This window comes from Gymnodraco acuticeps, unplaced genomic scaffold, assembly GCF_902827175.1.
Source record: "Gymnodraco acuticeps unplaced genomic scaffold, fGymAcu1.1, whole genome shotgun sequence".
NCBI lineage: Eukaryota > Metazoa > Chordata > Actinopteri > Perciformes > Bathydraconidae > Gymnodraco > Gymnodraco acuticeps.
This window is the reverse complement of record NW_022991375.1, coordinates 2,590,314-2,661,359: the sequence shown is the minus strand read 5'-3', so window position 1 is coordinate 2,661,359 and position 71,046 is coordinate 2,590,314. Positions and strand designations below refer to the sequence as shown.

General features: G+C 41.9%; 6 protein-coding genes across 6 annotated transcripts in view; 3 read left to right on the top strand and 3 right to left on the bottom strand.

Moving 5' to 3' along the window:
* The first annotated feature begins 5,369 nt into the window (after nt 1-5,369).
* Nucleotides 5,370-8,927, top strand: LOC117562835 (biotinidase-like). Its single transcript, XM_034240740.1, has 6 exons — nt 5,370-5,682; nt 6,400-6,549; nt 6,648-6,799; nt 6,903-7,080; nt 7,152-7,736; nt 8,263-8,927. Exons 1-6 carry the CDS (start codon nt 5,434-5,436, stop codon nt 8,533-8,535), a joined length of 1,587 nt encoding a protein of 528 aa, XP_034096631.1. The 5' UTR covers nt 5,370-5,433; the 3' UTR covers nt 8,536-8,927.
* A 13,487-nt stretch (nt 8,928-22,414) lies between these two features.
* On the top strand, nt 22,415-25,973 carry LOC117562836 (biotinidase-like). Its single transcript, XM_034240741.1, has 6 exons — nt 22,415-22,730; nt 23,448-23,597; nt 23,696-23,847; nt 23,951-24,128; nt 24,200-24,784; nt 25,308-25,973. The coding sequence occupies exons 1-6, from the start codon at nt 22,464-22,466 to the stop codon at nt 25,578-25,580; spliced, it is 1,605 nt and encodes a 534-aa protein (XP_034096632.1). The 5' UTR covers nt 22,415-22,463; the 3' UTR covers nt 25,581-25,973.
* A 10,263-nt stretch (nt 25,974-36,236) lies between these two features.
* LOC117562976 (biotinidase-like) lies at nt 36,237-39,215 on the top strand. The gene is made up of 3 exons (XM_034241065.1): nt 36,237-36,426; nt 38,530-38,729; nt 38,800-39,215. The coding sequence occupies exons 1-3, from the start codon at nt 36,309-36,311 to the stop codon at nt 39,064-39,066; spliced, it is 585 nt and encodes a 194-aa protein (XP_034096956.1). The 5' UTR covers nt 36,237-36,308; the 3' UTR covers nt 39,067-39,215.
* A 959-nt stretch (nt 39,216-40,174) lies between these two features.
* On the bottom strand, nt 40,175-55,682 carry LOC117562977 (serine/threonine-protein phosphatase 6 regulatory ankyrin repeat subunit A). The gene is given in 30 exon segments (XM_034241066.1): nt 40,175-41,556; nt 41,654-41,745; nt 41,834-41,916; nt 42,165-42,247; nt 42,396-42,544; nt 42,652-42,735; nt 42,820-42,907; nt 43,010-43,232; nt 43,920-44,037; nt 44,163-44,250; nt 44,404-44,605; nt 44,900-44,968; nt 45,341-45,367; nt 45,510-45,621; nt 46,101-46,241; nt 46,405-46,473; nt 46,611-46,644; nt 46,647-46,672; nt 46,735-46,836; nt 47,031-47,145; nt 47,235-47,313; nt 48,327-48,431; nt 48,524-48,631; nt 49,006-49,148; nt 49,573-49,660; nt 49,739-49,939; nt 50,701-50,771; nt 51,923-52,001; nt 52,744-52,827; nt 54,986-55,682. Coding segments are annotated over 30 exon segments (3,318 nt in total). The 5' UTR covers nt 55,142-55,682; the 3' UTR covers nt 40,175-41,257.
* Nucleotides 55,683-61,483: 5,801 nt separating this feature from the next.
* Nucleotides 61,484-66,883, bottom strand: LOC117562855 (zinc finger protein 133-like). The gene is made up of 7 exons (XM_034240784.1): nt 66,670-66,883; nt 65,600-65,695; nt 63,496-63,648; nt 63,209-63,334; nt 63,056-63,088; nt 62,679-62,756; nt 61,484-62,588 (listed from the first exon to the last, which is right to left on the bottom strand). Exons 1-7 carry the CDS (start codon nt 66,842-66,844, stop codon nt 61,990-61,992), a joined length of 1,260 nt encoding a protein of 419 aa, XP_034096675.1. The 5' UTR covers nt 66,845-66,883; the 3' UTR covers nt 61,484-61,989.
* A 2,120-nt stretch (nt 66,884-69,003) lies between these two features.
* LOC117562848 (progranulin-like) overlaps nt 69,004-71,046 on the bottom strand; it is a 3,158-nt gene continuing 1,115 nt past the window's right edge. The window contains exons 4-6 of the mRNA XM_034240758.1: nt 70,602-70,775; nt 69,728-69,886; nt 69,004-69,508 (exon numbers count right to left, since the gene is read on the bottom strand). Coding sequence (XP_034096649.1) covers nt 69,368-69,508; nt 69,728-69,886; nt 70,602-70,775 — 474 coding nt within the window. The 3' untranslated portion in view covers nt 69,004-69,367. The remainder of the gene's footprint in view (nt 69,509-69,727; nt 69,887-70,601; nt 70,776-71,046) is intronic.

Genomic DNA, 71,046 nt, shown 5'->3' with positions numbered 1-71,046 from the left:
AGTCATTCTGTGTCTCAGATTCTCTACCATACTGCGGAAAAACTGACCTGCATGAATCTGTACAAGCCTGCCATTCTCACGCAGGGCAACACCCTTGAAGGACTTCTCAGCTAGAGCTGTATGAACTGTAGTCATGTGTGGGCCAGGCATGGTGACCATGGATTCAAAAACTCGTATTTCTCGAGTTAAGAGCCTATCTGCTGTAGGCAGTGTCATCTCTCTTTTTTGGAGTTGCCGAGAGAGGTCGCTGAGCTCTGTGAGCGCATCGTACATCAGTCCCAGATTGCTGACAAACGTTGCAGATGTGAGCACATCATCCAGGCCCTTGTACTTTGCTCTGTCTCTGGAATCCCTGCTCGTGTCGTTTGCAGCATTTGTGAAGTGATCATGAAGCACTCGGTAGTTTTCCCAGACTGCTCTGACGCTCCTTTCACTTGAAGCCACCCAGCGGATGGACAAAACACGCCCTATCACCAGGAGACGCTGTCCGACTGCTTGCGCACACTGCGCTAACTGCCTCTGATTTTTGGGGGAGGCATGGAACAAGGAATAGAGTTTGTCAAAAAAGATCTGGAAATGATTGAGCCCTGAGACCTCCTTGACCACATCCCCAACTGCCTGCTCTAGACGATGATTGGAGCAGTGCCACACAAACAGGCTTGGGAATTTACTACACAACTGGGTAGCAACGCCTGTTCTCTTCCCTAGCATGACTGAAGCCCCATCACATGCAAAAGAAACGAAACACTGACCTAAAAAGTCCTCGTTAAAATCTCTTCCAAGACACTCCATTAATGCCTTTGTGATGTCATCAGCCGTTGTTCCATCCAACTCAATCAGCTCCCAAAAAAACGTTTCGGGCTCAGCATCAGCTAATGCTGAGCGTAGACACACAACAAGCACCGTTTTACCACTAATAGTGTAGATTCATCGACCAAAACACAGAGTTTTCTTTGGTTTTCTGTAATGTCTTTTGTCATTTTTTTCTTCAGCTCATGAGCTATGTGGTCGATGATTTCGCCACAGGTTTTATTGGAGTGCAAAACCCTGCCCACGTTCAGCCCATTCAGTTTCTGTACATTCAAATCAATTGGCATGTCTGTGAATGGCCGGCTATGTTTGCCAATTTTATATGCCGTTCGAAAAACTCTGATAGTGGTGTCTAATTCAGATTTATGCATAGACTGCACTTGATGTTGAATAGTTTCACGTGAAGCAGATGTAAGGATGTCAGCAGCTTTTACATGGGCTTGTGATTCTTTATGTTCTTTGATTTTTTTTCTCAGGCTAGCTTGTTGTTTGCCCTTGTCAACACCGAAATGAGACACTGCACACTCACCCCATTCAGTTGACAGTTTCAGTCCTTGTCCAGTGTGTATTCCCAAAGATTTGACATCTCTGCATATCCGACATCCTAGCTTCTTATCTTTAAGAAGGAGCCATGCATTGGTCTTGCAAAAATATTGCACCTGGTCCGTTGTCCAGCAGTCAGGTGCATCGCTTTGCCCGGTGTTGGTGGTGGCAGTTGCGCCAGCAGCAGCTAACGTTAGAGGCTCTGGAGGAGGCGGCGGAGCTAGTGCTAATGCTAATGCACTAGAACTTGGAGCAGGAGGATCAACCAAAGAAAGCTCCCCATCAGACACCATTTCCAACACAGGCACAGCATTCTCTGTATTTGAAGTTTCTTCCGGCGACAACCGCTGTCTTTTTGCACTTTTATTAATCCACGCTAACATTTTAGAAATGCTAATTTGTGACGTGACTTGCTTTCCTTCTCTCGGGGGTGTGCCTGCTCTGTTCTATCACTCTACATAGCCACCCACTGGGTGGGAGTTGCACTGCATAAACACAACACACGTGCATCTAGGTATGTCAATTGTAAAGCATTAAAACATGGTTTTACTAACAGTTTTCAGTATGTTGTTACTTCGGCATTATTATTATTATTATTATTTTGAAACGTGTATTACTATTAAATCACGGTCAAATAGGTTAATTTTGACATAGTCGTTTCCACCACAGTATTTACATGGAGAAGATAAGCCCCGCCCCCTCTCCAGCACGTTCTGTTTGAATGACAGGAGTAAACAGCTGACAGCCGCTGTGAAACTCCAGCGGTTAGAGCGATGAGAATGTCCGTTCGGCACCTCATGACGCATCTACTGAGTACCGGGCGGCTGTATATATATATATGGATGTATAATAAGAACGGCGGGAGAGTGTTGAGTACTGGCACGGTGCATGAGTACCGGAGTACCGCCAGCATGCCGGTACTGAGCAAGAAGTGCCGGTACTCCATGGGTCAGAACCAGAAGTGCCGGTACTGCGTACCGGTGAGTACCGGCCCAATTCCAGCACTGTATTTCACAGTGAAATACATCAGAAATAAAGAATACAAATATAAAACACAGCCTGAGGTGTGCTCACTGCTGCTCTCTGATTGGTGTGTTGCTTGACCAATGACCCCCGACTTTTGTTTTGTTATCATTACGTGGCTGTGTGTTTTAGATGAAAGCCGGTGGCAATCTGTTCATCTGTTACACGGATTATACAGTAAAGCCATCGAAAATAATATGATATACAGTACAGTACAAGTAGCCTGCAGTGCTGGAATTGGGCCGGTACTCACCGGTACGCAGTACCGGCACTTCTGGTTCTGACCCATGGAGTACCGGCACTTCTTGCTCAGTACCAGCATGCTGGCGGTACTCCGGTACTCTCCCGCCGTTCTTATTATACATCCATATATATATATACAGCCGCCCGGTACTCAGTAGATGCGTCATGAGGTGCCGAACGGACATTCTCATCGCTCTAACCGCTGGAGTTTCACAGCGGCTGTCAGCTGTTTACTCCTGTCATTCAAACAGAACGTGCTGGAGAGGGGGCGGGGCTTATCTTCTCCATGTAAATACTGTGGTGGAAACGACTATGTCAAAATTAACCTATTTGACCGTGATTTAGTAGTAATACACGTTTCAAAATAATAATAATAATAATGCCGAAGTAACAACATACTGAAAACTGTTAGTAAAACCATGTTTTAATGCTTTACAATTTACATACCTAGATGCACACGTGTGTTGTGTTTATGAAGTGCAACTCCCACCCAGTGGGTGGCTATGTAGAGTGATAGAACAGAGCAGGCACACCCCCGAGAGAAGGAAAGCAAGTCACGTCACAAATTAGCATTTCTAAAATGTTAGCGTGGATTAATAAAAGTGCAAAAAGACAGCGGTTGTCGCCGGAAGAAACTTCAAATACAGAGAATGCTGTGCCTGTGTTGGAAATGGTGTCTGATGGGGAGCTTTCTTTGGTTGATCCTCCTGCTCCAAGTTCTAGTGCATTAGCATTAGCACTAGCTCCGCCGCCTCCTCCAGAGCCTCTAACGTTAGCTGCTGCTGGCGCAACTGCCACCACCAACACCGGGCAAAGCGATGCACCTGACTGCTGGACAACGGACCAGGTGCAATATTTTTGCAAGACCAATGCATGGCTCCTTCTTAAAGATAAGAAGCTAGGATGTCGGATATGCAGAGATGTCAAATCTTTGGGAATACACACTGGACAAGGACTGAAACTGTCAACTGAATGGGGTGAGTGTGCAGTGTCTCATTTCGGTGTTGACAAGGGCAAACAACAAGCTAGCCTGAGAAAAAAAATCAAAGAACATAAAGAATCACAAGCCCATGTAAAAGCTGCTGACATCCTTACATCTGCTTCACGTGAAACTATTCAACATCAAGTGCAGTCTATGCATAAATCTGAATTAGACACCACTATCAGAGTTTTTCGAACGGCATATAAAATTGGCAAACATAGCCGGCCATTCACAGACATGCCAATTGATTTGAATGTACAGAAACTGAATGGGCTGAACGTGGGCAGGGTTTTGCACTCCAATAAAACCTGTGGCGAAATCATCGACCACATAGCTCATGAGCTGAAGAAAAAAATGGCAAAAGACATTACAGAAAACCAAAGAAAACTCTGTGTTTTGGTCGATGAATCTACCACTATTAGTGGTAAAACGGTGCTTGTTGCGTAGCCTACTTCTGGGTCTCTGTGTTTCATTCAAGCTCGGCTCTCTGTGGGTGTGGCACGATCGCATTTTGTGAGTGCGCGAGCGGTAACGTGGAATGTTGTTGTTAGCATCTGGTTAGCTGGCTATGCTAACAGATATAAAGAGCTGTTTCTACACCAAGGTGGAGGAGAGTCCTCTCCTGTCAGACTGAGAGGATCTTATAACGTCAGCTCAGTGAGGTAAGGACTCTCTCAGTGTTTAGATAGTTCACTTTAGTGTAAGTTATCTCAGTGAGTCTCAAACGGTTTGGTCACCATTTATGTAAACAAGTATTTGCGAGGAACACATGTATATGATCATTAGCCTAGCCTAGTTATTAAAAAAATAAGAGAATAAATGAAAAACGGGTATGAAATACTATAGGACAGTAACACAAGAATACAGTTTAAAAGGGGAGTGATTAGTAAAATATCCATAAAGAAAAAGTAAATCTGTACAGTTCTGTTTCATATGGATGCTGAGAGATGTAGGCTATCCATAGATCTCTTCATTTTGCTCTCAAAGTGCACCAGATTGATGCATTTAACTTCAATATTTTAAAAATAATCTTCCCGGGGGAGCATGCCCCCAGACCCTCCTAGAGGAGGTTAGGTCCACCCCCCACCTAAAACATGTTCACATGGATAGGATACAAAATACATTTGCACACTTTTTATATGGTGGCCTATGTCCATATGTTTCTGTTTAGGTGGTTGTGCCACAACCGTGCATGTATGCACAAGTCATAGGTGCGCTAGGAAATAGCACATACACCCCTGCAATGTGTGTGAAAGACAATAGACTTTACAGCATGTTTTTTTAAATTGAAGTTGCGTTGGTGTTTGTGTGTTGGTTGTTGACGGCAGTGTGTGCCCCCCCTTGGTAAATGATTGCCCCCCCATTCGATTTGTTCTAGAGCCGACCCTGTCTCAACATGCCCAGACTTGTAGTGATGTTCATCTCGTTTTATACTTTTCACCTCATTCTGAAAGAAACAGGTGAAATTTGCTAACGTGACGGCCATATTTGTGTTGGTGACGCGTATTGTGCGAGACCAGAGACCTGTAGTTCACTGAGCGGTGTCACACAAAAAAATTTGTAACTTCACAGTTTTACGACACATTTTTAGTTTTTTGACTTGCAAAATGTTCTTTTAAATTGACAAACATCATATGTGTCATTCGTGGCACAATTCAAACGGGATCAAAAGATAAACTTTCTCTCTCCATTGACTTCAATGTATAATTTTCCGCTTCCGGGGTCCCATGGAGGCTCCCGGAAGGGGAGGGACTTCGCCTCTCTATTGAAGACACAACTATTTCGCAAGGGGAGCTTATCACCTCTAAAGCAGAACAAGAAACACTTGTAGGATGCTCTTCATGTCTCTCAGGGAAGGAACCATGTTTTTGTCGGTTATTGTTTTTAGCAGTTTATCTGTATCTAAGGCTCTTGGTCAAACAGAGCCAGTTGTGGACTCCTCGTACATTGCTGCTGTGTATGAGCACAATGTCATCCTGAACCCGGACCCCCGGATCTCCCTGTCCCGCCCCGCAGCCCTGCAGCACATGCAACGAAACCTGGATATCTACGAGCAGCAGGCTGCCAGAGCAGCTCAGCAGGTACTGTCGAGTTAGAAGAGAGAGACATGTTTTTTCAGCCAAAATCAGATTGGTCCACTTCATAGATACAGCTTCTGTTTATCAACTAAAGAGCTGTAAGGATTAGTCAGTTGACAGGAATACTATGCAAGATCTTAATCAATTGTAATCGTTTTAAGTATTCAAGCTCTTAAATATGAAGATGTCCTGCTTCTCTCCTAAGCAAATAATTAACCTATTATTCTGGAAAATATTGGACGGGTTTGAAGCCCTCATCCAGTATCCATTTCATTCAATGCTGCATGTTTAGGAGTAAAGCAGAACACCTTTCAACATGGTATTTTATTGGCGTCCAAAAAGGGTAACTCAAAGTGACACAATTGTGAAATGCAGGGACTTTGTCCAGCATGTCACAATTTTTCCTGACAGCCTAACAAACAACATACTATGGTTAATTATTAACTTTGGAGTGTATTGGTCCTTGGACACTTAGTAAAGACTCAAATGTCACCGGAATTGTTGTTGTTGCTATAAAATGAAGAATATTTAACAGTTAACCTAGTTGCATCATAAGCAGTGTGCACTCTGTAACAATCCGTTTCTGTTCGATAAGTGGCATAACTAAAAAGTAGTCATCATTTATACTCCCATAAAAAGGAGCAAGTTTACTATCACACATGTTATGACTGTAATATGTTGCATTATATGTGTACTTTGCCTTCATCCTTCATTGGTCAGGGTGTCCAAATCCTGGTGTTTCCAGAAGATGGTATTCAGGGTTTCAACTTCAGCCGGTCGTCCATCTTTAACTACCTGGAAACCATTCCTGACCCCCAGCAGGAGAGCTGGAACCCCTGCACAGAGCCGGGGAAATACAACAACACTGAGGTGCACAATCACACACCCTGAAATGGAGAGACCACTTGTTTGCTCAGCCTCAGAGCCTCCAGTAATGCAACACAATTCACATTTGAGTTGTTTCACAGGTTCTCCAGAGGTTGAGCTGTATGGCCCGTCGTTACAACCTCTACCTGGTGGCCAACATGGCCGACCTGCAGCCCTGCCCCCTGAAGACCGACCCCTCCTCCTCTTGTCCCTCTGATGGACGCTGGCAGTTTAACACCAACGTGGTTTTCAGGTGCAGTGCAGAACTTAAAATAAAAGTAGTTCATTTGAAGTCCAGCAAGTGCACCAATGGACTATTTCCTTGTGAATGTTTCCCAGAATCTTCTTTCATACAGCTCAGATGGCCTACTGGTGGGGCGCTACCATAAGAACAACCTTTACTTTGAGGTGGCTTTTGACACGCCCCCGCAACCTGAGATCATAACGTTTGATACACCTTTTGCTGGGAGGTTTGGTCTCATCATCTGTTTTGACATCCTGTTCTACGAGCCTACAATTCACCTAGTGACGAAGGTAGACACTCACCCAACTCCAACCTCTTCTGTTTGGTCTTCTCTTTTTCTAACATTGGCCTCTCCTTTTAGGGTGTGCGTCAGCTGATCTTCCCCACAGCCTGGATTAACCAGCTTCCTCTATTGGACGCAATCCAGTTCCAGCATGCGTTGAGTTTAGGTGCCAATGTCACCCTGCTGGCGGCAAACCTTCGTAACGACCAAAGGATCATGACAGGAAGTGGCATCTATACTCCTTTTTCTGTCAAATCCCATCACGCTCAGAAAGGAGACCCAGTAGAGGGCAGGCTGCTGGTGGCCAGAGTGCCAGTCTTAGACCCTCTGTTGGCGGTGCAGAGCGTGACAGACGGGTCTACAGCTAAAGACTCAGGGTTCTGTCACAAAGAGAGCCGTTTGGATTTTCCTGCTCCTGAAACCTCTTCTTCAGTTCCTCCTTCCTCCTCTGCCTCTTCCACGTCCACCTTCATCTCATCCATAATGTACGACCCATTTACTTTTGTCCTCTTGGAGGAGACAGAGGGCAAAGTAAATGTGTGTAATGGCACCTTTTGCTGCCACCTGCAGTACCGGCTGATTCCACAAGGCGACAGTAAAGAGCTCTACGCATTGGGAGCATTTGGTGGAACTCACACTGTGAATGGACGCTTCGCTGTGCAGGTACCAAAGGGGTTGCAAACAGTCTGAAAATGTCCAAGATAATTTGGGACTTTTTGCACGTTTTTTTAAATAGAAAAAAAGTATACTTTTATATTGAACTTATGTGCAGAGAGAATAGACATATAAGCGGTATTCTGGAATGTTTTGGTTAAAAGACAATTTTTCTAATTGAGGCTTTTTAACAAATAATGTAGTCTCTGGTCAAAAACCTCTTCTAAAAACGCGTTGCTTACTTTAAACACTAAATGTGCTCAAAGCCTACATTTTTGAAGCACCGTAAATTATTTAGCTAGCTACCCAAATGGCACAATTTAAACTGTATCTATTTGCCACATTGGTGGATTCTTGTTTTTATGCAAAAGTATAAGCTTTGTTCCTATCTGCATATCACATAATACATTAAGCCTGAGCAAATTGCTTCTATATGATATAATGTAAATCTTGCATATTTCTGGAATTTTACAAACTCTATGTATGAATGAGAATCCTTTTAGATATTTAACATATTAATGTATTTCTGTTGCAGGTGTGTGCTCTCGTCCGCTGTGCAGGTTTGGACACCAGTTCTTGTGGACAGCAAATAGAAGAAGCAGAGTCTAAAATGGACTTCCAGTTGGAGGGGAGGTTTGGGTCTAGATATGTGTACCCATCAGTTTTGGCCAGCAAGTTTGTCCTGGAGCAGCCAAAACATTTTGAAACAGCTCCAGATGGCACAGTGACCATGAAACACTCAAACATGACCGGTGGGCTGGTCACTGCCTGTCTGTACGGACGGATGTATCACCTGGACAATGAATGAACTGTTTTGGAACCGATGTAGAGGGGAAACATATCAAACATTTGAATACTGAATCATAAAAAAAAAAAGGCTAACCAACACTTGTTTAGCTTGTGCACATTTGATCTTTTGACACACATTACTGCATCAGTCTCGGACATCCATTTCTGATGTGGTGGGATGTAGCATTCAAAATAAAAATATGTACAGTCAGTCCAGAAATTCCGTTTCATCCCTTCCTAAACAAAATAAATATGTATCACATGGCTTTAGATTTCGGAGGCCTCCTTGAGTTCTCGTTTGGATTGGCTACTCTTAGCAATAGAGGTTATCAAGGTAGCAGCAGGTTGGATCGCCTGACTTTCTTACCACTTGTTTGTTTGTTGACGTTTGTGATAAAACATCTGCTTGCACTTGGTTCTGATTTGTGTCCTGTGGCAGCATCAGCTGGAAAGCCTATGATTTGGAAAGACCGACCAACCTCTGGCTTATAAAAGCTCTCTTTCCCACAATGGCCAGCAAAGCAAAGTAGTAGATCACATGAGGATTTTAGTATACCAGAATTCATAAAGGCAAACCTTCCTTCTTGCTAGAAGACAGTTTTTACAAGCTTAAACAATGCTGCTTAAAGCAAATGTGCATGTTTCTTGTCCCCTGCACTCACTCCTTTAGGTACTGTAGTTGCTCCAGATTTTGGAGAAGATTGGGACTATTTTATTTCAACAAGAGCTTTAAACTCTTTAAAATGTGTTAATATGATATTTTAACCTGCATAAAGCTTGATGCGAGCTATTCACTTTGTTTCCTGCCACTGGCAGTCCTCCAGGGATTATAAGCAAGCATGAATGGTTCAGTATCTTGCCCAATGATACATTCAGGGGTTAAATTGGGCCGGGGCTGTCCGGGGCTAAGCCCCGGCACATAGGATGATGCTCTGACGTCATCACCCTCGCAAATTTGTCATATACAAAAAACGACATGTTAAAACTTTTTTCGTTCTTAAAGGGATAGTGGAAATCCGCGAATTTTGGGTTTAACTTATGTATTTTTATTAAAAATAAGCATAATAAACAATTTTTTTTTATTTCATGCGCCTAGTTTCATTTTATTTTCAATTTTACTGCGCCCTCTCAATGAAACGAAATACTTCGGGAATCGTCGGGAATCTTCGGGTGATGACGAGAGCATAGGAAGACGGGCACAAACAATGGCGGACATTCAATAGCATTTGCATGTGAATAGCCGACCTTTATTATGGTGAATAGATGTGTTTTGTATGGCTGTAGTGCGACAGCAAATGCAGAGAATGGCGTATCGACGCATGCGTTTCCAAGAAACCCAGCCATTCGTCGTCAGTGGGTGAAATTTGTTCAGATAACACGGGCAAACTTCACGGAGCCGAAGCTGACGAGTAATTCGGCAGTTTGATTGATTGAAAAGTTTATTAACAGCTTGTATATTGGGTACAGTACAGTACAGCTCAAAACATACAATTGTTAAGGGGATGCAGACCAGAGAAAGACTTTCGTCTTGTTTACATCAGGGTCCCCCATTTCGGTCGTGTGCTCCCGTCATTTTACTGACGATTGTTTCGAGAATATGATGATTGATTATCAGTAAACAATTCTACGTGACACAACGACATTGGATTAACCTTGAGATGCGTTTTTATTCCGTTGAACACAACTTTTGATCACAAATCAAAAAAGGTAAGACGTAATTATTGTAATATTTTTGGAACCGGATGTTGTTTACTTTCTCTTTTCTTGCTGATAGCTCCAGGAATTCGAGGTCTTACAGTGATGACATTACATGTGTGGAATCTGTGGAGTCTCAGCTTTAAATCGTATATCTTGTTTGTGCAGTTAAGATAGTAATAAGGGCATTTCTACCGTGTGTTGTGTGTAAAAAAGCGTTAGCATTAGTTAGCATTGTTTCGCTCAATGCTAATTCAAAGGCTTGGTATTACTCTTGTGTTTTTTCTAGCTAACAATTGTTCTTATTGTCAGTTAGCGGAGTTTCTTACCTTTAAAAGGGTATGAAACATTAATAGTTTCATAAATGTTAAGAAGCCCTGAGACATGTGAGAGAAAAAAAACTTTGGGAGGGGTCCACTGGGGGGACCTTCGGGCTTAAATGGTTAACAATGATTAATATTTGTAAAGGCTACAGGTGATCTTAAGATGCGTGAGCTATGCTTAGGGACCTACCAGTCAAGATTATTTGTGCGTAGGGGTGCATCATCTGGCGCCTGGTCCTGGTCATCCTCGCCATTGCCCATGCCGTGAACCATCACCTCGGGCTCGGGCTCGAACAAATAAGGACGTAATGGTCCATCGTCTGGCTCAATATTGTCACCATCGTCGCTTACTGAACCGGATTCAGATTCAGTTCCTAAAACGACATTTTCGTAGGAAAGCCGAGAGGATGTTTCTGACTCGCTATCATCACTGGATACCTCGTACAATCCTTCTTCTTTGTCTGGTATATTTGCCCTTCCACGTTCATACTGCATAGACACCATGGTTTGTTATCGTATCGTCTTCCTAAGTTTTCGTCACTTCACTGAAATGCAAACAATCTGTGTTCAGAAACTATGCCTTAAAAAAGCCATCAGCACTGAAAAGTTATGAAATCACAATTTTTTAAGAATTTAAAACTAAAGATTCTAAATTAATTTTTTACGGTTTCTTTTTTTGTTGCAGCATATTTCAATGACATCAGTTGACAGGACAGTCAGTATGAGAAAAAAAGTGTTTTTTGAACATTAAAGCATTTAAACATGTTCTAGTAGAAACCATATCTTGTAGTTTATATTCAACAGATCCTAACCGAAGACCACCAACTTAAAGAATCAGTTTCTGCTTGATCAGGGCCATAAATTACTACAAGGTAGGCCTACTGTCAGGATTATATTAAATAAAAAGGACATTCTTTAAATCATGATAGAAGACGGACATGTATTGTAAACTGAGTCATCAGGAGTGTTTCTGTTTCTATAACTGTAAGGAATACAATCAATCAATGGCGAGCCGTGACTTTTATACCTAGGCTCTCTGACTATGTTGCAGGTGTGTGCACTCCTCCGTTGTGCAGGGTTGGACCCCAGTTCCTGTGGACAGAAAGTACAAGCAGTAGCGTGGCGTGGGGAAAAATGTAGGGGAAGCCCATTTTTTGGGTCGGGGGGTGGTCAATAACGTAACCAGATGAGTGATTACAGCGCCCGGTATCATTTTACACACATTTGTATCACACAGATGCAGGACTTGCACACGCCTGTTATCTAACCGACAGGTCCGCACGCACTCTCCAGCTGAAACTCTCTCCTTATTAATTTAAGCATTTTACTTATTAATGTATGCAGACAATCACACAATCTATGTGATTTTTGGATTTACCGTGCCTCTCAATTGCCCGTGACAGGTTGGCAAGGTCGATGAATCCTGAAGTTGCCCAAGGATTGTTCAGGGAGCACGAATCCTTGTCAAAAAGAAGACATGGCCAGCAAATTAGACGCTGAAGTTTAGCGCTTCCAGTTAGCCACTCCGTGCGGACATAATTGTCCTCATTGAACATCCGATTCTCTCCCTTTTTCCTCTGTGTACACACAGCTCGAGTGCGGGCATTTGCCTGTCATCTGATTTAATTTTTAGTTGCTGCTGTAGCGGAAGTTTAGTAAAGTTATGTTTGATTAAGTACGCCAAATCTCCACCCTCCATAATGCTTCATTTGCTTGATCATTTCTAACGGCGGTGATGACAGTTACAGTATTAAAACTGATGTTGATGTGATTTGATTGGATGGCAGTGTCCAATCAAATCGCCAGCCGCCAGCCGCCTCTGAAGGGAAGCAAGAGGCGGCTAGCTTCCCTTGGCATGGCCCTGACCAATCACAGGTTGGCAGGGGCATCACGTGGGCCTCATCTGATTGGTCAATCCCTCCATTTTTTTTCACCAAGGGAAGCTAGATTCGGCTGGCCTCCTCTCGCAACAGTGAGTGCAATCTACTGTTTCACCATAACATCTAGAGGGGCGCTGTTTGTTTCACTCTTTGTAAAATACTCAATGAGAATGGGGGAGAGCCGGGCCGGCAGCAACACACAGCAAAGGAGAATTATCGAAACAAAACAAAGTGTTTTTATTTATTTATTTAAATTATAACTACAATCCGAAAAAACAGTGGAAGCCTGGCTTCCCTTGGCCTCCGGGAGAAAACGCCACTGAGTACAAGAGGCTGAGTCTAAATTTGACTTCGTTTTGGAAGGGAGGTTTGGGTCCAGATATGTGTATCCATCAGTTTTGGCCAGCAAGTTTGTCCTGGAGCAGCCAAAGCAACTGGAAACAGCTCCAGATGGCACAGTGACCATGACACACTCAAACATGACCGATGGGCTGGTCACTGCCTGTCTGTACGGACGAATGTATCACCTGGACAATGAATACAATGACAGACTCGGTAACAAGAACTTACTTTTTGCCAATTTGAAAAAAGGGCTAAAGAGTTGCAGATTTATGGACAATTTATTACTTAATAGAAAATAATTGTACAACCATAACATTCGTAACTGGAGGTTTGTAAGTCCATACAATACATCAAGGTACATCTTGCCGTGTCTGTGTTGTATTTTTTCTTTAAATAGGGGTTATGATACAACATTCCTCATGATGGTTAGCTTCAAAATATAATTGTAATGGCAATTTCCTTCTCCTATGTCCTAGATATTTTTGCCGTTACTTTCACAGAAGGGCTGAAGAGTGATCCAGACGCAGACACAAACAGATGATTTCCGGTCCTTTGTTGAAGTTTATAATGTTGTTTATTCAGCTTTACATACCAGGGTTAATTGTACAGTTTCTAATTGTTGTGATGAGCATCTGCCGGGCTGGTGGAATCGGTATGCTCTCTTCCTCCTGTGTCCACACCTCTCCTGTCACCTATGACCTCTTTATATACACCCGGTGCAGCTAAACCCCGCCACCCAGTGTTCATAAATAATATTGCACTATACATATAACTCAAATAAACTGACACACCAACAACACCCACAAAATGGCTCCTACACACCGGCCCCTAATTGGCATTAGTATGAAAACAAAAACAATTACCAATAAATAATAAAGGAGCTATACAAATGGTGTGTATGTGTTAGCATGTCATTCTTAAAGAATTTTTTGTTTCTTTTCTTCTCCCTTATTTTAAGGGTCATCAGTCTTTGCTGTTCTTTATGTCTCAGTTTCCTGGAGCAGACATATCTTCGTTATTGGTCTCACTAAGATGTTGCTCTTAGTTTGAAGTCGAACTGTGCGCACAGGACCTTGTGCGTCTGGTTTTGTCTCCAGTATTCTGCCCATTAACGGAGCCACGTGGAGCAGTGGAATCAGCCACTACAACAATGTCACCTGGAGCAAAGCTTATTTTTTCCTTTAACCACCGTTGTCTATTTTGGATTAGAGGCAGGTATTCCTGTGTCCACCTTTTCCAAAAGAGATCTGCCATATATTGCACTTGTCTCCATCTGCGTTTGATGTACAAGTCTTCCTTTACAAAGAGTCCAGGTGGTAGTTTCGGCTTGGTTTTCATCAGAAGAAGATGGTTAGGTGTGAGAGCCTCTAGGTCCATCGGATCGTCAGAAGATTTTGTAATTGGTCAATCATTTAGAATCGCTTCGACTTCACAAAGAAAGGTTTGCAATCCTTCGTCGTCCAGAACTTGTTGTTTTAGAACAGAACACAGCACATTTCGAACTAGGGTTGCCAGAAAGTGACCATGATCAAAATCGATTATTCGGCACTGCAATAAATACATTGTGCGCGCATCGCGCATCTTCAAATAAAGGCAATGGTAGGCACTTTAGACAATAACAAAAAATAAACCACCATCATGTAGCCTGTATTAATAATAGCAGCATTGAAATACATTCAATAATTAGCCTATTGTTCCACGAGGAGGAACTCTTTTTACCTGCCGCTTTGTTCATCTTTAGTCGCACGTGTGAGGGAGGGTGGGGCGGGGGCGGTGTGTAGCGTGCTGCAGCAGCAGTCTGCTCTGCACGCAGGCTTCCTCCAAGTTTACAGTAAAACAAGCTGGTGGTGTGACCATTGGCCATTTACAATTGTTAATACTATTATTAGCATTAGTCTATATTTTGGTTGAAACTAAGCCAGAAAAAAATAAATAATAATAATAAAAAAATATATAAATAAAATCGATTTTTAAAAATAATATTCGATTATGGAGACTGTAACGATTAATCGAATAATCGCTGGCATCACTATTTCGAACCAATCGTTCCCAAACACCGCCGTGATGGCTTCCTGCTGGGGGGTTAAAATACCACCTTATCCCTCGCTGAAGCATAGCACTCTGAATTATGTCTTGATTCAAACCATTGAGTGCTTCTCTTAGCTCTCTATTTGCGCCGACAAAATGTGTGCCATTGTGTGATCTTAAAGAGGAAACTTGACCTCACCGACAAATAAATCGTCGTAGTGCATGGATGCAGGAGCCTGTGTCAAGTATGCAACTTCAAGATGTACTGCTCTGCTTGCCATGCAAGTGAAGATTACGCCATATCTTTTGACAAGACTTCGTCCTCTCTTGATCTCAATAGGACCAAAGTAGTCTACTCCTGTATTTGTGAAGGGAGGTGTATCTGGTAGAATCCTTTCCAAGGGCAAGTCTGCCATTTTCTGTTCTCCAAGTTTTCCACGATGCCGTTTACACACAGTACAGTTTGATATAATCTTTCTTGCCGCAGAGTTAGCTTTGATTATCCAGTACTTTTTACGGAGTCGAGACAGCATCTGATTCCTTCCTCCATGTCCAAGGTCTTCATGAATATCTCGTAACAATAGTGTGGATATGTGAAGATCCTTTGAGAGAATGATCGGATGTTTGGGCTCTTCAGGCATTGCTAGTCGTTTCAAGCGACCACCCAGTCTCAGAAGTCCATGATCCAATATTGGATCCAGTTTGTACAAGCAACTGCTTCCTTTCACATTATGTTTACCAGCTTCTAGTAAAGATAGTTCTTCTTTGAACCGTTGCCTTTGACTAAAAGAAATGACTGCATTTTCTGCTTGAACAAGATCTTCAGGACATAAACATTGTCTGCGGAGTGTTCCTTTAAAAAGGCCTGTATCTTCCTTTCAACCTTTTCCTTTAATCTTCTAGGATCCTTTTCAGAGCCATTCACAGTAGTCTGAATCTCCTTTCTCCTTTGAATCAGCTCCAAGAGTGTCGTTTTTACTTTAAGAAGCCAGGCTACAGCAGTCTTCAGTTTTCTCCATGATGAGAAGTGGTTTATCAGAGAGTTTGTGGGGCTCAATGAATCTTTGACAATGACGTTCATTGTGATGTCCTGCTTGATTTCTGGATCATTGCCAGAGATATCTGAATCCACATGAGAGTTTGGCCATTTAACCATGTAGGTTAAATCTTGCTGTAGGGTTTCTGAAGTAAGAGCTCATCCCATCTGATGCTCTAGAGGTGTGTCTTGATCCCATGCTGAGCACGTTTAGCCTGGCATTGGCTTCTGCCAGTTTAGTTTGTAAATCCAATTGTTCCTTTTTCCGTTTCACCTGTTCTTCCAACTGTTGTTTTAATTGTTCCCCTTGTACATCAAGCTCATGTTGACTGTTCAGTGCTGCCGCCCTTTCGATTAAAGCCGCCCTTTCTGCCTGGGCTTTAATTCGAGCAGAAGAGGTAGATGATGCGTGTGATGAACCAGTTTTGTGTCTTGACTGAGGGTGTGATGCCTTTGAAACGCTGTCATCAGGTCCGATGTCATCTGAGCTGACACTTTGTTCTATGGCACTTCCCACAATAGAGTGTGTAATTGCCTGTCCACTCTCAGATAACCACACATTTGCATCTTGTATAAATCCATCAAATATATGCATCTTTTCTTGCAGCCACTGCTTTTGCTTTCCCATTTCTTCTTCAGGCAGTTGAAGGTCGGTTAATGATTTGTGATTTGCTTTTAATTCATCACACAACTTCTTAAATTCAACCAGTTTCAACTGTATTTCCTTTGCATTGTCTTCTGAGCTCATAAGCTCTTTCAGTCTTTCCATTAACTTCTTTACTTGTTTGTAGCTGAAGTTTCTTGCTTTTGACAGTTTGCAATAAACAATTCCAATCCTTTGGCAATGAGTAATAATCCTTTTTTCCCTCACAGATTGCAGTCCAACAGCGCCATCTTGTGACGTGACGTCAGATTTCACAGACATGATTAATGTTCACTGTCCCTTCAAGTTTCATTTTCAGGAATTGTCCGTTAGCTGACAGCGCGCTGTTTCAAACAGCTGACAACGTTGCAGCATTACATCCATTTACTAAGCCATTGTCCAATACAGCTTAATATCTCCAATACAATCTACTTATCACGCTGCACGGTGCACATACCCGGCCGCTTTCCCAGTCTTGCTCTCAGCCTCTTCGGTCCTCGCATGTGGGAACAATCTCCAGCTGATTGTGGCGTGTGCAGCTGATCCGTGATGACGATGTCGATTGTGCATTAATCCAATTGTTTGTTTCCGTTGAAAACGATCCTTAATCCAATTTGAAGTGAATCTTATTGTCCAGTTTCACTCAAAGAGTGCGATTCCACTTAATGTAATGGCAATTTCCTTCTCCTATGTCCTAGATATTTTTGCCGTTACTTTCACAGAAGGGCTGAAGAGTGATCCAGACGCGGACACAAACAGATGATTTCCGGTCCTTTGTTGAAGTTTATAATGTTGTTTATTCAGCTTTACGAATGTGGCGGTGTGGTGCTCATGTAGAATGCTTGGTTTTGCTTCGTACCAAGACCAGTACGTGGGTAAAGCAGAACTTCGGTCATCCCCACATTGACCACAGGGACGTATGCTGTACCCCGGACAACCTGTACGAGGCATGGTGAGGCGAGCAGCCCAGCTGATAAGCCCGACTCTGGGGGCTCGAACTGAGCACTTTGACCAGAAAGCTGTTCAGGACAGGTACTAGCAACCAGCTTCATCACCCCAAATGAAATGAAAGCCAAAGCTGCTGCATTAATTACGACCACATGAACTCACTCAGACCCGGCGCCAGAACAAATCTAAAGGGAGGGCCTATGATTTTCATGGGAGGGCACACAAAACCGTCACGTGCTGCGGGCCTGCGGCACAATATATATCAAACAGCAAGGCCAACAGCATTGCGTAAAGACCAGTGCTGGAATTGGGCCGGTACTCACCGGTACGCAGTACCGGCACTTCTGGTTCTGACCCATGGAGTACCGGCACTTCTTGCTCAGTACCGGCATGCTGGCGGTACTCCGGTACTCATGCACCGTGCCAGTACTCAACACTCTCCCGCCTTTCTTATTATACATCCATATATATATATACAGCCGCCCGGTACTCAGTAGATGCGTCATGAGGTGCCGAACGGACATTCTCATCGCTCTAAACCGCTGGAGTTTCACAGCGGCTGTCAGCTGTTTACGCCTGTCATTCAAACAGAACGTGCTGGAGAGGGGGCGGGGCTTATCTTCTCCATGTAAATACTGTGGTGGAAACGACTATGTCAAAATTAACCTATTTGACCGTGATTTAATAGTAATACACGTTTCAAAATAATAATAATAATAATGCCGAAGTAACAACATACTGAAAACTGTTAGTAAAACCATGTTTTAATGCTTTACAATTTACATACCTAGATGCACGTGTGTTGTGTTTATGCAGTGCAACTCCCACCCAGTGGGTGGCTATGTAGAGTGATAGAACAGAGCAGGCACGCCCCCGAGAGAAGGAAAGCAAGTCACGTCACAAATTAGCATTTCTAAAATGTTAGCGTGGATTAATAAAAGTGCAAAAAGACAACGGTTGTCGCCGGAAGAAACTTCAAATACAGAGAATGCTGTGCCTGTGTTGGAAATTGTGTCTGATGGGGAGCTTTCTTTGGTTGATCCTCCTGCTCCAAGTTCTAGTGCATTAGCATTAGCACTAGCTCCGCCGCCTCCTCCAGAGCCTCTAACGTTAGCTGCTGCTGGCGCAACTGCCACCACCAACACCGGGCAAAGCGATGCACCTGACTGCTGGACAACGGACCAGGTGCAATATTTTTGCAAGACCAATGCATGGCTCCTTCTTAAAGATAAGAAGCTAGGATGTCGGATATGCAGAGATGTCAAATCTTTGGGAATACACACTGGACAAGGACTAAAACTGTCAACTGAATGGGGTGAGTGTGCAGTGTCTCATTTCGGTGTTGACAAGGGCAAACAACAAGCTAGCCTGAGAAAAAAATCAAAGAACATAAAGAATCACAAGCCCATGTAAAAGCTGCTGACATCCTTACATCTGCTTCACGTGAAACTATTCAACATCAAGTGCAGTCTATGCATAAATCTGAATTAGACACCACTATCAGAGTTTTTCGAACGGCATATAAAATTGGCAAACATAGCCGGCCATTCACAGACATGCCAATTGATTTGAATGTACAGAAACTGAATGGGCTGAACGTGGGCAGGGTTTTGCACTCCAATAAAACCTGTGGCGAAATCATCGACCACATAGCTCATGAGCTGAAGAAAAAAAATGGCAAAAGACATTACAGAAAACCAAAGAAAACTCTGTGTTTTGGTCGATGAATCTACCACTATTAGTGGTAAAACGGTGCTTGTTGTGTGTCTACGCTCAGCATTAGCTGATGCTGAGCCCGAAACGTTTTTTTTGGGAGCTGATCGAGTTGGATGGAACAACGGCTGATGACATCACAAAGGCGTTAATGGAGTGTCTTGGAAGAGATTTTAACGAGGACTTTTAGGTCAGTGTTTCGTTTCTTTTGCATGTGATGGGGCTTCAGTCATGCTAGGGAAGAGAACAGGCGTTGCTACCCAGTTGTGTAGTAAATTCCCAAGCCTGTTTGTGTGGCACTGCTCCAATCATCGTCTAGAGCTGGCAGTTGGGGATGTGGTCAAGGAGGTCTCAGGGCTCAATCATTTCCAGATCTTTTTTGACAAACTCTATTCCTTGTTCCATGCCTCCCCCAAAAATCAGAGGCAGTTAGCGCAGCGTGCGCAAGCAGTCGGACAGCGTCTCCTGGTGATAGGGCGTGTTTTGTCCATCCGCTGGGTGGCTTCAAGTGAAAGGAGCGTCAGAGCAGTCTGGGAAAACTACCGAGTGCTTCATGATCACTTCATAAATGCTGCAAACGACACGAGCAGGGAATCCAGAGACAGAGCAAAGTACAAGGGCCTGGATGATGTGCTCACATCTGCAACGTTTGTCAGCAATCTGGGACTGATGTACGATGCGCTCACAGAGCTCAGCGACCTCTCTCGGCAACTCCAAAAAAGAGAGATGACACTGCCTACAGCAGATAGGCTCTTAACTCGAGAAATACGAGTTTTTGAATCCATGGTCACCATGCCTGGCCCACACATGACTACAGTTCATACAGCTCTAGCTGAGAAGTCCTTCAAGGGTGTTGCCCTGCGTGAGAATGGCAGGCTTGTACAGATTCATGCAGGTCAGTTTTTTCCGCAGTATGGTAGAGAATCTGAGACACAGAATGACTTCCACAACCTCCTCTCATGTCAGCACAAGAGAAATCCCATTACATGGCCGGGAGGCCCGGGACAATCAGCTAATCCAGGACATGAAAGTTATCCATCCTGGAAGTTGGCCTGAAGAGGAGTTAGACGTACAGTATGGGGACGTAGAGGTGCTACGTTTGTGCGAAGTGCTGAAAGTGGACAGAAGAGAGACTGTTCAGGGCTTTCGCGAATACAAGGAAACCAGGGCATCCCGTACACCTGCTGCCATGGAGCCTCTACTGAAAGCAGTCCGAACCATCGCTGTCTCCACTAGTGAGTGTGAGCGGGCATTCAGCTGCATGAACGATATCCTTACTGCAAAAAGGAATGCTCTCTGTCAGCCGACTGTCCAACCTGGTTTTCATTAAATGTAATGGACCATCACTAGGACAGTTCAATCCGGAACAGTATGTGAGGTCCTGGCTGGCAAAGGGAAGGAGAAGTGCTGATGAAAGAGCCTGTCCAGCTCCAGCCCCTGATACTGATGTCCCCAAGGCCTTCTGGAGCCTTTTCTAACAATGTGAAGTATATTGCAAAGCAGCTCACCCAGTGAGAAGACTTTTGGCATAATGTGCCGATTTGTACAGATCCTGGAGATAGAAGGACTTCAGACCAACCAGGGAGTTATCTGATCAGCTTGGTATTCAATGTAACTCTTTACCATGGCTCAGACTTTGTTACTTGCAGTTACAGTTTCTCATTTTAGATTGTGCAAATTTTGCATTTGTTTTTACATGTTCTTTGTTCATGCTCTTTATCATTTTTCTGAGTTGGAAAGTTAGATTGCATCATAGTTTACTTTATACATATTTGTATTCTTCAGTGGTGAAGTATATTGCAAAGCAGCTCAGCCATGTGAGAAGACTTTTGGCACTTTTTCGTTTTTCGTTTTCTGAGTTGGAAAGTTAGATTGCATTCAAAATGTACAGAAATACTTAATTTTGTTAAAGCTTTTTATAAAAATGCTTCTGACCAGAGCTTTGTTTCCTTGTCATTAATGTTGAACACCACCAGAGGGGCTCTCACCTGAAAGGTCTCTGCTTCATGTGTCTTCAGCAGAAGATCTAGACTTTGATTGCTATATTTTCAGTTAATATTGACCTTACTGAGCTTTAGCCATATCCGCTGCCTATCATAAAAAATGTTAAGTACAGTGAACCTTTCTAAAATATACAGTAGTAAAGAGACAAACCCACCAGCATTATAGTAGCCAAATTCTTGTTTGTGGGCTGTATATATAAAATTGACTTGAAAAAGTTGCTGATTTTAGAGTACTGGCACCTTTTTCATTCCAATTCAAGCACTGGTAAAGACGCACACTTATCGCAAACATATACAAATAAAGGGCAACATAGCAACCACTTTGAAACATTGTGTGCGTGGCAGCACAAACACTGGTAAATCACGAGCAAGGTTGACAGCTAAAAAAGCTATAATATAAACGACAGCTGACACGTAATAACGGCTCCGTGCCAGCTGATCTGCACCAAAGTACTCATTTCCTTATTTGTTTCCTCGCGTATCTGTCTCTCTCTCCACAAACTCTCACATTAAATGTGTTCTTTTGATGCGGCATGCCTTAGCAGTCCTTTATCAGTCTGTAATGCGTGTTTCCAGTCGCAAAAAACCTTTGACAGTAAAAGCCGCATCAGATGAAGACGTATTCACTTTAAACTGTCTACAGGGGAAACAAAAGGCTGCGTCTGCTTTTAACGAATATTCAAGCCATGGTCTGTTGTGTACCATGCAGCGGCAAAAGTGCGCTTCTTTCCTGAAAACAATCTCCCTGGATAACGATCCAGCTTCACCTGCTTGGGTTTATTAACCCCAAGATCATCGCTAACTCAGCCCCGGGGTTTGCCGAGGTCAAGCTTGTGACATTAAGGCGTGCTGCTGCAACGGCAGGTGCAGGGTCGCCAGCAGCACCATCGGCTGCAGTTCTTTCATCGCTATTTCGTTTTAATAAATCCTTAGACCTTTTGAGCCAATTTCTGATGTCCATTTTGTAATGCAAACAGAAATGGGAGTCTACAGAATGCACAATAAACAAATCCAGAATAGGCGGCAGAGTGTGACGCTGTGATTGGTCTAAATGGGGACGAATCACAAATCACAGACACATGCATTTATTTGACGTAGCCTGCGATTTTTTTGTTTTGTTCTGACATCACATACATCGTAGCATAAAAGTTCACAGTTTATTTATAATAAAAAAAATAAAAAAAATATTTTTTAAAATTTTTATAAATAATAAAAAACGTGTTTATTGGGGGAGGGCAGGAATGTCAAATGGGAGGGCCTGGCCCTCCCACGGCGCCGGGCAGTATTGAAGACACAACTATTTCGCAAGGGGAGCTTATCACCTCTAAAGCAGAACATGAAACACTCTTGTAGGATGCTCTTCATGTCTCTCAGGGAAGGAACCATGTTTTTGTCGGTTATTGTTTTTAGCAGTTTATCTGTATCTAAGGCTCTTGGTCAAACAGAGCCAGTTGTGGACTCCTCGTACATTGCTGCTGTGTATGAGCACAATGTCATCCTGAACCCGGACCCCCGGATCTCCCTGTCCCGCCCCGCAGCCCTGCAGCACATGCAACGAAACCTGGATATCTACGAGCAGCAGGCTGCGAGAGCAGCTCAGCAGGTACTGTTGAGTTAGAAGAGAGAGACATGTTTTTTCAGCCAAAATCAGATTGGTCCACTTCATAGATACAGCTTCTGTTTATCAACTAAAGAGCTGTAAGGATTAGTCAGTTGACAGGAATACTATGCAAGATCTTAATCAATTGTAATCGTTTTAAGTATTCAAGCTCTTAAATATGAAGATGTCCTGCTTCTCTCCTAAGCAAATAATTAACCTATTATTCTGGAAAATATTGGACGGGTTTGAAGCCCTCATCCAGTATCCATTTCATTCAATGCTGCATGTTTAGGAGTAAAGCAGAACACCTTTCAACATGGTATTTTATTGGCGTCCAAAAAGGGTAACTCAAAGTGACACAATTGTGAAATGCAGGGACTTTGTCCTGCATGTCACAATTTTTCCTGACAGCCTAACAAAAAACATACTATGGTTAATTATTAACTTTGGAGTGTATTGGTCCTTGGACACTTAGTAAAGACTCAAATGTCACCGGAATTGTTGTTGTTGCTATAAAATGAAGAATATTTCACAGTTAACCTAGTTGCATCATAAGCAGTGTGCACTCTGTAACAATCCGTTTCTGTTCGATAAGTTTCATAACTAAAAAGTAGTCATCATTTATACTCCCATAAAAAGGAGCAAGTTTACTATCACACATGTTATGACTGTAATATGTTGCATTATATGTGTACTTTGCCTTCATCCTTCATTGGTCAGGGTGTCCAAATCCTGGTGTTTCCAGAAGATGGTATTCAGGGTTTCAACTTCAGCCGGTCGTCCATCTTTAACTACCTGGAAACCATTCCTGACCCCCAGCAGGAGAGCTGGAACCCCTGCACAGAGCCGGGGAAATACAACAACACTGAGGTGCACAATCACACACCCTGAAATGGAGAGACCACTTGTTTGCTCAGCCTCAGAGCCTCCAGTAATGCAACACAATTCACATTTGAGTCTTTTCACAGGTTCTCCAGAGGTTGAGCTGTATGGCCCGTCGTTACAACCTCTACCTGGTGGCCAACATGGCCGACCTGCAGCCCTGCCCCCTGAAGACCGACCCTTCCTCCTCTTGTCCCTCTGATGGACGCTGGCAGTTTAACACCAACGTGGTTTTCAGGTGCAGTGCAGAACTTAAAATAAAAGTAGTTCATTTGAAGTCCAGCAAGTGCACCAATGAACTATTTCCTTGTGAATGTTTCCCAGAATCTTCTTTCATACAGCTCAGATGGCCTACTGGTGGGGCGCTACCATAAGAACAACCTTTACTTTGAGGCGGCTTTTGACACGCCCCCGCAACCTGAGATCATAACGTTTGATACACCTTTTGCTGGGAGGTTTGGTCTCATCATCTGTTTTGACATCCTGTTCTACGAGCCTACAATTCACCTAGTGACGAAGGTAGACACTCACCCAACTCCAACCTCTTCTGTTTGGTCTTCTCTTTTTCTAACATTGGCCTCTCATTTTAGGGTGTGCGTCAGCTGATCTTCCCCACAGCCTGGATGAACCAGCTTCCTCTATTGGACGCAATCCAGTTCCAGCATGCGTTGAGTTTAGGTGCCAATGTCACCCTGCTGGCGGCAAACATTCGTAACGACAAAATGATCATGACAGGAAGTGGCATCTATACTCCTTTTTCTGTCAAATCCCATCACGCTCAGAAAGGAGACCCAGTAGAGGGCAGGCTGCTGGTGGCCAGAGTGCCAGTCTTAGACCCTCTGTTGGCGGGGCAGAGCGTGACAGACGGGTCTACAGCTAAAGACTCAGGGTTCTGTCACAAAGAGAGCCGTTTGGATTTTCCTGCTCCTGAAACCTCTTCTTCAGTTCCTCCTTCCTCCTCTGCCTCTTCCACGTCCACCTTCATCTCATCCATGATGTACGACCCATTTACTTTTGTCCTCTTGGAGGAGACAGAGGGCAAAGTAAATGTGTGTAATGGCACCTTTTGCTGCCACCTGCAGTACCGGCTGATTCCACAAGGCGACAGTAAAGAGCTCTACGCATTGGGAGCATTTGGTGGAACTCACACTGTGAATGGACGCTATGCTGTGCAGGTACCAAAGGGGTTGCAAACAGTCTGAAAATGTCCAAGATAATTTGGGACTTTTTGCATGTTTTTTTAAATAGAAAAAAAGTATACTTTTATATTGAACTTATGTGCAGAGGGAATAGACTAAGCGGTATTCTGGAATGTTTTGGTTAAAAGACAATTTTTCTAATTGAGGCTTTTTAACAAATAATGTAGTCTCTGGTCAAAAACCTCTTCTAAAAACGCGTTGCTTACTTTAAACACTAAATGTGCTCAAAGCCTACATTTTTGAAGCACCGTAAATTATTTAGCTAGCTACCCAAATGGCACAATTTAAACTGTATCTATTTGCCACATTGGTGGATTCTTGTTTTTATGCAAAAGTATAAGCTTTGTTCCTATCTGCATATCACATAATACATTAAGCCTGAGCAAATTGCTTCTATATGATATAATGTAAATCTTGCATATTTCTGGAATTTTACAAACTCTATGTATGAATGAGAATCCTTTTAGATATTTAACATATTAATGTATTTCTGTTGCAGGTGTGTGCTCTCGTCCGCTGTGCAGGTTTGGACACCAGTTCCTGTGGACAGGAAATAGAAGAAGCAGAGTCTAAAATGGACTTCCAGTTGGAGGGGAGGTTTGGGTCTAGATATGTGTACCCATCAGTTTTGGCCAGCAAGTTTGTCCTGGAGCAGCCAAAACATTTTGAAACAGCTCCAGATGGCACAGTGACCATGAAACACTCAAACATGACCGGTGGGCTGGTCACTGCCTGTCTGTACGGACGGATGTATCACCTGGACAATGAATGAACTGTTTGGAACCGATGTAGAGGGGAAACATATCAAACATTTTAATACTGAATCATAAAAAAAAAGGCTAACCAACACTTGTTTAGCTTGTGCACATTTGATCTTTTGACACACATTACTGCATCAGTGTCGGACATCCATTTCTGATGTGGTGGGATGTAGCATTCAAAATAAAAATATGTACAGTCAGTCCAGAAATTCCGTTTCATCCCTTCCTAAACAAAATAAATATGTATCACATGGCTTTAGATTTCGGAGGCCTCCTTGAGTTCTCGTTTGGATTGGCTACTCTTAGCAATAGAGGTTATCAAGGTAGCAGCAGGTTGGATCGCCTGACTTTCTTACCACTTGTTTGTTTGTTGACGTTTGTGATAAAACATCTGCTTGCACTTGGTTCTGATTTGTGTCCTGTGGCAGCATCAGCTGGAAAGCCTATGATTTGGAAAGACCGACCAACCTCTGGCTTATAAAAGCTCTCTTTCCCACAATAGCCAGCAAAGCAAAGTAGTAGATCACATGAGGATTTTAGTATACCAGAATTCATAAAGGCAAACCTTCCTTCTTGCTAGAAGACAGTTTTTACAAGCTTAAAAAATGCTGCTTAAAGCAAATGTGCATGTTTCTTGTCCCCTGCACTCACTCCTTTAGGTACTGTAGTTGCTCCAGATTTTGGAGAAGATTGGGACTATTTTATTTCAACAAGAGCTTTAAACTCTTTAAAATGTGTTAATATGATATTTTAACCTGCATAAAGCTTGATGCGAGCTATTCACTTTGTTTCCTGCCACTGGCAGTCCTCCAGGGATTATAAGCAAGTATGAATGGTTCAGTATCTTGCCCAATGATACATTCAGGGGTTAAATTGGGCTGGGGCTGTCCGGGGCTAAGCCCCGGCACATAGGATGATGCTCTGACGTCATCACCCTCGCAAATTTGTCATATACAAAAAACGACATGTTAAAACTGTTTTCGTTCTTAATATAGACTATATTAGGGTCGATATGTTAAAATAGCAGATCTCTGTGACCGGATATAGTTTTTCGGCTTAGTGAACGTGTGTCTCTGCTCCGATCGGCTCCGATCAGGAGCTGCAGCATTTGATACAGATAATGGAGCAGATAATGCTTTAGGGCCTCATATACAGTAGCCCTTAAGGTAAAATCATGAGATCCCCCCCACCCCCCACTACATATCAAATCCCAATTTAACCCCTGGATAAATTGATATATTGACTTCAGGAGATTAAACCTCTAATCATCTGATTGGTTGTACATTATGTAAAGGTATTGGAAAAAAACATAGAGCAGCACAAAATACAAGAGTGAATGTGTTCCCAGATTTATACGGTAAACACAACACAATCAAATGGAGCCAACGTGGACTCCTCGTACGTTGCTGCTGTTTATGAGCACACCGTCATCCAGACTAGTGACCCTCGTATCCCTGTTTCCCGCTCTGATGCCCTGAGGAACATGCAGAAAAACCTGGATATCTACGAGGTGCAGGCTGCCAAAGCCACCAAACAGGTATGTTGGATAGAACAGTGATACATGTTTTGTTGCTGTCTTCAGTGAAAGTAAGTCAATTGTCCTGCGTGTCATAATTGTTCATTTTTAATTCAAGCTTTCCATTATGTTAGTTCTTTTTTAATTTTAATGTATTTTTAAAAATAAAAAACAAGTGCTATTTAAATTCTGTGAAAATATTTAAATGAAATGCAAACAATCTGTGTTCAGAAACTATGCCTTAAAAAAGCCATCAGCACTGAAAAGTTATGAAATCACAATTTGTTAAGAATTTAAAACTAAAGATTCTAAATTAATTTTTTACGGTTTCTTTTTTTGTTGCAGCATATTTCAATGACATCAGTTGACAGGACAGTGAGAAAAAAAGTGTTTTTTGAACATTAAAGCATTTAAACATGTTCTAGTAGAAACCATATCTTGTAGTTTATATTCAACAGATCCTAACCGAAGACCACCAACTTAAAGAATCAGTTTCTGCTTGATCAGGGCCATAAATTACTACAAGGTAGGCCTACTGTCAGGATTATATTAAATAAAAAGGACATTCTTTAAATCATGATAGAAGACGGACATGTATTGTAAACTGAGTCATCAGGAGTGGTTCTGTTTCTATAACTGTAAGGAATACAATCAATCAGTGGCGAGCCGTGACTTTTATACCTAGGCCCTCTGACCTGGTTTAATTACACATATGCGCACGAAATGACTGCTATCGTGTCAGCAGCGGGACCTTAGCATATATATAGGATATATATACAATATATACAAATACACAATATTGGACACAGACTATAAAGGGCACAAAGTTTCATTCACTAATGAAAGTCAAACACATGTTTGTTTCCACTGTTTTATTGTGTGCCTGATAATCAATTAATTGACTTATCGTACGATAAATAAAAATGAACTCGATAAATTGCCATTTACATGAGGATGTGACTAGCAGTTTGAAAGGATGTACTTGAATTATTATTATATATTATCATTATGTCAGGGGTCTAAAATGGCCATACAACGGTGCCGACAATATTATCGTTTATCGCAATAATTTCGGGGAAAATGTATCCAACAAAATTAATTATCGTGAGAGGCCTATACATGAAACACACACACACAAACAAATCTACAGACTTACTCCAAACTGCCAAACATATTTGTAACTGACCGCTACGTTATTTTAATATGCATGGTTAGGGGCGGGCGTAGGTATGGGTGTGACGCTGCGAACCCCGGAATCATAACTGATTTAAACTATTGCCAGGCAACGAGGTCTAGCCTGTGCTACGGACCTCTCAAACATACATGTAAGTTACTGAATTGCCACGAACATTGTGTTATATAATCGGTTTATATAGGTTTTAATCAGTGCTTGAATTGGAATGAAAAAGGTGCCAGTACTCTAAAATCAGCAACTTTTTCAAGTAAATGTTATATATACAGCCCACAAACAAGAATTTGGCTACTATAATGCTGGTGGGTTTGTCTCTTTACTACTGTATATTTTAGAAAGGTTCACTGTACTTAACATTTTTTATGATAGGCAGCGGATATGGCTAAAGCTCAGTAAGGTCAATATTAACTGAAAATATAGCAATCAAAGTCTAGATCTTCTGCTGAAGACACATGAAGCAGAGACCTTTCAGGTGAGAGCCCCTCTGGTGGTGTTCAACATTAATGACAAGGAAACAAAGCTCTGGTCAGAAGCATTTTTTATAAAAAGCTTTAACAAAATTAAGTATTTCTGTACATTTTGAATGCAATCTAACTTTCCAACTCAGAAAACGAAAAACGAAAAAGTGCCAAAAGTCTTCTCACATGGCTGAGCTGCTTTGCAATATACTTCACCACTGAAGAATACAAATATGTATAAAGTAAACTATGATGCAATCTAACTTTCCAACTCAGAAAAATGATAAAGAGCATGAACAAAGAACATGTAAAAACAAATGCAAAATTTGCACAATCTAAAATGAGAAACTGTAACTGCAAGTAACAAAGTCTGAGCCATGGTAAAGAGTTACATTGAACACCAAGCTGATCAGATAACTCCCTGGTTGGTCTGAAGTCCTTCTATCTCCAGGATCTGTACAAATCGGCACATTATGCCAAAAGTCTTCTCACTGGGTGAGCTGCTTTGCAATTATACTTCACATTGTTAGAAAAGGCTCCAGAAGGCCTTGGGGACATCAGTATCAGGGGCTGGAGCTGGACAGGCTCTTTCATCAGCAACTTCTCCTTCCCTTTGCCAGCCAGGACCTCACATACTGTTCCGGATTGAACTGTCCTAGTGATGGTCCATTACATTTAATGAAAACCAGGCTGGACAGTCGGCTGACAGAGAGAGCATTCCTTTTTTGCAGTAAGGATATCGTTCATGCAGCTGAATGCCCGCTCACACTCACTAGTGGAGACAGCGATGGTTCGGACTGCTTTCAGTAGAGGCTCCATGGCAGCAGGTGTACGGGATGCCCTGGTTTCCTTGTATTCGCGAAAGCCCTGAACAGTCTCTCTTCTGTCCACTTTCAGCACTTCGCACAAACGTAGCACCTCTACGTCCCCATACTGTACGTCTAACTCCTCTTCAGGCCAACTTCCAGGATGGATAACTTTCATGTCCTGGATTAGCTGATTGTCCCGGGCTTCCCGGCCATGTAATGGGATTTCTCTTGTGCTGACATGAGAGGAGGTTGTGGAAGTCATTCTGTGTCTCAGATTTCTCTACCATACTGCGGAAAAACTGACCTGCGTGAATCTGTACAAGCCTGCCATTCTCACGCAGGGCAACACCCTTGAAGGACTACTCAGCTAGAGCTGTATGAACTGTAGTCATGTGTGGGCCAGGCATGGTGACCATGGATTCAAAAACTCGTATTTCTCGAGTTAAGAGCCTATCTGCTGTAGGCAGTGTCATCTCTCTTTTTGGAGTTGCCGAGAGAGGTCGCTGAGCTCTGTGAGCGCATCGTACATCAGTCCCAGATTGCTGACAAACGTTGCAGATGTGAGCACATCATCCAGGCCCTTGTACTTTGCTCTGTCTCTGGAATCCCTGCTCGTGTCGTTTGCAGCATTTGTGAAGTGATCATGAAGCACTCGGTAGTTTTCCCAGACTGCTCTGACGCTCCTTTCACTTGAAGCCACCCAGCGGATGGACAAAACACGCCCTATCACCAGGAGACGCTGTCCGACTGCTTGCGCACACTGCGCTAACTGCCTCTGATTTTTGGGGGAGGCATGGAACAAGGAATAGAGTTTGTCAAAAAGATCTGGAAATGATTGAGCCCTGAGACCTCCTTGACCACATCCCCAACTGCCCAGCTCTAGACGATGATTGGAGCAGTGCCACACAAACAGGCTTGGGAATTTACTACACAACTGGGTAGCAACGCCTGTTCTCTTCCCTAGCATGACTGAAGCCCCATCACATGCAAAAGAAACGAAACACTGACCTAAAAAGTCCTCGTTAAAATCTCTTCCAAGACACTCCATTAACGCCTTTGTGATGTCATCAGCCGTTGTTCCATCCAACTCGATCAGCTCCCAAAAAAACGTTTCGGGCTCAGCATCAGCTAATGCTGAGCGTAGACACACAACAAGCACCGTTTTACCACTAATAGTGGTAGATTCATCGACCAAAACACAGAGTTTTCTTTGGTTTTCTGTAATGTCTTTTGCCATTTTTTTCTTCTTTCTTCAGCTCATGAGCTATGTGGTCGATGATTTCGCCACAGGTTTTATTGGAGTGCAAAACCCTGCCCACGTTCAGCCCATTCAGTTTCTGTACATTCAAATCAATTGGCATGTCTGTGAATGGCCGGCTATGTTTGCCAATTGTATATGCCGTTCGAAAAACTCTGATAGTGGTGTCTAATTCAGATTTATGCATAGACTGCACTTGATGTTGAATAGTTTCACGTGAAGCAGATGTAAGGATGTCAGCAGCTTTTACATGGGCTTGTGATTCTTTATGTTCTTTGATTTTTTTTTCTCAGGCTAGCTTGTTGTTTGTCTTTGTCAACACCGAAATGAGACACTGCACACTCACCCCATTCAGTTGACAGTTTCAGTCCTTGTCCAGTGTGTATTCCCAAAGATTTGACATCTCTGCATATCCGACATCCTAGCTTCTTATCTTTAAGAAGGAGCCATGCATTGGTCTTGCAAAAATATTGCACCTGGTCCGTTGTCCAGCAGTCAGTTGCATCGCTTTGCCCGGTGTTGGTGGTGGCAGTTGCGCCAGCAGCAGCTAACGTTAGAGGCTCTGGAGGAGGCGGCGGAGCTAGTGCTAATGCTAATGCACTAGAACTTGGAGCAGGAGGATCAACCAAAGAAAGCTCCCCATCAGACACAATTTCCAACACAGGCACAGCATTCTCTGTATTTGAAGTTTCTTCCGGCGACAACCGCTGTCTTTTTGCACTTTTATTAATCCACGCTAACATTTTTGAAATGCTAATTTGTAACGTGACTTGCTTTCCTTCTCTCGGGGGCGTGCCTGCTCTGTTCTATCACTCTACATAGCCACCCACTGGGTGGGAGTTGCACTGCATAAACACAACACACGTGCATCTAGGTATGTAAATTGTAAAGCATTAAAACATGGTTTTACTAACAGTTTTCAGTATGTTGTTACTTCGGCATTATTATTATTATTATTATTTTGAAACGTGTATTACTATTAAATCACGGTCAAATAGGTTAATTTTGACATAGTCGTTTCCACCACAGTATTTACATGGAGAAGATAAGCCCCGCCCCCTCTCCAGCACGTTCTGTTTGAATGACAGGAGTAAACAGCTGACAGCCGCTGTGAAACTCCAGCGGTTAGAGCGATGAGAATGTCCGTTCGGCACCTCATGACGCATCTACTGAGTACCGGGCGGCTGTATATATATATATATGGATGTATAATAAGAACGGCGGGAGAGTGTTGAGTACTGGCACGGTGCATGAGTACCGGAGTACCGCCAGCATGCCGGTACTGAGCAAGAAGTGCCGGTACTCCATGGGTCAGAACCAGAAGTGCCGGTACTGCGTACCGGTGAGTACCGGCCCAATTCCAGCACTGGTTTTAATTGAAACTGTGTGTGTTGTTCCTTGGCTCAACTGTTCATAGTGCCAAGTGATATATTAAGATAAGGACTGCCATGCCTGACGTCGCACATATTGCACCCTCGGTGAGCGGAGCGAGGTACGTTACAGGGACTGTATTACAAGTGTTTGTTTGATCCGTGAATATATATTTGTGATTTAATCAATGACTTGTACTTGTTCTATGTCTGTATATATTTTAGTTTTCACGATTATTGAAAGACCATTAAAGAAACTGCATCCGTCGAGACTCTGCTGTGATTATTGCCGAGGGCAGCTACAGTGAAAACTCGACTGCACGAGCCATTCACCACGTCGTGCCGGCTCAGCCAGCGGATACGAGATCATCTGACGTCCTGCACGTCAACGTACGGAGGCCAATGCTGCAGTAGGAGACTTGGCTGACTAAAAGTTAAAGCCAATAATAAATATAAGAAAATAGTCAATGTTAAGGTGGTAAATCGATTTAAAGCTGTCTGCTAAGCTAATTCATTGTATGCACAATTAACGAGCTCAAGAACAGCCATATCATATCGTGCAAAAATACAGTCGTAAAGCAGAGAGCTATATAGTTAAAGAGGGCCCTTAACCATCTATGTCATTTCATGAGAACTTAATTCCCGAACGTGTATTAATGTTTAAAGGGTAAAAATTGTCTGACTGTAGAGCATTAGCAGTACTATTGTTTGTGACATTTTGTATCATTCATGTTTTGCTCATCTTAGCGTGTCCAAGTGTAAATGTCTGATGTGAGTGGTATATAGTTAAAGTTAAAGTCACCATTCACTTAAATTGAGTTTAGACATAAAACACTGTAAGACTATAGTTAAAGCACAAACAGAGGAAAAAGGGAAACAAAATGTCACTACCTGCTAAAGAAACAGACAAACCCCCAGAGACACAAGTCAGGTCCAGCTCTCGTGAACGAAGTTTAACACAAAAAGCCCTAGAGTTGCAAGAAAATGAAGCTAAGAAAAACGAAAAGGCATTCAATAAAGCCTACGACTCTTGGAAGCAGACAGCAAGAGAGGTTAGACTAAGACTGAAAGATTTCTGCTCAGCTGAAGACCTAAATAGATGCACAGAGGACACAGAATCCAAATATGTCATAGTACAGCAACATTATGAGCCCATTCGACGCAACCATACCACTACTCCAGATATTGCCAAGAAAATGGATGCATGTGTCACTCTTACAGCTGAGATTCGTGAATTACTCAGTAAAAGGCAAGAGAATATAGATGAGGTTTTCAACGACCAACTTGAGAAGGAGAGAGTGAGGGCGGCGCTAAATAAGAATGAGTATGGCTCTGTCTTTGGAAACACGAACACAGAAACTGTAATCTCAGAGTCATCACGAGAACCAAGTAACACCTCCAGCTCCTCTAGTAAACGTGCAGATGCAGAAGCAGACCTTGCAGCCAAACAAGAACAGGCAAAAGCTACACGAAGTTTACATGGCCAACAAGCAAGACTCGATGAACTGGAGAGTGAATGGAAACACAAATGCTGGCAGAAATCAAACAGAAGGAGGCTGAAATGAAGTTAAAGCTAGAAGAGGAAAAAACAAGGTTACAACAGCTACATGTAGATAATGAAGTAAAAGTAGCAGCAGCTCGAGTGAGAGCGTACAGACATTTTGATGGGTTTGAAAGTTGTGAAGAAGAGGTCGACCACACATCTCAACATGGTGGCCGAAATACCGACCACAAACCCCCCCCCCCCACTAAATCCACAAGCAAAGCCATTCCGGCTTCATCCTGCACCGCCTGAAGCGCCAACGTCTCAGGAAGAAGTCAGCCTAACCCAGGCAATTGCAAGCTCTTTTACTCTGAATCGTCTACCTGTCCCAGAACCAACAACGTTTACTGGCGATCCTTTGAAGTTCATAGACTGGAAGATGTCCTTCATGGCCCTCATTGGAAATAAGCCCCTCCCAGTTGGTAAAAAGATGCTCTATCTAAAGAGTTACCTCGCAGGGGAGGCGCGCAAGGCTGTAGAAGGATTTTTCTACAGAAACTCAGAAGATGCATATCACAGTGCCTGGGCAGTCTTGCAAGATAGATATGGAAACCCCTTTATTGTCCAAAAGGCTTTCAGAGACAAGCTCATGAAGTGGCCCAAGATAGATTTAAACGACCCCATAGCACTCAGAGAGTTTGCAGATTTCCTTCAAGGTTGTGTTGAAGCTATTCCCCATGTAAAGGGCCTGTCCATCCTAAACGATTGCGAGGAAAATCACAAGCTTCTCCAAAAACTGCCTGAGTGGATGGTTCACAGGTGGAGTCGGATTGTTGTTGAAGAGTTAGACAAATTTGGAGACTATCCAAGTTTTGCACGTTTTACAGAGTTTACACAAAAGGAAGCTAGAATAGCTTGTAATCCCTTTGTATTCCCCCTCCTAATGAAAAACACCAAGACCACAGATGAGAGGTTTCTCAGGAGAACGAAAGCACTCAACACCAGTACTGAAATGAATGAACCCACCTCAGAGACATTTGTAACTTCAAACTCAAAACCATGGCCACCTTGTTTAGTTTGTAAGGATGAAACACATGGTATTGCAAGGTGCCCAACCTTTACAGCAAAGACTACAGACGAGAAGAAAACTTTGATTCACGAAAATAACCTTTGCTTCGGGTGCCTAGGAAAGGGGCACATTTCCAAAAACTGCAAAAGGCGACACACCTGCAGCACATGCAGTCGACGTCACCCAACCTGCTTACATATAGAAACAGACAAAAGACCTGCAGAGATATCAGGCAAATATTCTGCTGCCACAGGAGAACATACTAGTAAGGAGATCCACAAAGTTATGTCCCATGCAGTGACAAAGCATACTTCTGCCACCTCTAGCATTGTTCCAGTTCTGGTGTCGTCAACAATGGATCCAGATAGAGAAATTCTCACTTATGCCCTACTGGACACACAAAGTGATTCAACCTTCATTTTGGAAGATTTAGTTACTGAACTAGACGTGGACACTCATTCAGTGCAGCTGAAACTCAGTACAATGACAGCGGCTAACACAGTCATTGCAAGTAAGACTGCCAGTGGTCTTCAAGTTCGGGGACTCAACTCTGAAGCCTATGTCAAACTACAGCAGACCTACACACGAGACTTCATACCAGTTGAAAGGTCTCATATCCCCACTAAAAGAACAGCACTCCAATGGCCTCATCTCAAACACTTAGCAAACAAGCTACCACCACTTCAAGACTGCGAGGTAGGATTGCTAATTGGTTATGACTGCCCATCAGCGTTGGCTCCCTTGGAAGTTGTCACAGGAGGCGAAAACAAACCTTTCGCACAAAGAACCGTGCTTGGATGGAGCATCATTGGCTCAGCCAATCCCCATTTGGATAGACAGGGACACCAAAGCTTCGTACATCGAGTCACAGTGAAAGAGATGCCAACACCATCAGCCACCGACGTGCTGAAAGTCTTGGAATCAGACTTCAATGAAAAATGCTACGAAGACAAGTATGTGTCCCAAGATGATGTTCGCTTCATGCAACTCCTTAGTGACAACATTAGGCAGAAGGAAGACACGTACTCGGCCAAAAGGTGGCGACGAGTGCAATACCTGACCGAACAGTTCTGGAGTCGGTGGAAGAAAGAATACCTCCAGAACGTTTCCTTAAGACAAAAGTGGCACATACCCCGGCGCAACCTGAAGGTTAACGACATAGTCATTATCAAGGAAGACATGCTTCCAAGGAATCAGTGGCAGCTAGGGCGAGTGGTCGAGACAACTGAAGGGACCGATGGTTTGGTTCGTTGAGTCAAGGTGCAAGTTGGAGATCGCAAATCAACAAAGAAACAAGATTACACCTCCAAACCCTCGATCATAGAACGTCCTATTCAGAAGCTAGTTTTACTCATTGAAGGTGAATAATTGGCTAAAATACACTTGCATCAGACATACTAGTAAACATGTTTGCTAAGGCGACTAAGCTTATTTGTGTGTGAACCACCATACCTTTAAGTGTGTTTTTTTTTTGACGGTCTAGAAATCCTGTATGATTCACCCAGTTTGTTTACCTCGTTAAGTTTGTTCATCAGGACAGGATATGGTGGGAGTGTAACTGACCGCTACGTTATTTTAATATGCATGGTTAGGGGCGGGCGTAGGTATGGGTGTGACGCTGCGAACCCCGGAATCATAACTGATTTAAACTATTGCCAGGCAACGAGGTCTAGCCTGTGCTACGGACCTCTCAAACATACATGTATGTAAGTTACTGAATTGCCACGAACATTGTGTTATATAATCGGTTTATATAGGTTTTAATTGAAACTGTGTGTGTTGTTCCTTGGCTCAACTGTTCATAGTGCCAAGTGATATATTAAGATAAGGACTGCCATGCCTGACGTCGCACATATTGCACCCTCGGTGAGCGGAGCGAGGTACGTTACAGGGACTGTATTACAAGTGTTTGTTTGATCCGTGAATATATATTTGTGATTTAATCAATGACTTGTACTTGTTCTATGTCTGTATATATTTTAGTTTTCACGATGATTGAAAGACCATTAAAGAAACTGCATCCGTCGAGACTCTGCTGTGATTATTGCCGAGGGCAGCTACAATATTAATTAACACACTCTATTTTGGCCTAGTAGAACAATAAGCAGCAGACTTTTACTTTTTTATCATTTCTACTGGATCTTAAATCTGCGCTTGCGCAATACGGGTCGGCAGTTGCGAGAGAGTATTTGTGTTGGGTAATCTATGGTAGGGCTAACCCATACAGTGGTGGGGCTCAAGTCAGTATTTGCAATGTAATTACATACACGCTCCCCTTGACAGTGAAACGCCACGCGTGAGGGTTAGATTATTTCCCTGTCTCAATCCAAATTGAACTGTATGAAATAAAAAGGCACATTTGTCTTGTAGTAAATAAAAAGGGCGACCTGGAGCCAATCCTGCAATTTCCCCACAGGTGAAAGAGTTTACATGCTGAAAGCCCAACCCCTGCAGGGGGGTCTGGGGGGATTCTCCCCCAGGAGATTTTTTGAAATACTAACATAAAATACACATTCTGGTACGCTCTTGAGAAGAAAAATAAATAAATCTATTACTACACGACATATTTAAAAAAAATGAATGCCATTTTAGTTTTTTGTTACTTTGTTCTGAAAGCTGAACCTGCTGCTCCTCACAGAGAGAAGAGGAAGAGGCTGTGTGAATTACTTTACATTGTGGATAAGGGTGGATAGCCCCCGTTGTTCTGTGTGTCAAAATGAAAGACAGCCCACACACCTATCAATCATCAAACCGTGGGGTCTTATTTCATTACGTGTTGATTTCTATCAACACGTAATGTTGTATTGATGTATATAGAGATGTACTTCAGCAAAAGTATTCTCCGTCGGGACTTCCTGCAACAACCCCACGCCGTTATCTTGATTCTGATTGGCCAGAAGACATTATCAAAGATGTTTTATTGAGAAGACGATCACTACGTGACAAAAGTTTTCAAAACCGTTTCTAGTCTTCGGTATTCTTGTTTTTTGGCGTGAGAATAGTTTGGGCAGCGTGAGAGCGTGAGATTGAGAGTGAAAGCGTGTGTCACACGCGGCACGCCAGATGGGTGAGAGTTGGCAACCCTGATATATAAACTCCCCAAACAGGCGAAAACCTACCAGTTTCACCCACTGTCTCTGCCACCTCCCTCCATGCCTGGTTCCTCCGGTTTGTATCCCGGTAGGTGAAGAGGGTCTGGTCATACAAAACCGGGTGATTTGCTACGGCGATAAATAGTTTCTCCCCCATCTTTTTTTGAAATATAGAAATCAACGGCGGGATATCTCTCGATTTTCAGAAACGGGATTTGATTGGCTGGCGCTAGCTACTCCGCCGTCTCCGGCGTCAGAAATTGAACATTGTTCAACTTGTGACGCCGGAGACGGACCGCTATGCTACCCACAATTCAGTTCGGCGAAAAGCGAGGCAACGTGACGTCACCCCATTCAAAGTGAATGGGCAGACGCGTTGGAAACTGTTTTTGAAGCTGTCGACGCTGTAGTGTGGACGCAGCGCAGAGACGAGCTTCTTTCATTTAACCCTTCACATTCCAACAGAAACTGAATAGGCAGATTCGAAGGATTTATTTCTTTGGAAATGTTATTTTAAATACAATTAAATCAAGTTATTTTGGTAAAACTAATGAAGAATATAACAAAACAAAAAAATATTTTAAAAAAAAATGTAAATATTATTTTTGTAGAATATCTTAGGCCCTCACAGAGGGCCTAGAGGGCCCTGACGGCTCGCCACTGATATATGTATATATATACATATATATATATTGCACATCTTCTCCATACAGCTCCTGAAACCTTTAACTCATCCGTGACATACGACCCACTTACATTTGTCCCCTTGATGGAGACAGAAGGCGAAGTCAACGTGTGTAATGGCACATTTTGCTGCAAACTCCAGTACCGGCGGATACAACAGGGTGACAGTAAAGAGCTCTACGCATTGGGAGCATTTGCTGGAAAACACCACGGAATCTACTTCATCCAGGTATACATTTGAACAAATTAATTGTAATATTTTAAACTGCCTCTTGTCAAATGCATTATCTATGTTGCAGGTGTGTGCACTCCTCCGCTGTGCAGGGTTGGACCCCAGTTCCTGTGGACAGAAAGTACAAGAGGCTAAATTTGACTTCGTTTTGGAAGGGAGGTTTGGGTCCAGATATGTGTATCCATCAGTTTTGGCCAGCAAGTTTGTCCTGGAGCAGCCAAAGCAACTGGAAACAGCTCCAGATGGCACAGTGACCATGACACACTCAAACATGACCGATGGGCTGGTCACTGCCTGTCTGTACGGACGAATGTATCACCTGGACAATGAATAAAATGACAGACTCGGTAACAAGAACTTACTTTTTGCCAATTTGAAAAAAGGGCTAAAGAGTTGCAGATTTATGGACAATTTAACACTTAATAGAAAATAATTGTACAACCATAACATTCGTAACTGGAGGTTTGTAAGTCCATACAATACATCAAGGTACCTCTTGCCGTGTCTGTGTTGTATTTTTTCTTTAAATAGGGGTTATGATACAACATTCCTCATGATGGTTAGCTTCAAAATATAATAGAAGGCATGTTATGCTGATTAAGAGTGACCACTTGACTCAACAGCAAGAGAATATTTATATGAAAATACACTGACAGCTAAGGTTTTACATCATAGTTTATGATCCTGTGGCTTTGATATGAAGTTCCCGTAGGGCAGGGGTGTCAAACTCAACTTCATTGCGGGCCACACTAGCATTATGTTTGCACTCAAAGGGCCTGTTGTAACTTTAAGACTATATAAATATATAATATATATAAAATAATGTATTATATTACATTATTGGCTCTGCATTGGATTATTATCAGTTCTGGTAATAACTTCATAAATAACTACGTCTGTAAGTAGAAGTCTAGGGCAAGTAATTGAGAGCAAATATTGAACAATTACACCAAATGTATTGTATATCATATTCTTTGGTAGCTCTTGCGGGCCATGTAAAATGAGGTCGCAGGCCGGTTTTGGCCCGCGGGCCTTGAGTTTGACACCCCTGCCGTAGGGTGTTCTAAAACAACGTTACAATATGAACTATCAAACTTTTATTATACACAACAATGGTATTATTTGACAGTGAAGGCTTGGTCCAATAGAGTGGTGAAGGGATGACTTCATTTTTTAGGATGACCCGCATTGCAAGCGGGTCATCCTAAAAAAGGTTTTGGGATTGTTCAATTCGATTTTGAAAATTAAGATCCGTGGCAAACACATGTTAATGACACTTACATGTTTTGTTCAGCAGGATAATCTCTAAAAAATGAACACCACCAAATTACTTTTGCATGTAAATGCAATCGCCAGAATGAAAAGGCTAATGTAAGGTTATAAACAAACCACAGGGTGCAAAATCAAACATTTGTCTTCTGTCAAACATTAACTGAGAGAAATCAAAAACGAATATCTTTATTTGTTAATTACTTACAATCTTTACAAACAATGCGCCAGTATTATTCATCTCTGTCTGAAAGTTTCTTGTTCCTAAAAAGGCAATATTTACTAATTTCTCTCTCTCTCTCTCTCTCTCACACTCTCACACACACACACACACACACACACACACACACACACACACACACACACACACACACACACACACACACACACACACACACAGTGTCAGCCACTTTCCTCTGTCTACAGTACAGTACAAAGACATTGAGTAGTTACAGCATTGCAGGTTACAAGTACCTTGAGCCGCTCATTCGGGTCATCAATCAAATCCTGGACCAATCACACACTGAATCTTCCATCCATCTGCTGTCCTCATCAGCTCCCAAGGATTCCATTTCCACTTGGAATAAATTCATAGGATTCAATAATAATTTCCTCTCTTAGGAATTGAAAAGTGGTTCAATAACAATAATGCAGCGTCTCAAGTGTGCGTGACCGACAGCTGTGACTGTCTGCCATGAAGGCTCTGAATAAAAACTCAAAAGTACAGTAAGGGAAAACAGCTATCAATCTCCTGGTCCCATTACATTTTCCATCTGTTATTTTCTTTAGACAATTGTAAGAATAAAAGCAGTACACTGAGCTTTTTTCCAGTAGATGCTCTTCTAGTAATAGTTGAAGGAAAAACTGTGAAAAGGCTTAAAATCACTCCAGGAAGTATCAGCAAAGAGAAGGAGCTTAATTTAAAAAGAATAAACAACATTGCTTTACATTGAAAAAGATATAGGCCATGTTACTGACCATACAGTGATGCTGTTTGAGAGAAATGTAGTCCGTATTCACATTATTCTAAATTCTAGTACATTATTTTTTACCCCGTGTGACCTTAAGAGAAACATGATGTACAACAAGGGGTTCTTTTTAGATTTGAAGTAGCTTATCTAAAAATAATCTGCATGTCTGCTCTATTTTCCGTCTGTTTTCTCTCTTTTAGCTTTTTGTCAATTATCATTTAAGGCTCCTGAGTGGCTGGCTATTCTGCCAGCTGTGTAGGGCTCGGTCCAATAGCAGGTATGTCCTCAGTACGTCTCTGAATCTGAGTCATTCAGTTCATCGTCCCCGGTGATGGAGGACAGCAGGCGCTCCGGTCTGCAGTAGGAGGCGTGGTCCGGCCTCAAAGGGGGAAGAGAGTCAAAGGCCACGCCTTTAGAGACGTGGTTGTTGGTGGGGTGGTGGTTAATGACTGTGTGAGTAAGAGAAAGGGCAGGCAAAGCTGCAATGGTGACCATGGGGGAGGTGGGCATCATGGAGTTGAGGATGAGCGCCAGACAGTCGGCCACATCTCGGTTAGGAGCGCATGCCAGAGCCGGAGTGTAACCTACGCATAAAAGAAAAAACAAGAAGAAGGAAAGTTCACGTCTCACTGAGGCAGTATGTGTGAGTAGTGAGGGATGTGCAGTAAAGTGATATCTGACCGTTCTCGTCCACTGCTAACACACTGGCTCCTTTCCCCAGCAGCTCCTGAACCACCACTGTCAGCCCCTTCTTCGCTGCTACATGCAGCGGCCTGCAACAAGAAGGAGGGTGGGTGAGGTTCAAATAAAAGCAGTCTGAATCAAGCAGATTACCCTGGTGCATCCTGGGAATACTCTTACGTCTGGAGAGCAGTGTTGGTGCTGTTGATGAGGTTCTTGTCGCTGATCTTCTCTAGAATCAACAAGGCACTCGTCTCTTGACCCTGAGAGGTACAGAGAGCAAAGAGGTGACCAATAGTACATGTTGTATACTTCTTGTTTTTAACATCTATGTTTAGGGACAGCTCACTAAAAAATAGTTTTTACCATCATTACTATGTGAAATGTACTTTTTCAGCAGCCACCTGATGACCAACACTGATTAAGAGATTTTTGGGGACATCTTAAATCACCAAAAGTCACACTATGGCCAGTCAATACAAAAGCACTTCCTGTCTCTGTGAATTGTTACCTTGCTACAAGCCAGATGCAATGCTGTGTTCCTGTTTGTATCCTGTAGTGTGAAGTCTGCTTTAGCACTGCTCACCAACATCTCTGCAACACATGAAAGGAGGTGTGTTCATGTCAAAGGTTAAAAAATAAAAAAAACTCAAAGATGAAATAACAGTAGAAGAAAAAAAGAGAATCGAACAGAGACAAAAAAAGAAAAAGACAGTGAATCTATCTGTCAGTTTATACTGACCCACAGTATTGGTCTGTCCGTTTAGAGCTGCCATCATCAGTGGTGTGCTGCGAGTGTGTGCATCAACTACGTTTGCCTGAGCTCCGTGGCTCAGCAGCAGGGAAACACACTCCACATGGTCGGAAAAAGCTGCAGCGTGGAGTGGGGTCCTATGAAGACACAAACACAGTTGGCAATACAGCAGCAGATCCTGTGCACGTGAACAGCTTTAATTAAAAAAAATGATGTCACGCTAGCTTTTTTTTGTATGTCTCACCTGCCCTTGGGGTCAGTGGAGTTGACGATAGCTGTGCCCAGGGACTCAATTAACATCTCAGCCACTCCCTCATTATCGCTCATACTGAAATACAAAACACACACTGTCAGAAGCTTTCAGACCAGTGCCTATCTACATAAAAACATGAATAGGTACACAACGTCTTACACAGCACAGTGCAGTGGAGTGAAGGGGTTGCCTTTAATCCTCTTGAACACCTCGTGGTCTAACAACACCTCCACACAAGCATCGTATCCTAGAGACCAGATTGAGATACAAAGAGAGGAACAGATGTGAATACTCCTGCTGTCGCTTCATACAGAACAGTGATGTTCCTCCAGTGTGTCCCGCTGTGTACCGTTGTAGCAGGCCCAGTGCAGAGGTGTGTAGCCCTGGTTGTCAGTGAGGTGTGTGAGAGTGAGGGAGTTGGTGGGGGTGGCCTGCAGCAGGGCCCCCAGGACCCCCACACGGCCACAGGCGGAGGCCAGGTGAAGAGGGGAGCGGCCCCGGATGTCTTTGACACACACAGCGGCCCCCCGCTGGAGGAGGGCCTCCACACTCTCCTCCTGGCCCGCCACCGCCTGTGAGAGAAAATAAAAAATTGGAAAATATATTTATTAGTATATAGTTGTGATATGTATGGTTCATTTTGCTCATTGATCATCCTCTGTTTAAGGTGTTTTATATAAAAACGAAAGTATTGCCCAAGATACAGTGCATGCAATTATGAAATAAGATGTTGTTTAAAGTATGGTGCTTTCCGTTCTAATGAAACGGAGCGCAGTAGATCAATAAACACACAGACACTAGACATGTTTCATGGCCTGCTTGCTCTTTATTCTAGAAGACAAAATGTCTGCCCTAATCCCATTTCCTGAATTGTAGCAATCCACAGGCAGAGGAAACGACAGAGAGCAACAAGCAAACAGCTTTTCCCACGCACCTCCCCCTGCTGATTTCAACAAAAAAATCATTCATAAATTAAAAATATATTTAGTGTTTTGAGAGTACCATACTACGGCCTGACATCAGCGCTCTGATTAATAAAAGGAACCTTTGATTTCAAACAGTAGCCTTATGTTGTAGGTATTTAGCCTGAGGGTAGGATTTTGATCTGATGGCCAGAAAGCACATGAGTTATCACCAGAGTACTGCTGCACATTGGACATTTAGATTGGCAGTCGTATCAGGCTCCTTAGATAGAACTGTCCTTAGGGCAATATTCAGGGTTATCATGTAATGTCAGTGGAAGTGTGTGAATGTCTCACCCCCCGGTGTAGTGCTGTCCTCCCCCAGCGGTCCTGATGCTCCGCAGTGGCCCCTTGACTGAGTAGAGAGTACACACACTCTGTGTGTCCATTCAGCACCGCCAACATCAGAGGAGTCCTGTACAGGTGGGGAAATATGACAAAACACACATCTTTAAATAAAACTAGTTAAAGTCTTCTCCTCAATGAGAATAATAATAATCAGAGTGAAAGCTAAGCCTTTTTCTCTCTGCACACACTCACTGTCCGTTGATGTCTTGTACGTCCACATTCATGTTTTGGTCGTTGTTGCTCACGAGCAGACGCAGGCACTCTGGGTGGCCATTCATAGCTGCGGCACACAGAAACACACACATGCTAGAGAATGACTTTTTTATCTGAAGCAACAACATTTCTCCACTTTCAAAGGCATAAAATAAACCTCAGTCATGTGGTGTGAAGCATACTGATTTATTTGGCTCTGTGTAACTGTCTGTATGTTTACCTGCAGCATGTATAGCTGTCTTTTTGTGTGTGTAGTCCCGGGTCATGGGTGAGGAGCCATGGTGCAGCAGCAGTGAGACACACTCCTGGTGACCCTTGGAGCAGGCCAGGCTGAGGGGGGTCCGGCCCTCTGGGCTGAAAACATCCACGTCCAGCAGTGAGGACAAGAGAACTTCTAAAGCTCCACAGTGTCCGTGGTACGCCTAAATCAAAGGGAGACGCACACCAATAGACACTTCTTTTATGTGTAAAGGTATCACTATATATACTGATATTCTGAACAATCTGTGCTGTTGTATTTGCTGTAAAGTGTCTAGTGTAGGCTATTTTTATTATATGTACAGCACTTTGGCTCGACCAAAAATCGTTTATAAATGTGCTATATAAATAAAACTTGATTTGATTTTGATTTGATCAGACATGGCATTGAAATCCTGTATGCAAGAGAGAGACAAACAGCCAAATAAAGACATTCTGAAAACAATCCCTAAACTCACTGCCAGGTGGAGTGGACTGACGGGGGCCTGGCTCTCACTCAGCATGTCTGTTCCTGATGTCTCCATTAACTGAAATAGAGACACGGTTCCCTTATTATTCATTTTAGAAATAGGTTTGCATGCATTGCAACTCACTGCAGTATGACAGTTGCACAGAACTAAGGCCATGGTCACACTGCTCCATGAGCTCAGTTTGTTGAAAGAGAGAATAGTGGTGTTTGATAAGGTGTGTGCTAAGAGTTTTCAATTAAAAAATGCATTATTTAGAAAGAATGCACGGCAATTGTTATCAAATGCAGAACAAGCCGTTGTTTAACAGTAAATGAATCTGCCTACCAGATGATGTAACCACTGATCTGCCCAACAGAGGGAGCCACGTACAAAATCAATCTATGTAAGGGCTCATTGTTTTACAGTGAATCATTGAAATGTCTTTCTTACCACATCAAGAGGTGTCTCACTTGCCATCTGAAAGAAATACAGACAAAGGCTCTTTATGGTACCATGAGAAGTGTCCTGCTTCAGATTTCAGCACATGGAAGTTTTCACATTTGTTGGCAGTCTGTGGGAAATGCATCGAATGATCTCTCCGTGCGGCATCTGTACACACCAGTTCCAGGCAGAGTGTGCGTCCGTACGCTGAGGCATAATGCACCGCACTGTAACCCTGTCCGTCTCTCACTCCCGGGTCAGCATCGTTCCTCAGCAGGTACTCCACACACCTGGCAAACACACAAGGGAGGAAAGAAATGTTTCCAACAGACACTGAGGATTATTTGATACAATTTACTTTAAATTATCAGATTATATACAATAACAAATTCAGTAAAGAAGTCAAAGTATAGAACATCTCAAAAACATTATGTCATAGTACTGTAAATAATGAAATAAATATCAAAGTATTGTAAGATATAAAAGATTTAAAAAATAAAATAAAAAGTATAATATGCCACAAAAAACATAAAATAAAGTGATAGTGAAGTAGCCTTTGCAACTGCTTTTTTGCATACAAAACATTGTATTTTATGTACACAAATGATATTAAAGTATTGTATGCCTACAAAAATATCATATAGTGAGGTATACAATGATTCAAAGTAAATGTCATGGTAAAAATATTTCATTAAAGTAACAAAGTATGCCTTTAAAAATCTCATGGTTTAGGATGTTATGTGATTTAAGTAAACACAGTAGATCTTACTTTCCATCCGTGTCGGCTGCAGCAGCGTAGTGCAGGGGGCTGCAGCCTCTCTGGTCCAGCTCATTGATGCTCGCCCCCGAGCCCACCAAGGCAAACACACACTGGTAGTTACAGTTGGCTGATGCATAGTGTAATGGAGTCCTGGGAGGAACAGAGAGACAACAGCAGATATTATAAATGCAAGGGAGGACTTCATTCCTTCCCGCTACTCCCTAAAATATGTTCTCAACTATTTCTCTCTGTCTTATTTTATTTGTATTTTCCCAAAATGCATAGAACAAAAGTGTAAAGAGGCTTGGCTCACCTCCCAAAGTTGTCCTTCCTGTTAAAGTCTGCTCCTATGTTTAACAGCAGGTTCAGACACTCCAGGTTCCTGGTAAGAGAGGCACATTTAAAAAGTGATGACTAATGGGTAAAACGAAAGCAACAAGGGGATGCTTTTAAATACAAGGAAAAAGGAAGATGCTCAGGTATTAAACAATAAGGATGTGAGCAGGGATGATGACCCACCCTCCGGCGGCTGCAGCATGTAGACAGGTCCTGCAAAGTCATCGGGGGTGTCTATCTCAAACCTGCGAAAATATGCGATCAGCATCACTTAGGATGTCAACGAGGTGATTCTGGTGACACAAACGGTGTCAGCATGAATGTACCTGAGGACAGCAGCTTCCTGCAGCAATCTGAGAAGCCGCTGAGAGCTGCCAGGTGTAGAGGGAACATCCCATGAATGCCTCTCCTAAAAACATTCAAAACAAAGAAGGCAAGTCCCCACAGGAGGGTGAAGTGTGAGAGCGTGGATGCATTTTTGATGACAGATATATTGGTTTATCTGGAACTAAAATCTTCATTCCTGAAATTGTTCCCTTTCCTTTTTGCTTCTTGTATTCAGTGAGAAGACAGACAGACGGTTACATGTCATTTGTTACTAACTTGGCAATGTCTGCTCCGTGTTTGATGAGTGCTGTGACGATGAGCTCATGGCCGTAGCGGGCAGAGATGTGAAGGGCAGTGTTTCTGCTCCTGTCCTCACAATCAATCTCAGCTCCTTTACACAAATAAATAAAAGGGTATATCTATACAATTCTATTTAAACACTCGGGCATGAAGCAGACAGCGGACTGTAGGGGCTCTCACCATTTTGAATGAGGGCCTGAGAGCAGGAGAACCTTCCATGGGTAGCTGCCATGTGGAGGGGAGTCTTATCATCCTTACTCTGCACAGATGGAGACAAGCAAAGAGAGACAAAGATAATGATTAGGATTTTCTGTAGAAAATTTTCCCGAAAACTATAGATTCAAGTAACCCCTTTTAAGAGAGAAAGAGTCAAAACTCCCTTGTTCCCTGCTAAAAGATTTGACGGATCGTCTTGTTGTAGTAGGTTCAAGGTTCAAGGTACTTTATTGTCAAACTAACATAGCTACAGAGTAATTATGTCGTTGAAAATCTTAGGTCACAGGCTTCTCCAACAATGCAACACAATAATACAGATAAGCAGACAATATTAAAACAATATTAAAGTATATTATATTAAAAGTAATACAAAAAAGAAAAAAAGTGAGAAAAAAAAGTGGAATAGTGCAATACGAGTCTATATACAAGCTATTGGAATGGTATATTAGATAATAGATACATAATTACTAAGTAGCAGATGAATGTTATGAAATTGTTTCAGCAGTTCAGTTGTTTAACAATCTTATTGCCTGCGGGATGAAGCTGTCTCTGAATCTGGTTGTTTTTGTCCGGATGCTGCGGTAACGCCTGCCAGTATTGTTTATAATTGTGTTCTGAATATTTGTTTATTTGTTTCAAATCAAGTTTCTCATAGCGGATAATAAAGGGACTCAAATGAAGTAAATAAAGTGTGTCTGTGGTGCATGTAGATGAGAGACATTTAAGTGCCCGTGTGGGAAGATGACTCAACTATTACCATGTAGTGTTCGAGATCTTAGCATGAAGCTATTTGTGTTCCCCTCATGGATCAAACACACACCCACACACACTTATTCCCTGAGCAGCTTGCAGCCTCAGGGAGCCACCCCCTCCCCCTGTCATCCTCCATATGGCCTTGCATCTTGAGGCTGTGGGAATCTAATATCAGTTTTCATCACTGCTACCAAAGTGTTAGCAACACTGTCATTTCAACTTTCAACTGGACTCTCGGCAGCATAGACACGAGGCAACAGGCTGCTTTAGACACTTCCAACTGTATCAATATAAAGCAAATACCCTCATGTTGATGTGAGCTCCGTGGGCCAACAGTAGCTCCTGACAGAGCGCCCCCTGACGTGAGGAGGAGGCAAAGTGGAGGGCAGAAAACCCCCTCTCATTTACCTAAAGAGAGGTACCAAAACAACACAATGAAAAACACACACTATCACCAAACACATACCAACTTGCACAGGGAGACACACACATACACACACCTGGTTGACGTTGGCCCCTGCCTCAATGAGCTCACTGACCACCACATCCTGTCCATTGTAACAGGCTAAATGGAGCGGAGTGTTGCCGTAGCCGTTTATCTCGTTGACCTACGCAAGAAGAGAATCAATGTTAAGCGTTTGCTTAACTTGACTAACTGATATTGACACCGTATTAAAAATAGCTTGTATATCTACGGTTACAAATTCCGATTTGTTAAAGTGTCATGTCACAAATCAAAGCAACCCCTACACATTTATGATCTGTATATTCATTAATTACTACTCCCGGGTTTCCTTGAATTCTTAAAGAAAGTTGTGTTTTTGTCACATGCCTCCGTAAACAGGGAGTAAGTCTAGATACATTTAAGTAACATACTGAATGTGAGAAAAGCTACATTTTCTTTAAGAAGTGAAGGTAACACGAGTTATACAAAAGGTCATTTTGCAGGTCATTGCTGATGCAGATGTGTGTGTGTACTGACGTGGACCCCCAGGCTCAGCAGGTAGTGCACGGTGCTGCTCATGCCACTGGAGGCGGCTGCATGGAGCGGAGTGTATGCTTTTTTGTCCTTGCAGTCCACCTCTGCTCCACTGGCCACCAACAACTTCACCACCTCCAGGTGACCTGAAACAGAGACGAGAGGGGGGGGGGGATGATATGAGGCACATTTAACTCGAGACCTGTTCATTTCACTATGTACTATTTAGGGAGGGGACAACGAGGGACATGGAAGCACATGGAATCTTTTAAACATGCTCCTGGATCTATTTTTCATATGGCTTGTCTATATTGTCATTTTATTTTTTTGTTTATTCTGTATACACAATATTTGATTTATAGCTCTACATCCTGGGAGAGGGTCCCCTCCTCAGTTGCTATACATTTTTTCATCTATACATTTATTTTGGTTTCTTTCCTTTTTAGCTTCAAGGGTCTTCGGAAAGAGGGCTATATAAATAACATCTACATAGGTTTTGATAGTCTCTCTATCTTGTTTGAACAAAGGTATGAACTTTGAACTTAAAGCTGAACATCATAACAGTCTCACCCATGTAGGCTGCCCAGTGGATGGCCCTCCTGTCCTTCTTGTCGAATGCATTGATGTTGGCTCCTCTAGACAGCAGCAACTTCACCATCTAATCACACAAACTCAAATGAACCAGGTGTTGACAGGAATATGTGTGTGTCTGTCTGTGTGTTGACAGGAGACCCACCTCCACATGTCCACTGAAGGCCGCGTGGTGCAGGGCGGTGCGTCCCGCCCGGTCAGACACGTTGACGTTGCTAAGCAGCGGGACCAAAGCCTCGGCGCAGCGCACTGCCTTGTTGCTCGCGGCAACATGGAGCGGCGTCTGCCAGTTCTTGTCTCGGCCGTTTACATCCGCACTGTGCTTCAGCAGCATGGCCACTGCATTCTGGGTAAAGAGTGAGCGTGCGTCAGAGCTTGCAGACAGAGGGATTATTTTTTCCCACTATGCCTCAGTGCACTGACGGAGTACATGCCAGTGTGCGCAGCTGGACATAAAAGTATTTGCTATTCTTAGGGGGCTTTCATGCCGACAATAGCACTGAAAAGGAGAGCAAGAGCAAGGGGCTCTGGCTGTTTGGGCATGTTGCCTGGCACCAAGCAGAATAGGTGAAGAGATTCTGGGGTTTTATGAAAAACAAACACACCGCACAGGGTTTTACCCCTTTACGGTCAGCTTGGGAAAAAACTGGAAAAATGATCACAGCAGCAGTCATTCTCTCCACCTTTACTCTGTTGATATAATTATATTTTCTACTGTTGATGTACATATGTATACTGTTAATTCTTATATTTTATTTTATTATTATCATTATTATAGTTTATCTCAAGTGTTATGCCTGTTTACATGGTGCTGCTGTGACAAAAAAAGGATAAATAAAGTATATCTAATTTCTAGTTATGATAAAGATATTCTATCTGGTCTGCCAGTTGCTACACTAAACAATGTTTTCTGCCACCACAGTGGTTTCAGTGAAATGAAAGCAGAAGTCATTTCTGCATTTTTGTTACAGTAGTATTGTCAGTGGATATCCCCCTCAGTATCAAAAGAGAAAAGCTGTGATAACCTCATTGTGAAACAAACATAGTCACATGATTAGTGGAGTTACTACAGTACACATTAGCACGTATGTTTGTGTAATTTGTTACCTCGCTACAAGAGGCGACAGCCCGATGAAGAGGAGTCAACCACTTGTTATCTTTGGCATTAACTCTGGCCCCTAGACGAGAGGAGGGGAATGAAGAAGAGAGATTGAGAGAGAGAGAGAGATGGTTAAGATGTGTCAACAATACCGGACACAGCCAAGGCAAACATGGTAAAAAGGTTTAATCATTGTTCAAGTGGCTTATGGGTCGGGGGTGTTTTAAGGCAACGGTGACTGGCAGATATAACATATCCATGATGCTCTTTGGCACAGCTTGGGGGTTAAAATAGCTCTGAGGCTGCACCTGTTCTCTCCACATTATTGGGAAACAGTGAACACACACACAAGCGTACGTACACACTGACGTGTTTCCCACAGATCTGAAATATACTTGGGCGGGTGGTGGCAGCGGGCGGGGGGGGGGGGGGTTAAAAGTTTTAACAACATGTTTATTTATTGACTTTTCATTCCTGTATAATCATTTTGCGCAAAGATGGCACTGTTTGTCAGAGCACTTCATCCTTCTGGGATTTCATGAAGAACAGCTCCAACGCCTGTATGTATGGGAACGCCTCTGGTGCTGGTCCATTAAGCGTACACACTAGCTTGTATAAAGGTTGGACCCACTTCCTGACGTGCACAACTGACCTAACAGAGAGCCAAGCCAACATCTACCCTATCAAATGATTTATAAATCACCAAGAGAGGGTGACAGCCTAAGAGGAGACATATTAACTACTGAGGGGACAGCGAGAAACATGTGGGGTAGAGAGAGGTGAGGGACAAGCAGTGGCTTTAAGGAACGCATGGTGGGATATATTATTGGGATACATTTGTTTCCAGCTTAGTTTGACCTGGTTCAAATTTGAAAATAGGGCAGACAATACTTTAGTTTAAAATATTTACTGAGTGATAAACATGTAATCACTCTAAGGTGCTGACAGGTAATAGGTGAAACTTAAAATACTCAGACCCTAAAATGTTTTTTTTACAATTCAAATATTTGATTTACAGACTAGTATTATTAATAAAAGAGAGTTTAAATTTGCAAAGGACCACACAAGTTCATTTTGGAGCACTCATATAGATGGATAGAAGCAAAAACAGTACTAGATGGATGCACCTCGGGATGAGCAAGCTATTGATACTATAGGTTTATAGATTTTAGGTGGGAATGGAATCGAATGGATGGCTGAATGGATTCAAAGCTGGGCTTTAGTGTTTACCTGAAAGGATGAGCAGCTCAATGATCTCAGTGTCTCCCAGGTAGGCTGCAGCGTGCAGAGGCGTCCTCTTCTCGTTGTCCTGATCCCAAAATACAGAAAATAAATTCAAGCAAGCATGTTAATAATATCTCCTTTTCACACGCAGCCTCGCCTTGCTCACACATCATGATGAGGCATGCCACAAACAGAATCTTCAGACAGATCACACTGCTGCAGACCACAGGAAACATGAGACTACAGCCACAGGGGATACATGTCCATCCTGTGACCACTTGTCCTCTTCACTTGGCTCCATCACTTTCTCCATCGATACACAAAGCCGCCGCACCCCATCTCTCTTTCTTTCAGTGCAGTAGGCAGCAATCAACAGAGTGGGACTAGCCTATAAACAAATGTCATGTGACTGTAAAAGGTCTGGGCCAATAATGCTGACTCAAAGAGATTCAGTGTGATGAGCCCAGCACTATAGAATGACAGAGAGAAAAACTATGAAAACACAAGGTGTAAACTGAGGAAATACATTCTGAAAGATTATTGACAGAAAAACAAAGCAATGGGAGAAATCAGGTTGAGGTTACGACCTTAAGCAAAAGGAAAAGGAGGTGCCCTGCCGTGATTGACAGCTATATGAAATGGGTAAGCAGCCAGAAGGCACTCTGGGTCAATCGATCAATCGGAGCCGGCTAGCTTACTGCTGCTCTCCTGGGGGTCTGATATAAGTCATGGAGTGTGTATGTGAAGCAAGGGGGGAAAGCAAATACACAGGGGAAACAAAAGCATTAACATTTGGATACAGATCAGGGAAGAAGAAAGTGACTTACCTGAATGTTGACATCCTCTTTCTTGAATATGAGGGAGCGAACTTCATCTGTGTCCACGTTGAAGATGGCTCTTAACAGCGACGTCTACAGAGGCAAGGAGAGCACATGTTAACGCTGATGTAACTACTATGTACTCCATTTGCAAGGCAGTCATTTTCTATGCTGACAACCGTGTTATCAGGGAGAGTTATGAGAGTTACAAATGGGAGAGACTAAGACACAGACCCTCTAATCCTGAGCTGCTGGAGAGACATAGGTCACAAAATGGCTGTACATCACCTATTTGTTTATGACAGCAGCAGCTGCAGCATACATCACACACACACACACACACACACACACACACACACACACACACACACACACACACACAACACACACACGAGTCTGTGAAGGGTTAAAGCTGAACCTGAAAAAGATATATAGCACATATCAAGTAAATTGTCATATTCTAATTTTATCAATTTATAATTACCATTACTTCATTTTTAATTCTATAATAGTTCTATATTTGCTCTTTTTTTCTATGTATCTCCTCATACTGTGTTTCTGTGTCAAAGCAAATGTCTTGTATGTGTAAACTTACTAGGCAATAAACCTTATTCTGACTGATGTGATGCAAGGCTATCTGATAAGAATGTAAACAACAGTGTGTAGAAAAACAAACTAAACAAGTTATACAGCTTAAGTGTTTTCTTAAGAAGAGATCACACATTTTCCCAGGAGGAAGAAGCTGCAAATAAAGGACGCATTATACACACAGGGAAAACCACTTATACTATTTCATTAAAGTACATCTGTGTGTGTAAATGTTGGCACAAGCAAGAGAGCGTGGTGCCTGACACTGAGTGAGATTAGTTTACAGTGTCGCTGAGCAGTCATCATAAACCTTAAGAGGTAACGATGCTCAACAGAAGACCATTCAGATGTAAGCTAAGGAAGCAACACCATGCTACGCTCATGATTTTAAAATGTACAGTTGTGATGTTTTATATTTGAGATTCATTTACTGTCCTTGTGTAACTTTAATTTGATCTTAGATTAAAACATTGAAGCTTAAACTTGAGGTTACAAATGAAAGTGAAACATCTAAACATTTATGACACAACTTTGGCCCACAATTTGAAAGTCATTAACTTGGTTACATAAAACACCCACAGCTGACCTTTTTATTTACAATATATCAAAACTATTGTTAGTTACTGTGATCATGATTTACGGTCACATATCACTGAGATCTAAGCTACAAAGTGATTTCATTGTATTTATAATGACACTAGACTCTTTACGTTTATTATCTGATAATGAACCTTTTCATGGTTTCAATATGTTTGGATAAGTAATTAATTTGAGGATTAATAAGATTGAGCAAACGCAATTTACTGCGAGCAGTGCTTTTCTTTATGCTGCATATTATTGAGAATGCAAAAATACAAACCATAAGAACATAGGGGACGTATGGAAACCCTTTCTAAATGACAATATATTGCCCCGCCATTTCCTCCTTTGCAGTCTTTCAAGTACTGTGGGTCTCGTGATATTATTTGTCACATTTAAACAGTGTCATACAGCAATGGCTGCCAAGTTGAACCTTTCAGTACTATGTGTACTATGATTCCGATATGCTCCTAACTCTCAGTTTTCCCATCCCTCTCTCATTTCGTCCTAACTAAAAATAAGTGGGGCTGTCAGGCATGTCGGCATCCGTCTCATGCCTATTAAACTGATGACTACTGCACATATGTCACGGATCCAGGAAGGTAAACTTGGACTAAGAGCACAAACTGTGATCAGGGCTGGCTTATCCTCCTGTCTGTTCCTTTGTCAGTGTCAACTTCAAAGAACAGCTTTCATACGATGAAAAGCCTCAATACAATGTTTAAATTGAATGCTCGCCCTTTATAAGCCACCAGTGGAGACTACAAAGGCGTAGGCCTAGATAATCTATACAAACCAGCAGTCATCTCACATGGCAGGCTATATTGGTGATTGTATTTGATGCTATATTTAGCACAGGATGACAAGTGTTGGCTGTGCTTTGTATTTTAATGCAATGGGACTACATACTTCAGCGCAGGTCTGAACTTCAGTCCAGGTAGGATAAGTGCTTTGGTTAGTTGAAAACCTAGCCGAGTGTTGTCATTCGCAAAAAAGAAACTGTATATAAACCTTAAAAATGGCTCGCAGACTGAGCCAACTCTGATTCAACCAATGAATAACTGGACCGAAGGACCCGTCTCACCTTGTCCTCCTGAGCGGCAGCCCTTCGAGAGGCATGATGGGATCTGCGTTCTGGGGATGATTTGGGCCGGGGAGGTGGGGGTGAAGAGGAGGGCTCATCCTCCTCCACCTCCTCCAGCACCACGATACACACACGACTAGCCCGCTCTGACCGCATCAGGAACAAACACCGGCACAATCACTCACACACTCTCTCTCTCTCACACACACACATAAATACACCGTGTTCTCTTTTACATCCGAGCGCAATTCAGGTGCACAAAAGTCAGCAATAAATCCCATAAACAGAGAGATTCCCTTGTAAACAAACACTGCACATCTTCATGTAAAATCCAATATGAAATCCAGCTCTGTCCTCCATCAGCCAGTGTTGCTTTGATGCATGTCTCCTCTGTCTTGTCCTCCTCTCTCCAGCCAACACTCACTCTGTGTGAGCGGCAGTAGCAGAGACAGCAGGGAATTCCTCTACGTAATGGTGGCGGTAAGCGGCATGCGGCAGAATGAGCTTGGGCTGCCTAGCAGCGCAGAGGAAGCTACATATCCTCACTGCTGTGCTGCAGATGCGGACACACACAGAGACCCTGTGATCAGCGTGGACGGGGGCCGCAGCAGCCAATGCATGTGTGGGTACGAGTCGCTCGTTTCAGGCAGACTGCTGAAGCCAGCTCTTTCAAATGAGGAGAGAGGGAGAGGAGGGGGAGGGGATAGAGGGACAGAGGGAGAGAGAAATGAATGGAATAGGGAGGAGAGTATGAATAGAAGAAGAGAGAAGGATGGAATAACTGTAGGCAGGTAGTGCACTACAAAACACAAAGAAACCTGAAGATGAATGGAGCAAAGGACAAAGGGGGCAAGGGGCAGAATCAGGGGCAAACTGGTTACAGGAAATACACCATGAACTAAATCAATACAAATACAGAATGTAAATGTCCAGAGATTAAGAGGAAGTCATAGATCCAAGAGATAAAAGAGGAGCATGAGTGGCAGGAGAAACGAGACAAACTGGACTCTGGTTTATTGTGTGTTACCAGGTGACATGGTCAGGGCTGATCTACGACTTCCCGCTGACTTCATTAAAGTGAAAAAAGTGTGAGTGAAGATGCTACATCAGAGCATGATGATGCAGCACTATTGATTCTTTTTTGAAAGCCCTGCTGCCTCCAGGAGCTACAATCCGCCTGGATAGCTCAATGTTTACCTTTGCATTCAGATCTTCTGATCCTTGTTTTTGTATGTTGAGGAGTTCATTCACTCAATAAAGCTCTGATATTTGCTATTGTTGTACATGACATAAATACTGCAAAGAACTGAAGGTCTATATTCTACACAATGGCCAATATAGAAAGTCCTAACCCAAGCTAAACTAAACCATGTGCACAACAGCTTTGTTTTGAGATTGTGCTTGATTAAATGTTCGTGGTTAGTGGTTTGCTTCTTCATAAAGTTTGTGCAAAAATAGAAGCTGCCTTTCTTTCTAAAAGTAGAAAAGGATAGCAGAGAAGATGTGTGTTCTAGTGTCTTCTTTGGTGGCATGGCATCAAAAGTCCCCATCTCCCCTCATTATAAATCTGGAACAAACTGGCTTTGCCAAAATATGTGAGGGTAGCTAACAAGACCAGTCTGTACGTGCATGTTTCAGTCTCCTTCATATTCAACTCAGATCCTAAAAAGAGCAATCTTGCCAAGCCACACAACCCCATTAAATGTGGAGGGAGGGACAGTGCAACCAAGGGCGAATGAGAGGGAGCCATTCAGTGGGATGGAGCAGGGCGAAATTCTGAGTCTAATGGGCTTACCATATAAACATAATGGGAAACACAGTCTTACAATCGTTCTGCTCCTACAGCAGCCACTGAGTTGACATTACAGATCTGCCTCAAAGGCACAAAGAAAAGGTGTTTGGGGAAGTACATAAACCAGGGGGGTCAAACTCAAATACACAGTGGGCCAAAATAAAAAAGTGGGCACTAGTCGAGGGCCGGACTGGTTCAATGTTTATTGCAAAACGTATTGAAATGAACTTATTGCACAGATTAAACCTGGAACTAACAAAGCTTAAATGATTGCCTATACAAACAACATTAAACATTAAATAATCAGTTGCATTCATTTCTTATGGCTCTATCTGCAGCTTTTCCTGAGTCATTTCTTATGAGTACATTTTTCCACAGGCCAACAACAGCTTCAACAAAACTATTTCCCTCAAAGAAAAAACCAAACATGCCCTGTTGTCGTGAGAGAAAAAGTGCAGAAGGAAACATGTAAACTCAGTTTGCTGCTCTGTGAAGCTAGTTCAAGCAGATACTTGGCATCTCATCTTGGGTGCAAGTTCATCAATGTTTGGGCTCAGGCTCTGAGCGGAGGAGACCCTCAGGATGGAGTGAAGGTGTGCGTGCAATATACCGGCGGGCCAGATCTAATAGTAATTAAAAATGATCCTGCGGGCCGAAATTAAATCCACCACGGGCCTGATTTGGCCCCCGGGCCTTGAGTTTGACACATGTGACATAAACAAACAACCAATGTTTTGTCTATCCTGCACTGGGGATAGTTGCAGGAACGTAGCCCGCAGATGTTTATAGAGCAGTTGGTTATAATTTCCTAAACAGAAATGAGCAACTTGTGTGAGATGTGTGTGTATTTATGTGTGTTTAAAGTTGTAATCATGACTGAAGAGCAGGATCAAGCAAGGCTAACATGTGGAACAGGACAGGATGTAAACGCTTAAATGAAGTACAAAGTGATCAAGACAAACTGAGCATCCCTAAACAGAAACTGCTTGACAGCATGGCAACAAGAAGTAAAAAATCCATTGTGTGATATTTTAGAAGCGGGCAGAGCTCACATTTGTGTTGCATTAATGCTGAGCTGGTGCTCCTACAGCAGGGAGACAGTGGGAAAACACACACAAGGTGAACCTGATCTCACCGCAACAAGAGAATGCATTATTATCACACATAACCACAAATACAATGAAAATGCAACCACTGAGGTTTACGTCATGTGAGAGAGATACCCAACGTGACAATGTGCATGTGTACGCAAGAGAGTATGTAGCATTCACTGACCTCTGATCTGTCCCTAAGCCAGGATGCACTGTGTGTAATATAATCCCAGTCCCCAAACACAAAGGCCAGCATATACGTGTGTGTGCATGCGTGTGTGTGTGTGTGTGTGTGTGTACATACTAGCCAAAGACTGCAGGAGTGCCGATGTGAAAATCTAGAGATTTAAAAGCTTTTAAAATCAAGAGAGGGGTACTAAAGGGGTACTAAAGCTTTGTTGTCCTGACCAAACTTGTATGGTATGCACACCACCGCATGCTCTTCATTAAATGCTCCGACTGAACGGCCAACGGTTGATGAGTCAGTCACATTATGTGGTTCTGAAATGATATAACTCAATTTGAATGCACCATAATAGACTGACACAAAAGAGATATTCATGTCAGACTGTGAAAAAACAATTCATGTCTCTCTTAAATATTTTATTTATAGTTTATTTTCTATTACTTTATTACTATACTACTATATGGAATCTAAAGATAAAGGATATTGCTTAATGTAGTATATTAGCAATTCAAAATACCAAAGACAGATCTTAAATAGTAAGTCATTTGTTTTTTGATTCATTGAAGACAGGCAAAGTTTTCTGACGCTTAATATTTGAATACAAAACAGTACAGGTAAAAAAAAGAAAAAAAAGACTGTTTTCCCATTGGTTACAATAAAAGTATATTCAAAACTATTCTTTTTAAAGATGGCTTTCATATGATTCTATCCCAGGATGTCACATGTCACATCAATGGTTGTTGTTTTATATCTAGTCTCTACCATCTCTCTCTCAGACAGGACCATAGCTTGATACTGTGCATGTTCCAAAGCTACAGGACGCCCTCTAGAGGACAAACACAAGCCTTTGCTAAAGGTTACCCTCGCTCCTGTCCCTCCAAGTGGGACTACATGTGTCCTTTAGCCTAGTTCTCTGTCAGCAAGCACTACAGAGAACAATGGAGAATAGAGAGGGTGATCTCATCACATACTCTTCCGTCTTTTGCTTGCATGTCCGGAAGATTGGTCAGACCAGGACAGAGCTGCACCATCGTTGACACATTTTGACTGAAGTTCATATTTTCAACAAACTCTTACTTCCCAGATTTATAAAACAATGTTTTACTGTAAGCTAAACATTCAGGCCAATAACAAACAAACAAATAACAGGGTCTCCAACCGAAGCACTGGTTTGACTATGAACTTCGACTAAAAGCTTAAAGTTGTTTCCATGTTTTATTATCTAATTGTTATTATATATTTATTGATGGATAATTTTCTTTAAAACGTAATAAAATAGTGTACAATTTAATAAATAATGACAAATGCCTGTCACAGCTTACAAGAGTAAATATGTACTTGTAAGTAGTAAGCATGTTAGTTGACCATAAATTGACTTGTGTGACAAAACAAAATGTTTATTTCGCTACTGGTTCATATGCCCACTGCCATGTATTGTGTATAGCTGCTTTAATGTCCCAGCGGTGTTTATAACAACTGATTTAAGCTTGTGGAAAGTGTCTAATTCATGACCGCAGCTGGAGACGTTGAAACCAGCACCACCTGCTATTTCAGTCTGACAGCCTTTCTTATCTCCAGCAACAGGTGACTGCCAACAGCTGCCCCTGACAACATGTGCAAGGAGCTGAAACAGACAGCTGACAAAGCAAACTCCCTGGAAATCAGACAGTTAAATCGGTACTATTCAATCTAAATGCTGATAATAGGTTTCCAGTGGTGTAAAGTAACAAGTATTTACTCAAGTATTGTACTTAAGTACTCTTTTGAGGGACTTGTACTTTACTTGAGAATTAAAAGTGTTTGCTTGTACACGATTACCATTCCGAGGTGAATAGTGTACTTTTACCCCACTACATTTATTTAATACCTAACTTTGCAAATTTGGATTAATAATGTGAAATATAAACAACCCTTAAATAAGACTTAAAGTTGCACATGGAAGTACATTCTCAATCTAGCATACAACATAATCAAATCAAATCAAGTTTTATTTATATAGCACATTTATAAACGATTTTTGGTCGAGCCAAAGTGATGTACATAAAATAAAAATAGCCTACAGTAGAGACACTTTACGCAAATTAGCTGCACTTTAACAAGCTTTGATTAACACATGAATGCATCAATAAGTATAATCACATAAATGGGCCAGTTTGCATAATGAGTACTTGTACTTTAAGTATATTTTAATGCACATACTTTGTGCTATTCCTTGAGTAACATTGTGATTACAGGACTTGCACTTGCAACAGAGTATTCCTACACTCTGGTACTTAAGTTCCTAAGTACAATATCTGAGTACTTCTCCCACATCTGCCTACGGGTTGCCATAACACAAGTTGCTAACTAGCATTAGCAAGGGAGTTAGCCACCCTGATAAACTGGTAGCTACCCAGCTGTGTTAGTCCATCACTAGAAACAGCAACAATAAGCAACAGTCAAAAGCACCGGGGAAAACTGAAAAACGACCGCGTTATCCTTGATTTCTAACAATAGTAGTAGTTTAAACCGTAATAAATAAACGTAAGGTAACATGTTACACGACATTAGCCAAGTTCTTACGTTAACTTGTTGTATGTAAGTGGTTACCGTTAGCTATTAAGCTAATATGTCAGTGGAGTTAGCAACTTAAAGAACGTTAGCAACATTAGCCGTTAAACCTATATATTTAAAATACCATGTATACAACTTGTCTAAGTCACCATGAATACACGTCGTTGATTAATGTTAATAAAGTTAAACTCAAATGAACAGTCATTACGACATGGTGTTGACTACACTTACACACTCACACAAGTAGTAATCTGTTTACAAAAAGTGACCAGCTAGTAATTAACGTTACATGTGAGCTAGTTATATGACGTTACCTGGTCTTGTATCTTCAACACAGCCATATTCCTCAGAGTAAATCCAAAGGGAGGCAGTGACTCTCCCGGGGAGTTACTGTACATTAAACCGGGAGAAACTGAATAAAGGAGACTCTCCGGAGCCAAACCGTGCGGCTCCCCCCCCCCTCTTCCTTCCTGCCGTGGACACAATCACCACATCATGGGACAGATATGACAAAACTGGCAAATTGGGATCAAAACACAGCAGTCAACCAACTGCACTCCTCAGTAAAACACTCATAAACTCACTGATTGGCTGGGAGGACAGTCCATTCAACAGTAGTGTTAAGCCCATACATGACCAGCATTGCCTTTGACATTTTAATCAAACTCTGCTGTAGTCTCGTCCTTATAACACAAATGGCAATAATAGCCTTGGGGATTCCATGAAAATCTGGCTTGAGAAGAACAAACTCAACAGAAACACTTTTCAACTCTCTCATACTTCCACAATAATTCTTAACGTTTAGATGTTTTGTTGGCACCAAATAGCCTCTAACTTTCGAACTGAGGAATTTGGAGAAAAAAATGCACAAGGAATAGATTTGAGTTTGAATATTTTTTATTCAGGTCTACAAAACTGTATGGGAAAACAATTATATACAAAACACATTTGAGTTTTTGCACAGCACTGGAACTCAAGTCTTTCCCCCGCTCCCTTCCTTTCTGCCATGGACACACTCACCACTTTATGGGACAGATATGACAAAACTTGCAAGTTGGGATCAAAACACAGCAGTCAACCAACTGCACTCATCAGTAAAACACTACGGCCAGCTCATACACTCACTGATTGGTTGGGAGGACAGTCCATTAAACAGAAATGTGAAGCCCCCACATGACCAGCATTGCCATTGACGTTTTAACCAAACTTTGCTGTAGACTCTTTCATTCATTTCCCATAACCAAAATTGCAATAAGTCTTTCATGAAAATCTGGCTAGAGATATTTTGGACAGCACTAGAACTCAATTAGTTTTCCCATAAGTACACTTATCTAAAACAAGGATCACAGAAGTTTTTGTTTGTTGGTTGGAGACTTGATATTTAGACCCCTTGGTCTGTGAAATCTGCGATGCCTTTTGCCCCACATACACCACTTTTGTTTCTCTTTGTGTGGCTGTGAAGGTGCTTGACGAAACTCTCTTTAGACTCCAAATGTTTTCCACAGATTCCACAAATCTTGGTTTTATCCAGTGCGTGTGTTTGTGTGTGTGTGTTTAGCTTGTACATGTAATGGAAAGGCTTTCCACATGCTTTACATATATGAGGACCTTTGGGATTTTGACTGACAGATAGTTTGGTTGACTTATTAATCTTTAAACTAAAATGTCTTTTCACTTGCATATTCCTCTTGGATGACTTTACACTAGAACAAAGTTTGTGGTGCTGAGATTCCCCAGCTGGCTGCAATATTCCACCATCCCCACCATCAGGCTGCGTCTCCAGAGGTTGATTTGAAGAATTAGGAAGGGGTTTTGCTTTGCCACTTTCCACAGTGTTCAATGTTTTGCTGAGATCTTGAGTATAACTGTTAGAACAAACAATTAAAGAGGCATGATCTGCCACAAAGCTCAATATACTGTTACTTTGTTGCATTTGCTTCACTTCGATCTGCACTGAGTCCTGGCACTCGGGATGACTCACTGGGAATAGAGAACAAACACATTCAGTTGTTTCTATCACAAGTCTGTACATGCAGTGAACGTGAAGATATGCATGCAAAGCTCTTCTACCTTGTTGGTCCTTTTCACTACAAGATCCAAGAATCAGGGGGACCTCCTCAAAGGCAGAGACATTGGGCCTATCTATGACTTATGAGGAAAGACAGATATATGCATTTAATAACATTGATAGACTGCATAATTCTTGCAGTCAATACACCATCAAACGATTTATTTCTGATGCTCAGTGAATGAAAACATTAACACTCTAAGGTCTTATTTTGACAAATATGAATTCATAGCTATGCAGGTGCTATTTTTTTTATTTGGTGCATGGAATATAACAACTAGCAACATAACCATGTTTACAGCATTGTTCAGAAATGGAGATGGGTAGTAATTCATTATTTAAGAACAACTGAGGGGCATCAGACATATTGCAAACTAACCTGCATCTTGGCTTTTCTGCAGTATTGCATACCCTGAAACGTAGAGAGGTATTATAGTCACTAAGAGGCTTAGTCATTATTATTGTTGGCACAGCAGTTATTTAAAGCAAAACTTAAAACATGGTCATGAGAATTTTAAGGACTGATACATACCAGGTTGTTTAGAGATGTGCACCTGAAAGTTGGTTCTCCGGCTAATGATCCTCGTGCAACATGGGCAGTGCCAGTGACTTCTGCCTTGGCTAAAATCTTTGCACGTACATGGGATCACACATTTTTCTGAGAAGAGAAAATATATTGAACTTACTACAGGTACTTACTAACTTAAATAACTCAACACTTTTATCAGCTAGCTTTCTTTAGAATATGCTCAACTAAGTTGACCCATTGTAATGAACAAAGTATCATCGTACTTTGATTTTGATGTAAATAAAACGTACCAGTGCCATTATCAGTCAAATGGACTGCATTTAGATAATGTTTTTCTATCAAATGCGTCTTAGTGGCTGGAACACTCTTCAAGCAGTAGGAACAGTTGCCACCACTTGCATGCTTTAGTAAGTCGTTGCGTGAAGAGAAGACACACCGCAAGCCTGGAAAACAAATGAAGATAAATGTATAGTTACTTTACAAGAGAGTATGGTATTTATTAGAATTATTCAGGTTTGAGACACAGGGTTTCCCACACATAGACTATACCTGGGCGGGCCGCCCAGGTATATTAACGGCCGCCCAAGTATATTTCGCGACCCATTTAGTTATTTTTTTTATTCGTCCGTGACCACGACGCCATCTGCGATCGATTAACTTGTAGACAATGATCCCTCGCTCCCTTGCTCTGATCTCGCCTCCTTCTGGCCTGTTAAGTGGCCTGCCTCACACAGGGTGACTGGCTGTCCACATGATGTGGCCTGCCGACATGGCCACTGTCATACAGATCATAAATTAAAGCCCTTGATTGGTCTCTGTGTGTCATTCAAGCTCGGGATAACCTCAGCTCAGGTGAGGTAAAGGACTCTCTGAGTGTTTAGATAGTTAACTTAGTCTAAGTTCTCAGTGGGTCTCAAACGGTGTTGTCACCATTTATGTAAACACATATTTCCATTTGAGAGGGTAGTGATTGGTCTAATCTAATGGATAGTGAGGTGGGCTGAAGATCGGAAGGCTGTGAGTTCAAATCCCGCCAGGAACACCACCACTAGTGTGCCCTTGAGTAAGGCACTTAGCCCTTAGTTACTCCAGGGAGAATGTCCCTGTAATCGGTCATTATAAGTCCCTCTGGATAAAAGCGTCAGCTAAATGAAATGTAATGTGATTAGTAAAATATGCATGAATAAATAAATAAAAAGTTAACTAGGTGAAAAAAGGTAAGATTTTTTAAAACTTGTTGAGAGAAAACTAGTCTTTGCTGCTGCCTCAAAGAGGAGCAGGGGGAGAGGAGGGAGAGGGGGGAGAGGAGGGAGACAGGAGAGGCTGATTCAGGAGCACAGACACACTCACAACTATAAATGAACCAAAAATAAATTAACAAGTTTCAGTGTTTTTTTCATATTGGAAATGGTATGTTATTGGTTATGGCCATGATTTTATGATTATTGAAATGTATACAGTTCTGTTTAATATAGGTGTTTCCATAGATCTCTTTATTTTCCCCTCAAAATGCACCAGATTGATGCATTTAACTCCAAAATAAAAAATAAAATCTTACCGGGGGGGCATGCCCCTGGACCCCCCTAGAGGATTTGAGGTCGACCCCCACTAAAAATCACATGGATAGGTTCCTAAATACATTAATAAATACATTTATTTTTTTAAATAGTAGCCCATTTCCATATGTTCATGTGTGGGTAGTAGATTTAAACTATAGGGCTATCATTATGGGCCCTGCCTGTACCTGTTGGCTCTGCCATCGCGTGAAGGGTCTGCTAACAAGCGACCAACAGAAAGGTTAATGTTGTTGCACGTCACCTCAACCCCCCCCGCTACCACCACCCCCCAAAGTATATTTCAGATCTGTGGGAAACACTGGCAGTTAATGGACCAGCACCAGAGGCATTCCCATACACACAGGCGTTGGAGCTGTTTTTCATGAAATCCCAGAAGGATGAAGTGCTCTGACAAACAGTGCCATCTTTGCGCAAAATGATTATACCGGAATGAAAAGTCAATAAATAATGTTGTTAAAACTTTTTTTTTTTTTTTTTTTCGCGCACCCCCCCCCCCCTGCCACCACCCGCCCAAGTATATTTCATATCTGTGGGAAACACTGAGACATCCTATCAAAAGCCTCATTCAGAATGACTGAAATGCCAATTTTCCCTTCGAGGGTGGTATTAGACATAGGAGACATTTGAGCAAACAATGAGTGTTTTGTAGTTATTGAAAGGGAAGTTGCACTTAATAGTTATGTAAGGTTTTACAATGTAATGACTGATGTAGCACATCACACTGGGGTGAGTAATGGTGTCAATGTCAGAGACACAACTTGATTCATTTTTAAGTGTCTCATAGAATCTTAATGAACTGATTTGACTTAAGTCTTACCACTATTGGAGCATTGGATGTTTTCGACCTTGCTGACAGTACTTGAAAAGGATGCAACTGGACCAACAACATCCCGGTTGCTTTTCATGGGGCGACCTAATGCAGAGTAAAGTGAAAAACAAATGCGAAGGAGCAGTAGTTATATTACATATTTAAAAAACACATTTAAGAAACAGAGAGTGGCTATAAATGACTTATCGTTGTTATCCTACGAAACTAATGAACTTGAAACACACTGGATGATTTTGAATAACTTTGAATTGCTTGGAGGATCTATACAGTACATAACCACCAAGACCCTCCAAGATGTACTCATACACAGTCTTACAGACTGTTTGTAAGACAGTTCTTAAAATGTTCCTAATTATAAGAACTGTAATTTGTTATTTTTATAATATTCTCATTATAACTTGAGGTTTTGGTAATACCGTCCCTGGTACATTAATAGCAAAACTAAATATTGAAATGACAGAGAGGAAGAGAGAGAAAGAGGAGGAATTATTATCAGTAGGGCGGAAGTCAAATCATTTACGAAAGTTATAATCAAGCAACAATGGCAAAAGTTATGGGACAGTAACACTAAAGGAAGACATGTATACCAGATACAAAGGGAAGTAGGAATGGAAAGCACTTGCGGGAGTAATAGAAGAGAACAGAACATTATCAGCAGGATAACATTGGGTCACTCCGGATTAGACTCATCACTGCATTGGAAAACATCCAACTGGCAATTGTGATGGTGGCCAACAATCAGAGACAATAAATCATGTATTTTTTTAGCTGCCCGGAATATACTAACCAAAGACTCATTCTGAAAACTGCAATGGAACACCATAACATTAAGGACATGGATTTCAAGTCAATATTCGCAAGTAACTCAAAAAATGAAGTTCACAAACTGATCTTCAAGTTTCTCAAAAACACTGGTCTGAGGACAAAGATTTAACTTGAAGATTCAATAAGTCAACAGTAGGTGGCCATAATGCTCCAAGTGGTTGTGACTCGCCATTAAAGCAAAGAAGAAGAAGAGAAAGAGGAGAGATTATTCGCCATTATACAACCAGACGAACCTTTCTGAGCTTTAAGGATCATGTCCAACAGCGAACGGTTGCGCTGGTTTTCCTCCTTGAGTCGGGCCGCCTGCTGCTCGTAACCCTTTAACGTCTTTTTAAAAACACCCATTATTTCAGAGGCAGCAGCATGTAGCCGCTCGGAAACAAACACTTCAAGTTCGGCTTCAATCATCTTTCCACCATCTAAGCGGAACACACCGGAACAAAGGAAAGTGAGCCTTCCGGAATGTAAATGACACTTCCGTTTGTTTCCTTTCAAAGTAAAAGCCCTTTGACAAACGACACAGTTGGGAAATGTATCCTTATTGGTATGGGGAAACACTGGTAGTGCAGAGATGGGAGAAGTACTCAGATCTTTCATTTAAATAATAGTAGAAGTACCAGAGTGTATGAATACTCTGTTACAAGTAGAAGTCCTGCAATCAAAATGTTACTAAATTAAAAGTACACAATTATTAGCATCTAAATATACTTACCAACAGTAAAAGTACTCATTATGCAAATTGGTCACAGAATATTCAATCAATCAATCAATCAATGTTTATTTATATAGCCCAATATCACAAATGTTACATTTGTCTCAGTGAACTTCACAGTTTGTACAGAATATCAGTATGACAATACGACACCCATCTTAGACCCTCACATCGTACAAGGAAAAACTTCCGGAGAAACCCCACAGTTTAAAGGAAAAAATGGGATAAACCTCAGGGAGAGCAACAGAGAAGGGATCCCTCTCCCAGGACGGACAGACGTGCAATAGATGCCGTGTGTAAAATATACAATATGCATATAATATGTTCTGATTATAATAATTGATGCATTAAAGTGTTATCAAAGCTGGTAAAGGTGTTTTAAGTAGGCCTACTTTGTATGCGGCGAGTTAGCTTATTAGTTTTACTCTAGGTGTAACCATGGGCGTAGTTTCCACTGGGGACAGGGGGGACATGTCCCCCCCACTTTTCAAAATCCTGTTTGTGTCCCCCCCCACTTTTCAAATGTGTTTATTATTATTTTTTTACGCAAGTGTTCATCGTCACGGAGGAGCGTCTGTCTGTGTGAGAGAGAGAGAGAGAGAGAGAGAGAGAGAGAGAGAGAGAGAGAGAGAGAGAGAGAGAGAGAGAGAGAGAGAGAGAGAGATTTCAACAATAAGGATGAGCTCTCTCCTGTCAGACTGAGAGGCTGAGATAACGGAGAGGGTGAGCTCTCTCCTGTCAGACTGAGAGGCTGAGATAACGGAGAGGGTGAGCTCTCTCCTGTCAGACTGAGAGGCTGAGATAACAGAGAGGGTGAGCTCTCTCCTGTCAGACTGAGAGGCTGAGATAACGTCAGTTTAGGTGAAGTAAAGGACTCGCTGAGTGATTAGATTGTAAACTTTTTGTAAAAGTTATCTCAGTGGGTCTCAAACGGTTTGGTCATCTATGAAAACAAATATTTCCATCTATTTAATATAGTTGTTCAAAATAAGTTAAGAAATAACTCCACTGTCAGTAAAAAATTTAAAATACAGTTTAAAAGGGGAGTGATAAGTAAAATATGCATACATAAAAAGAAAGAATGCAGACTAGGTAAAATAAAGATAGGAGAGAGGAGTTTATCAATTCTGTGTTATTGGTTGTGAGCATATTCTAATGGTTTTTGGACTATTGAAATATATACAGTTCTGTTATATGAGTGTTGAGAGTTGTATCCATAAATCTCTTAATTTTGCTCTCAAAGTGCACCAGATTGATGGTGCACCTAATATATATAATATAATAATATATATAATTGATAATCTGATTGATCTGGTGCACTTTGAGAGCAAAATTAAGAGATTTATGGATACAGCTCTCAACACTCATATAACAGAACTGTATATATTTCAATAGTCCAAAAACCATTAGAATATGCTCACAACCAATGTTTATAAATATATTTAATATATATAATAATACATATATATTTGTAGAAAGCAGGAAATGGAATTAAATCGAGAAATATGTTTCATTGCGGAGGAGCCTCTGTTTTGTGTCCCCCCCACTTCTCAAACCAAAGTTACACCCTTGGGTGTAACTAAAGTCCTTTTTTAAGTGTTGATTGTCTTTCTAAAATCATTCATTCAAATCTGCAAAGAAACTAAAGGTATTAAGTAATGTAGTAAAAGTACACGATCTAACTCTGATTTGTAATGGGGTTGAAGTACAAAGAAGCTAGAAATTGAAGTCCCTCAAAATTGTACTTATGTACAGTATCTAGTTACTTTACACCACTGGGTGAGTGTACCATCGCCCAGTGACACAAGGATTTCAGGCTGTAGGAGAACAAATGAAATTCACTCACATTGGCATATTTGTATTAAAATAAGTTTATAAAATGTTATATTTTCTGTTACATAAAAAAGTGATCATTAAAAAATGAGATTGGCATTAAATCATTCGTGATTATCTATTTCTCAATTGACATCTTCAGATAAAAAATCCTCAATAGACCTACTACACCACTGCAATGAATACAAACTTTTGCAAGAAGTCTCGATAAACTGGATATTAAAAATATGCCATCCCTTGTGAAAAGAAAAACAGCCACCATGGATCACTCATCTTTTGAGGATAAGCATATTATTTACTTCATTTTCATAGGTCTTATGATTCATTGTTTGATTTGGCCAGCACTATATCAAGACAATCGCAAAGCTATCACAGTGCACACACTTTTACAACATGTCCTCGGTTGATTTGGCATGTTCCCGGGGGCCTGATGGGATGTGAGCGTACCCTCCTTCACATGACAGGGAAGTGGAGGAGCACTTTAAGCCATACTCACAGCAGTGCTTGCCATCTTTACAACATGTGCCCTGAAACAGAAAAGGTCTGGATGTTAGGAAATGGTAGTATTGACTAGAAAAGTGCCACACTAAAGTGGATAAGCTAATTTATTTACTGAACAAAACAAACATATGTCAGATGCATCAGTTTTAGGTGTTTATAGTTTGGAAAAATGCACTTTAAAATGATGTTGATAATTAAGTTGTTGTGTGTGTTGACGGCTTTCATGTGTCATGGACAATTCATACCAGTGGGAAGGGACAGCAGCTCAAATTGCCTTTGGTGTCTTTGCAGCAAGTTGTCCCTGCTGAGCAGTAAAACTTGTCATTACAGCGAATGACTCCAGCCTCAGGGATACCAGCCTCAGGGATACCATCCTTGGTTTCTGTCAGAGCCGTCATTGGTGTCTGCAAAAGGGATACACAAAATAACCTTGCTATTAAATACATATTTAACTATAAATACTTATTTTTTTGTTGAGAGGAGTTGCAGGCTGTAAAACCAACACAAAGACATAAAGGAAGCTTGGGCATGTAGAGCTTAGTGGAATAGTAGGTTGATACATACTGTACAGTACGTCTCTGTAAGTTTGTCATTACAATACAAATCTTTTATACACAGTCATTTGAACTTTTACAATTTGAATATTGGTAAGAGGTTTCTTTCTTTTCAGGGAAAAAGCCTTTAGTATTATTTATCAAGATTTGTTTTTAAGAATCAGAAACAGGTTTATTGCCAAGTAAGTTAACACATACAAGGAAGAGAACACGTTTTAGGTTTGATTTGATCATATTGGAATGCCAGTGGCCTGTTAACATAAGCACACAAACCAACAACTGTCAACATATTGATTCAGATGATGCTTAATGTTGATTGGTGCACAGAATGATGTGGGATCACTTTTCAACTGAGCCCCGCCCACCTCAAACCAGTAAAACAAATTACAGGAAGAAAGCCTACAAGTAAATAACTCCTGTGAAAACTTGTGTAGAGCCCCATCACCTACATTAGAAAGCTGATGGAGGACGGACTTTCAGGACCTTTGTTGATGATGGTCATTGAGATACCCATCCCCAGGATTTATACACCACATAAAGGCACATTTACTGCCATATGTCATACCTCTTGTATGATGCTTTTGTCCTCTGAAGTTGAAATGGGAGAGGCAGGGATTGAGGTGAGACTTTCTCTGGGGCTGAAGGGATAGCTCAGGCCTCGCCTCACACATTGTGTATACGTGTGGTCACAGTCGTAGCCATATGGACAACAGTGGTAGCCGTCCAGACAACACCTGCCCTACATTTTAAAACAAGTAACAAGTTAATCATTGTCAAATGCACGACGGTAACAGAAGCAGTAATTGGCAATCAGATTCTTGGATCACCGCCCTTGACTTGACCATTCTAAAACCAATATGTATAAAAAGAAAAACATGCAATTAAAAAAACAGAATCAAAGACATAAACACATTTAGAAGTGAAAGAGGAAAACATATTTCAAATAACATATATATATTTTTTGTATATATATTTTACATTAAATGCAGAGTGGATCCAATACTGAAGAA

Excerpts from the sequence above, each read along its gene's own strand:
- LOC117562835 (XM_034240740.1), top strand. The coding sequence starts at position 5,434 with ATGCTCTTCATGTCTCTCAGGGAAGGAACCATGTTTTTGTCGGTTATT. Across the intron at positions 6,550-6,647 it reads GGAAATACAACAACACTGAG|GTTCTCCAGAGGTTGAGCTG; the intron begins GTGCACAATCAC and ends GTTGTTTCACAG. Across the intron at positions 6,800-6,902 it reads AACACCAACGTGGTTTTCAG|CTCAGATGGCCTACTGGTGG; the intron begins GTGCAGTGCAGA and ends TCTTTCATACAG.
- LOC117562836 (XM_034240741.1), top strand. The coding sequence starts at position 22,464 with ATGAAACACTCTTGTAGGATGCTCTTCATGTCTCTCAGGGAAGGAACC. Across the intron at positions 24,129-24,199 it reads CAATTCACCTAGTGACGAAG|GGTGTGCGTCAGCTGATCTT; the intron begins GTAGACACTCAC and ends CTCTCATTTTAG. Across the intron at positions 24,785-25,307 it reads ATGGACGCTATGCTGTGCAG|GTGTGTGCTCTCGTCCGCTG; the intron begins GTACCAAAGGGG and ends TTTCTGTTGCAG.
- LOC117562976 (XM_034241065.1), top strand. The coding sequence starts at position 36,309 with ATGGTTAGGGGCGGGCGTAGGTATGGGTGTGACGCTGCGAACCCCGGA. Across the intron at positions 36,427-38,529 it reads CGGACCTCTCAAACATACAT|CTCCTGAAACCTTTAACTCA; the intron begins GTATGTAAGTTA and ends TTCTCCATACAG. Across the intron at positions 38,730-38,799 it reads ACGGAATCTACTTCATCCAG|GTGTGTGCACTCCTCCGCTG; the intron begins GTATACATTTGA and ends TCTATGTTGCAG.
- LOC117562855 (XM_034240784.1), bottom strand. The coding sequence starts at position 66,844 with ATGATTGAAGCCGAACTTGAAGTGTTTGTTTCCGAGCGGCTACATGCT. Across the intron at positions 65,696-66,669 it reads GATCCTTAAAGCTCAGAAAG|GTCGCCCCATGAAAAGCAAC; the intron begins GTTCGTCTGGTT and ends ACTCTGCATTAG. Across the intron at positions 62,757-63,055 it reads GCAGAAAAGCCAAGATGCAG|TCATAGATAGGCCCAATGTC; the intron begins GTTAGTTTGCAA and ends TTTCCTCATAAG.